The sequence below is a fragment of the Solanum lycopersicum genome, chromosome 5 (assembly GCF_036512215.1).
Source record: "Solanum lycopersicum chromosome 5, SLM_r2.1".
Taxonomy (NCBI): Eukaryota; Viridiplantae; Streptophyta; class Magnoliopsida; order Solanales; family Solanaceae; genus Solanum; species Solanum lycopersicum.
Window position 1 is genome coordinate 7,740,406 of NC_090804.1, and position 72,089 is coordinate 7,812,494.

A 72,089-nucleotide genomic window follows, 5' to 3' on the forward strand; every position below is an offset into this window, starting at 1 on the left:
CTGTGGAGTACAATACATGTACGATAATATTTACTATTCCATTTAATTGAAGAGACTTTGGGATCACATATATTTGTTTTGGATACAAATATCACGAGTTCAAATCCTGTCATTTTTACGTATAAACTAAAGAACCAATAATTATAGGAGAAACAATTAGGACTCAATTGAGTATTAATTGCTCATGCTATCAATTTGGTTCATGCATTGAAATATGTATTTATGCAACGTTTGATACTCAATTACGAAACATAAAGAATCACATTTGGTATATTTATACTCTCTGTGTTTGACTTTGTGTGACACAATTATAAGTACGAGAGTCAAATAATTGGTTAATTCTTACGTTCTTTTAATGAAAAATAATGATAACTGCTCCATGGTAATATGACAAAAGGCAGGTTCGAGTAATTAAGTAAGTAAAAAGACAGGGGTACTAGGTGAAAGAAAAATGTAAATATATTTAATTTCTTCTCTATTTTTTTTTTCTAGAGCTTTTGAAAGAAAATGAGGTACTTTATTTTGTGCATTTAAATGTACATACGTAGCAAACTCTTTCATTTGAATCCGTACAAAAGAAAAACAGTAATCATTTTATAGTCACTTTAGTCTTTACGTGCCCAAGTGATTGTCCTTATTAACTATAGATGACAAGCACATTTGAACGGAGCTACAATTTTGGATAAAATAAGATTGAGACAAACAAAATTGTCACACATTTGCAGAAAGATTCCTCGATAGATGATATTGTACGTTAATATTGATATACACGCTCCATTTGTGTTTGATTTGTAATTCAGAAACTTGCATAACTAATACATGTATTATAAGTTATCTGTGAATCTATATATTATTTTATGCAGGATAGAAGGTGGAATAAGTAATATAAAAAGATCCTGTGTAAAATAATATATAAATTTCCTCGTAAATAATTTATATATGATTTATATTTGCATAACTCTAACCTTCTACTAAATGACTTTTTTAGCGAGAATCTCACAATGAAATTAGTTTAATTTATTTTTTTACTTTCACTAGGAAAATAATTTTCATATTTTTAAGGTACTTGTGCTTCTTAGGGTTGATGGTTCCCAAAAATTTTCGTTAATCCAAAGGAAAACTAGTGAACACTTTAGGAAAAATATTTTGGTCCGTACAAAACATACCCTAGACATGAGAGAATAGTAGCCACAAATTGGATATTCCCACAGAGAAAAAGATATGATCACTAGTTGGATAAAAAGATAGGAGTAGATACATAGATCGATTGACAACATAATTTGTGTTACTATTTCATTTTCAACTTGCCTAGCTAGTGGCACTATTTATATATATATATATATATATATAAATAATATGTTAAAAAGCAATAATATTTTTCCTATCTTTGGTCTTTACATATCGAAAATATATCGTAGGCATAAGTATTACGGTTACCAATAAGGTATTGTAAACCAGAATGTTATATTACTATGTACATTACGACTTACGAGAGACAAAAATTAAAGATCAATACTAAGAAGAAGAAGCCTAATTTAGATCATAAAATTAAACTGAAATGTAAAAGTGCAAAAAAAGAAGGATCAGGCTCCCCTCCATTACCTCTAATTGTCTCCATTTCGTTAAGTGCACATGTAGATTAGAGATATGTGTCATATTTATGGTTTATAGGTTAAGATTATATTATATGAACAAATATCATAATTATATTTAAGTAAATTAATTATAGGAAACTACTCTCCAAATTTGGTAAGAATTACAATGTATAACAAAATTTGATATTTATCAGTATTATTAGTTTCATCTTATATTTTTAATTTACATTTAAATATTAAAATTGTAGAACATGATACATTTATATTTAATGTGAAAAATAATAATCTTCAAAAACATTTGCATGTAAAACAGTGTTATCTTCTATTATAAAAAATAAAATAAAAAAGAATCGTTATAAAATCAAGCTCATAAAAACATAATCATAAAAAGAAGAAGATAGAAGAAGAGGAATTTTCTTCATATTGAAATATAGGTAAGTCTCATGTGTATATGATACAATAGTGAATGAACAATCATATTTATAGAGTGAGAAATCACTCCAAAAGTCACCATATTAAGTATCATGATAAATAGATACATTGTTATTCAAAAAGGTTCATGAACCTAGTGAATATGGATGGTTGTTTATGTATCAACTTTATAGACTATTCACTCATTCAATGGATTTATAACAAGAATATCTTTTTAAAAGAAAAAACATATATTTTTTCCCTTCAAACACAATAGACACATTTTATCGTTGGAATAATTTCGGTATTTCAGGTTTAATTCTAAAAACGTTTCATCTTTTCATCTTATATTATTTTTATTTCGTGTCTTTTATTTTATTGTTTTTTTTCCACACTTATATTTCTTAATTTTTTTTTGTTTCTCAGCATAGTATATATAATATTTCAAGAGCAAAGTTTACTAGTACATAATTTGTTTAGTTGATTATCACTTTAAATATCATATAATTTAACATGTAAAGACAAATTAATAATATTAATAAAATATCCTCTTAATTGAAGTTGGTGGAATTTCAGTTGTTCATTTTCAACTATCTTGACGTAAATTTCTTCCAACTGTAAGTTGAGTTTAAGTATTTAATATTAAATTGATTTGATAATATTTTTGTTCTCTCGTTCAAATAAAGTAGTCATTCAAGCAATTAACATTTTGTTAAGGAAATTTATAATCCAAACATAGAAAAATCAGGTGTAGATCGATAGATCATACTTGTTGAGTTGTGTTAAATATTAATATTACGTATGAAGTTTCATGATTTTAACAAATATAACAAACGTATTACCAAAATCAATGTTTAAACATATTTCGAATAAGGAAGGGATAGTATTTATGATAAACAATTGAAGAGACAAGCCTTAACATGCATACATTTATTTCTAATTATAGTAAAATGCGCATTTTTAAAATGAATTAAAAGAAAAGATGTCACATAAAATGAAACAGATGAAACAATATGAAAAAAGCTTTGTAAATATGATCAAATGAGATTATGCAAATCTAACTTAATTAATAAAATTTACTTTTGAAGACATGAATTCTTTTTCTTTTTCTTCTCCTCATTCAAATTCGACGTCCAAAGCACGTTATATTAACTTGAGTGAAAAGTTGTTTGAATTTTATGATACCACACAATCTGTTCCACAACTTTACTAACAAAAATATCTACAAGTTGCATCTTGACTTTATATGAAAATAATCATCACATTATAGGTGTAATATAAAAACTTTAGTAATTGAAATTGGTAATTAAACAAATAAAAATAATTTATATTGGAGCTGTAAATTAAAGAGGTTTCATATATTCTTTTCTTTTACTTTCTTTCTTTCCTTAATCATAGACTTTCAACCAATTTATGTACACATTTCACGTGGTTTAATACTTTAATTCATATTTTGTTAATGGAATGTGATATTTGTGTGTGAATCAAGTAAAATTAACCTTATTCCCCAAGGTGTCGATAGATATATATATTCTGATTTCCTTTTACTTTATGGTGATATGTAATTTATTGAATATTTTTAAAAAGCAATACATAAACAGAATAAGAATTTATTAAGTATGAAACAAATGAAAATCGACATTTAATTTATTTGTAAAAAGACAAAATAGCCAATGTTAGTTAGCATTGTTATTGAAAATTATAGTGTGTTTGGTCAAATTTTTTAAATTAACTTAGTTAAATTTTTTCAAAAATATACTTTTGGTGGGAGATTGTTGGTGATTGACTGATTAATAAATTTTAAAACAGTTCTAAACAACAATTAGTGTTTGGACAAGTTCTTAGAAAGTGTTTCTAAATATGTTTCTTATTCAAAGAATGCTTTTGGGTAAAAAAATAATTTCGTAATTTCTGAAAATAAGTTTATGTTACTCTCTACTTGTTTTCACTCAAAACTTTAGTTAAAATACCTTTATTTTGAAAAATAATAATAATAATAATAATAATAATAATAATAATAATAATAATAATAATAATAAGCATTTTGAAGGAAAAAAATGTTTAACTCCTACAAATTTGATTGAACGGACTATTAATCGAATTGATCACATATTTAGAAAGATTCCTCCGTTATTTAGTATGCAACAAATATCATGCTATTCTCTCAAGTCTATATATTATTAAGTAAACGATCGAGACTTTTTTTTATATATCTTTCATTTAATGAATTAATTTACATTTTTTAATAGACTAATTTGAAAATAATCAAAAAGATAATAATAAAGAGTAGTCTTTAATTTATGTTCTATCGTTCTTCAATGTTTTTCTTTAAAAATATGTCCTACATCAACAAATTACGTTATATAGACTAGTAAAAATATTTTTTAACATAGCTTAACGATAGTTACGACTTGGAATTAAGATAGTTTGAAAAGGCAAAAGTGCAGCAAATTAAATGTGATTATAAAAGGTTAATTTGTCTTCATATTAATTGATAGTCTAGTTTAAAAGATAATATAAATGATTAATTAAAATGTTACAACAATGTAACTGCAACATCATTTGTCACTTTTCACATGCTAATTATCTTGTGTATATCGATTTTTTCTTTCCACTTCATCATTCAAATTCACTTTAACTTTTCATATTTCAATTTTTGTACGTATTATTTAAAAATCTGAATATTTGATGGATTGGGATATTTCCATGAACAGAATTACAGTAATTAAATATTTTTTTATCTCTATTTAGTTGTCCATTTTACAAAAAGCATATATAAAATAAGATAATAATAATTAATATAGTAAAGTTATAATTCTATTTTTATTAAATATGATTTTAAAAAGAATAAATTAAATCTTACAACTTTTCAAAAAAATTTAATGAGAGTATAATAAAAAATATTTTTTATCCTTTAAAAATGCATCGAGTGACTAAACCAATATAATGTAACCGGGGTTGTGTGCTTTTTTCACTTCCAACACATTCAACTTGCCAAGTTGCAATCTTTTTTCCTTTCATAAAAAATAGATAAATACTATTAGTATTTGTATTTTCTTCGTTCGATATTATTTTGTTATAATAGAGTTAAATTATAAAAATTTAATTGATATTTTAAAATGTATTTTTTTATTATAATAATATGTAAAAATTTACAATTTATAGTTTTTTTCATATAATTTTATAATATCTGAACTTTTTTTGAAATATCGAATTAATATAATCTAATTTATCTTTAAAAGTAGTCAAACTAATTTTCAATAAGCGCAACATGACAATAATTTTAAACGGAGATAGTAATAATTAGTAATGTTTTATTGGCCCCTTTTTGATCTACACACTTTTTTTGGTCACAAATGATTAAACATCATTAGCCTCTTACTTTGATGGACGTATTTAATTGATGTTTAATACTTCATAGTTATTATTTATATGTCATTATTTTCCTTTCTTTTAAGAAATTAGGTAACTATATTTTTATTTAATATTTGATTTAAATCAAATTTTCAATAAATAAATATAAATTAAATGTAATTCATTTTTATTAATTAATTGATCAATGAATATGAATTAATTATTTAGTTTTTCAATGTTGATCAAATTCATATTTTCAAGACTAATAATTCTCGAGAATAATAAGAAAAGGAAATTCTTTTGGCCAGAATTTGACCGGAACAATAAAATAGAATATTTCAAACTATGTTATTCTACCCTTTTAATTAAAAATAGAAAAAAATTAGTCTATTTTTTTTTAAAAAAGGATATTATAAATTTTTTAAAATTTCTGATTAATTTTGGACAATTTTTTTTATCCATTTAGCATTATCCCTAAGAAAAATAGTACTTTATTTCTATATTGAATTTGTAAAATAACAAGTACAAAGAAACAATCATTTATTTTAGTAAAGACAACATGTAAACAAGAATTTATTTCATCTTAATTAAGAAGCTTATTAATTTAGTGGATGTTTTATATGAACAAGAAATTAAATTCATTTTTTGTGGAAGTTTAATAAGTATGAACAAGAATTGAACAAGAATTCTTCTTTTTGTGGAAGTTTAATTAGTATGAACAAGAATACATTTTTTGTGGAAGTTTAATTAGTATGAACAAGAATTCATTTTATCTCGAGCTATGGGTTATATTTTGTAACTGTCTATCAAAGAAATTAAAAAAAAATATATAAATGTCATATATTTTTTGGCTTATTTTCTAGCTTTTACACTATAAAGATAGTGAGATAACTATTCATGTTACTTGACATTTTAGGTGGAGAATTTTAAACAACAATATCTTATAATTAGTAGCGAAGTCAGGATTTTCACAAAAAAATATTTAAAAATAACAAAACAAAAAAAAATTCAAAATTAAAATTGATGAGAATTAAACACTCAAATACTATCTCATTCTAAGCATCTGAAACCATTGAATTACAATAGCTTTATTATATTAAAAATATTATATTATTTAATTATTTCGTATATCGACTCTAGAATTTATCTTTTATTTTAAGGTACCTACTTAATCCGTACAAGGCATTTGTAGCCACTTTATCAATTGTAGAATGTTAGTTTTGAATTGAGACAAAATGAATATTGCAGAACCATACCTTAAAGTTAGTTGGTGCAGTACACCTATTTCTATTTTCATTTTCAACCATGCATTAACCTATTCTTTCTTTTATTCCCCCTATTTTGGTAATATCTAAGGTTGCTTTTTTAAGTATATATGAAGGTTTTCATATTGAAATAAAAAAAAAAAGTTATCCCAATAAATTAAAATATTTCATTATATATATGGAATAACTTATATTATTCCTTTACTATAATATAAATAAGGGAAAATTACGTAAATATAATATAATAAAAAAATATTTACCATTTATAATAATAACATTTTTTTTTCACTTGATCATTTTTAATTCATTTATAATACAAGTTTAATGCATATTATAAAGATAAATTTATAATTTAAATATAATACAAGTTTTAATGATGGATAATTTATCACACATTTTAATACACTTATAATACAATGTGATAATTTTTTACCAAACAAACATAATATATTTCAAAAACAATTATAATTCAAATATATTGCATATATAATTCATTGTTAATACATATTACAGATTTATCACAGTATTATTATAAATGATAATAAATAAAAGATATATCTAAAATCAGTAATTATTTTTAAAAATATATTTATTCATATAATTTTTCCTATAAATAATAGATTTAAAATTAACTAATACTTCTAATTAAATATAAAAGGAAATATTATATTATATCTCAATATTATTAATTCTTTTTCCTCCGACAAAGTACTCTTGAGGATTGTATATTCGGGTGGGGATATATATTTGCAAGTATAAATTTTAAGATTGTTTGGTAGTTGATTGGAGTTATAATATTTGTGAGAGAATTTGTATACTCTATATTATTTTACATATGCATAGCTATGTAGAAATAATAATTCACTTAAGTTTTAATAATTCTACCTTTTATCATGCATCAAATAATATAAAAAATTTTATTGTAATTTATAGATGTATTAAAATTTTTAAATGATTCTAAATTATCAACCAAAAGTCATACAATATTATACATAAATAACTTATTTTTTATCTGTTCATCGAACGATATATAAATAAATTTCTTTTAATCAGAATACCCAAATACCCGTCAAGGCAACATGATCTTCAATCGAAGACCCAATGGCGGTGTAATAAAAGATTCTGAAGGCAAATGGGTAGCAATTAAATTCCTTAATTTGATAATCAGTAGACATTTGTGTGTTAATTAAGTAAACCCTAATTCCTAATTAACAACGTATTGTCGGCAAAAATATTCTGATTTATTGACTTGTTAAAGGTGACAATAAACTTGTTTGTCTATATACATAGTAACATCTGACAAATTCAGGAATATAAAAAGAAGAATTAATACTTAATTAATCCTAATTAATAGTATTCGACAACAACAAAGTTTTAAGTAAAAGACAAAGGCTAAAGATGATTTACTAAAAGAGAAAAAGAGAGTTTGAAAAGGCCAACTAATTAATTTGTGGTTTATAAAATGTTAATAATTTGTCTTTATGTTCTTGATTTCTAGTTTACAAGGAGTATAATTAGGATTATATAAACGAAGATAATCACTCATTTTCACGTGATTAGTCACATGATTAAGAGTTGACTTTATCTCGATTACTGCAACATAATTTGTCACCTTTTTACATTAACATTATCTATTAATTATCCAAATTCTTCTTTCTTTTCTTACCATTTTTTAACATTCCAAATTCACCTACTTTATTAGAGCCGCCCTAGCCCTAACGTTGAAACAAGTTTACTCACTCATATCAAATCACCTATAAAATAGAACTACTACAACATTTTTTATTTTATTTATATATAAATGTCAATAAAAGGTTATATGTTATATTAAAACTCATGTAAAAACACCTTACACTATTGTATAATAAGTATGTGTTAAATTCAAGTTGATAAAAGACTAATTCTTGGGGCTCGTTTGATAGCTATAAGAATACTATGAAATGAAATATAGTAATAATGGTGAAATTAATAATATTGAGATTATTTTTTATCGATCGTTTGATTTATCGTATTAAATGAGTAGAGTATACAATTAGCATACTAATAAACAACAATACTAAAAAAGATATATTATAATATGAATAACATCTCGTATTATTGATCGTATAATTCACTATATATAATAATAGTACTGAATATGACGTGTAACTAATATAGATCGAAAATACTAGCAAACAAATATTATATATATGGATTATTTTCGCTAATATCCCCATAAAACACTACCTACATAACTCACTACATATATAGATTAACAAATAACAAGATAATATCCATGGTTACTCATCTCACAATTTAAAAAAATATTAAAAGACAAGAATAATTAGCATTCGACCTTTTAAAGCAAGAGTGAAGTATTGATCTTTAAAATAAACATTGATATAAAAATTTATAGTACGTAGATGATAAGTTAAAGTGGTCAAACATTTGATATATATAATCATATCATATAAATATGAAGATAGAACACATTTGACTATACAAACACTTCAAAGATTTAAAAGACTTGAACATTTGCCCTAGTAAATTTCTTGACTATCTCTAAGTAGTCAAGTTGGAAAAAATGCATAAAATAACAGCACCAAATTCCAAATAAAATTTCAAACAATTATAAAAAAAAAAAACTTGTTAGTACATAAAATCTATTTTCTAAAATTCTAAATTGAGAAGAAAAAAAAAATATCAACTTCCACTTGAACTAGAAACCACAATTTGCCACTCTTTAATTTCTCCGTCAAAGCTTCCACTAAACAACTTAACACCACCGCTTTCCGCCGGCGTCGCCACCAATGACCTCACCGGTGTTCGATGTCCATCAAGTACCGTTAAACAACAGAACTGTCCCTGATTCCCACGTGTCCAAATCCTCACCGTTCGATCCGCCGATCCACTAAACAACAAATCAGAAACGTTGATCAGACACAGTATCGCCTTCGTATGACCTCTCAATGCACCAGTAACCACCATATAATTCGCACTGTCTTCTCTTTCCCACACTAAAATCGACCGGTCACAGGCGCCAGAAAATAACACAGACTCATCGGAGCTTAACGCTAATGCATTCACCGCCGATTTATGCTTCTCCAACGTCGCAATTAATCCAATTTTACCTTTCTTCTCCGCATACGGTTTCCCCCAAACCCGAATCCGTTTATCAGCCGAACCTGTAAAAATTGTTCCGTCCTTCCCTACGACAACAGCGTTAATCGCATCATCATGAGCTTTAATCGATTCAATACACCGTAATTTCGAACCTCCCCAGATTTTCAAACACCGATCCCACGAAACAGAGCACATCAAATTCTCATTCACAGCTAACCCAGAAACAGCATCATGATGTTCGATCCACATTTTTTTCTTATGTCTTCTCACATTTGTATAACTACTCGGAAACACAAACCGGCGTAATCGATCCTCAAGCGTCGGGAGGGTTGCTATTAGTTTATGCTGCTTATTGGGTGTCAACTTCCACACCCGGATTTTACAATCCTGATGCGCAGTGAAGATTTTACCGTCGAGGAAACTAACAGATTTTGCAGAACCAGAAGATGGGTCTTTGTTATTGAAAGTATCGATAAGTGCGAAATTTATGAGTTCGAAAACGTTGATTTCATTTGAGGAAGCTGCATATAACAGATTGTTATGCATAGCAAGGAAAGTGACATGGGCATTTCTGGGATTTAGAGAATTTACGCAACGAGCGGAGATAGCGAGGTTTAAAGTTGCAGGGGAGAGATTTTGTAGAGAAGGAACAGAAGGTAAAGTTAAAAGTGAGAGATTGCTCTGTAAACTGCTGAGAGAATTTGTTTCTTGAGAAACTAATGACGGTGAAGCAGTACTACTGGGTAAATCGGAGAAGTTACTTGCATCATCGGGAAACATCCCTTTTGGCGGCGGAATAGGGTGGTCGGCGGCGGCGTTGACGGAGGAAAAAGGTGAAATCCATGATCGAAATTTCATATTGCCGGCGAAATATACAAGAGAATATGTGTTTTTAAGTGTTGTGTGGGTTTTTTGTGTTTTAGAAAAGAGGGAAGGAATATATAAAGAGTCTTGACTTGGACTTAAGGGGAGCTGTGGTTGAGTTGTCTTTTTTTCTTTTTCTTTTTTGCAAGTTGTCCATTTTGCCCCACATTCTTGTTCAAAAAATAATAATCATCATTTAAAATTTAAACAAGTTGCAAATTGTAAATTTTTATTAATAAGTTGAATTTTGTTGTTAATCTAGTCTAATTTTTAGTTCATGAATTGAACATGGTAATCATAGACATTTAAAATAAAACTTTATCAAGAAGTAGCACATATGTATATAACACGCATTATGTCAACTCAACATAATTATTACTTTTTCGTTTATAACTACGCAACAATGTTGTTTAGTTTCATTTTTGATGGAATTAGCAAAGCCAACCTAAAGATATTCATAATGTGTTTGTGAATTCAACGTCCTAAAATACGACGCTATGTAATGTCAGACATTGATATTTTTTAACGTATTGTAAATTCAGTGTTCTAAAAGGTGAGTTGAGTGGGTGATATGAGACATTTTACTTAGCACGGAGTAAGGCGTAAACATCAAGATATCTGGCATTAGACGTGTTTAAGATGTATACAAAAATTTTAATATATTGTAAATTCAGTGTTGTAAAAGGTGTGAGACATTTTACTTAGCACGGGGGCAAGGCGTAAACATCAAAGTATAAGGCATTGGACGTGTTTAAAACGTACCATTAAATGCTTAAGGAATAAGCCTTACATAACTAAACCATAAATATGTGTCTCGATTCGTCTTGCCTGAGCCCTATCCCAAAACAACCTTTTGTAATATTACTTATAATTTTCTATTTATTTTTTATCAAGTTACTATAATTTTTCAAAAAATAATTCACATCATTTAGTGTATTTAGAAATTGATTGTGCATTTGTCATATTATTCAAGTATTTATAACCATTAAAGCATCTCGATTCAAATATATTTATAGCAACTAAACAACAAAATCTAAATAATTTTTCTTATGCATACGTCTTCAACTATGAATAACGACAATAAACCAGTCTATTCCACGAACGTCATCACTCCCACCCAAGCTTGTTGTTTAGCTCTTCACATGATCCGAGCTTGCTTCTATCCATTGTCTTCATTTATGCTCATCGTGACGAACAAACGGTCTAAACTAGTTTGTTTAAGGCTAATTTCACTATTAGTCATTGTTGTTAATTAAGAAAATAACCAACCTTTGTAATATTATCATCATTTTAACAATATCTATCTCGTGTATTTTTGCCTCCACCATATTTTCTTTAAAGTGATAATATTTTTGGTTAATTTTGATATTATACGCGTACGGACAAGCTGTATTAATTGACAATGACATACATATAAAAAATATATATATTGAACACTAAATAGAAGATATACAATAAATATAAAAAGAGAAAGTTTGAGTTAGTGCAAGTGGACAATTGGTGGAAGCTGCTTAGAATTGAACGTCAACAGCTTAAACGAAGATTCAAACCATTCTTCCTTTCTTATACTTTCAACTATGGAATATTTGGTGGAACCAAAAAGGAGAAGTAGAAAACAACATGTATTTGTTTCATCACTGTTCCAATTGTCTTTATAATGAAATATATTAAATATATGCAAGCATAATTATACAAATTGATATATATATATATATATATATATATATATATATATACACACACACACTCTCTGTCCACTTTTAGTCGTCATGTTTCTATTTTTGGAGTCAAATTATAAGAACTTTGATTAACATTTTAAGATGTATCTTTTCATTATATTGATATGCAAAAAATTGTAATTTATAGTACTTTTCATATAGTATTTGAATATCTAAATTTTTTATTTAAAATATCGAATTAATATAATCTGATTTAATTTTAAAATTAATCAAATCAATTTTTGATAAGCGCAATATACCAATAAAAGTGGAAAGAAGAGTACTAGTTTGGTTGCATGTGTATTTTACATAGAATTTTTTTTGTTATTGTTAAATTTGACTCATTGGGCCGTTTTCTATTTATTGAGCTAAATAAAGTTCAGATAATTTGTTTGGGTCCCAAAAAAAAAGACAAGCCCAATACAAATGATAACGCAATAAAAGAAAAGGGCAACTTTCACATATAGCAAACAAAAAATTTATATTTTTATGCTATAGCAAACTTTGCATAATTGCGCTCCATAGCAAACATAAAACTGTATAATTTGCTATATATATACAATTGTATAATTCGTTGCCCTAAATTGTATAATTCGCTGGCCTAAATTGTATAATTCGCTGGCCTATTTCGCTGCAATTGTATAATTTATTTTGCATACAGTTGAATCGAATTAAAATGTATGTATATTGCATAATTATAAGTGTATAGCAATAAGATATATGTTTTTCTCGCTTTATACAAAAATAGAAACACAATATATACACTTTTGTTGTATAAAGCTAGAGAAAATTGTATTTCACTACAATTGTATAATTCGCAATTGTATAATTCGTTGGCCTTTTTCTCTGTAATATTTGAAGTAAAATGTTTGTAAATTGTATAATTAAGTATATAACACGAAGATATAAATTTTGCATGTGTATATACAATTTTCTCTCGCTTTATACAAAACAGAAACAAAATTATACACTTCTGTGTATAAAGCGAGAGAGGCGAGCGAGAATGGAGAGTGGCGAGCGAGATTTTTGGGAGAGAGACGCTGGCAAATTTTAGCTAATGTTTGCTATGGAGCACAATTAAATCAAACCCTAGCTATTCCATTTAATTTAGGTTATTAGTTTGCTATTATATACAATTTTCCCAAAAGAAAAAGGGGAAATTGCATATAATAGCAAATTACTAATTCAACTAAATGCTATAAATAAAGTTTGATTTAATTGTACCCAATAGCATATTGTTGTTATTTCGCCTCTCTCCTGGTGAATCTGACTCGCCACTCTCTTTCTCTCCCTCGCCTCTCTCGTTTTTAAACAAACACAAATATATAATATATGTTTGTGTTTGTATAAAGCGAGAGAAAATTGTATATATACATATATTATTGTTCCCCTCTCTCCCCTCTCCCATATCTCGCTCGTCACTCTAATTCGCCTCTCTCAATTTATACAAACACAAATATATACATTGTGTTTGTATTTGTATAAAAGCGAGATAAAATTATATATACAAATACAAATGTATATATTTTCTTCCTATACACTTATTATTATACAAATACTATCTTCCATTGCCCAATTTTCTTTTGTCTTTCTCTCTTTCTCGCTTTATAGAAATACAAATTATACAATTGATTTTTTATATATGTATATAGAAATAGAAACAAATTATACAACTGCTTTCTTTTGTATATATATATATATTGAAATATATATTTATGTTTGCTATGGAGCGCAATTATGCAAACTATAATTATAACATACAAATATGATTTTTATGTTTGCTATATGTGAAAGTTGCTAAAAGAAAACTATTTAATTAGATATACATATTTACTAATTCTTTCTAGGGAAATTATATGTATAAACAAACATATACTAGTTGATTAGTTAACATAGCAATAGTTTGCCATAATTACATTTCGCAAACTACTCTTAGCTATAATTATGTGGCTTAGCTTTTAAGTTTTGTATGATTCGCATGTTTGTATAATATAAATTATAGGGATAATGTACAGGTACCCCCTCAACCTATGTCCGAAATCTCAGAGACACACTTATACTATACTAAGGTCCTATTACCCCCCTGAACTTATTGTATAAGTAATTTTCTTTGGCCTACGTAACACTATCTTGTGGGTCCAACGCCGGTTGACTTTTTGTTTCAAGCTAGTGCTACGTAGGCCGAAAAGGGGTAGAAAATTACTTATAAAATAAGTTTAGGGGGATAATATGACCTTAGTATAATATAAATGTGTCTCTGGAATTTCGGACATAGGTTGAGGGGTACTTGTGCATTTTTTCTAATTTATATAACTTTTGTATAATGTAATTTTGGTATAATATAATTTGTATAATTATTTGTACTTAAGATGTTTGTAATTGTATAAATTCGTTATTTCGAGTTTATATAAAAGTAACTGAATTATACAAATGTACCCGCGAATTATACAAACCCATGAATTATACAAATGAGGCAGCTTAAACTATAGCTTTGGCCCGTAAATATGCAAACTACTATGGAGCACAATTAAATTTATCATAGTGGTTATTTGCAAAAGTTTTCCTTCTTTCTATAGTTTAAAATAATTTTATATTATATCACTAATAAATAATTTCATACCAGATTTGAAGTCATAGAACTAGATACATTTATTATTTTTATCAAACATACTAAAATATGGACAAAGGCGAGCAAGAGAGGATGGTGGAGAGTGAGATGAGATGAGAGGGAGGGAGGTGAGCAACAAAGTTAGATACATGAATACAATGTATCTAGAACAAAGTTACACCTAATTTTGATCTCATATATCCTGATACATGTATTCCATGTTCAAAATATAATAAAATTCGTAATATTGCAAACAAACGTGAATCTAAGTAATTGACTTCTAAACTAGTGAATAAAATTTGTAAATTACCCAAGAGAAAAAAGCAAATGACTATAGGAATTCAAATATTCATGTCGATGTATTTGACATCCCATAACTCTGAAGATCGTCTATACGAGGGGGAAGGTTGAGCAGGTCATCGTATTGGATGGGGTAAAAAATGAATTTAGAATGTTTTTCAAAATATTTTTTTGTCATATTACCTTAAATTTGAGAAAAATAAGTTCATTTGACAAGACACTTAAGCCAACATAGAAAAATTGGGAAATATTTTTCAGAAAATATTTTTCTTCGTACCAAACATGCCCTTAATTACACAATTTTAAAAGGAAAAAATGAAAGCTCAAACTTCAAACAAATGAATGGTGTGCCTCAACCGACTTGATTTGGGTAGGTTTTTATTTGGGTGAGTTACTTTAATTCAGTTATTGTTCAGAATTTTGATTTTTGTCACTAGAAAATTAATGACGTGATCGAATTATGATTAGTTACGTGTAAAAAATGGTTTTACAAAATCACTGTTAAAAAATAATGGCATTAATGAACTTTTTTTAAACGATAATGAAATAGATGAACAAAACTTTTAACGAATGACATAAATAAGCATTTTCTGAAAGTTCGATAACATTTTTGTGTCTTTTTTCTTTATTGATAAGTGAGTCAATGATTTAACCAGATTATACTAACTTGTCGTTATTAAGGGTGAGTTTTGGCATGAAATAGATATTTTTAGAAAATATTTTTTATTCACGCATGTTAATTTAATTGGTGTGTATTTTTAAAAGATATCATGTATTATTATAAGTGGGAAGCTCCAAAGTAAAAAGTTGAATTACCATTTTACTCCTTCACTAAATTAAAATTTTTAATATATATATATATATATATATATATATATATATATATATATATATATATATATATATATATATCTTTCAAATTTCTCACATAAATTTAAAAAAAATTCAAATGAGTAATTATTTCTTAAAGACAAGAAGTTAAAGTAGATCCATGTATCTTTTAAAGTTAAATTTCATCTCTATCTTTTTTTATATTTATTTTAATAACATTTGACCTTTTAATTTTTCATGTGTCTTTTCATGTTTCCGTAATTTTGTTCTATAAATTTAACTCATCCAAGAAAAATTTTTATTTACCATTCCTACAATTCTTTTGTCTAGGAACTCTAAAATTTATTTCACTCATTAAATTTTCTTTCTTTCATCTTCCAACAGTAACTTCCTTTTACATTCTTCATTCATATTTTAACACTAGTTTTAGGACACGTGCGTTGCACGTATATCCGCTTTTATTTTAAAAATATTTTGAATTAATACAAGTTAGTTATAGTAGATTGAAGGGAGAAAATGCAAGTTTAAACTGATGAATGGTGAGCTTATTCGACCGACTTTATTGATGGGCATAAGATTATTAGGTATGATTTGAACAATTAAATTTAGCGGTAAAACTATAATGATATTCAACTTTACCGTTTAATTGATTTTTTAATATTTCAACAACACAATTTATGTGTGAATACAAATGACATTGGCTAGCAAGAAATACTTTACTTCTAATAGTTTTTCGCGGTGCATCCTTAAGAAATGGTAGTCTCCTTCCCTTAAGGTTCAATTAATATATGTCTTCTTTAGGATGAATATTAGTAATGTCAATAATGGTGTAAGGTTGCAAATAAATAAGATTTCTACTGCCCCAATTTACCTAGTTAGAATTTCTGCAAACAAAAAGTGTCATATAAATTGAATTGAGGGAATAGTTATTTATGAAATAGATAGTTAGTAATTACTGACATTAAAAGTTCTATTAAAATTATAATTACATGTATATGATCTTTTTTCCTTTTTTAAAATTATAACTACTTCAATTTGTAAATTTGAAAAAAAATATTATTATAATGTATAAGTAGAATCATATAATCAAATATAACTTATACTTAAAATCAAATATCTTTTAGGTACAATATAGACAATTATTTCAAGCATTTTATGTATTAATCTCATATGGTAATAGAAAATGAGTTCAATATAGACCTAATAATAAAATACATTATACAATTGCATTGCCCTCTTGTGTATCCTGCAAATTTTAACTTTTCAATTGTTGATAAAAAAAAAAGGTGAAAGGCAGAATAATTAGAAAAAATTAGATAGTTTTTTTATAATAAATGTAAATATATGTCAAAGGCTTACATTTTATAGGCCTATTTGTTGAAATCCTGTGTGAGTTTAGCTTCAAAATACTTGCTAATATAAATTTGAATGTGGTATTCCAGATCGGTATATCTAAATTGAAGATCAAAAGATAATAATTAAAGAAGCACAAAAGGAGAAGGTGAAAACATTATAAATTATTACTAAAATAAATATCAGAGAATTCAAGAAGATGAAAATTTGAAAAGTACAAACTTATTTATACTGTCATATCTGAAGAATTTTCAATAACTATGACAATTTGTATACTCCTCAATAAAAAATGATAATAATTAAGAAAGAAATAAGAGATTAGAGATAATTGAATCAACCAAAACTCTAATTGGTAAAAATCCACAAAAAAAAAATTACTCATTTCCCTTAATATGGATATAATGAATTAAGATAATAATTAAAAAAAATAATAGATTAGAGATAATTGAATCAACCAAAATTCTAATTGGTAAAAGTTCACAAAAAAATTACTCATTTCCCTTAATATGGATATAATGCATTAAGGTTTTTGCATGGAAAACCAACTCCGAACTCATATTTCTGATAATTTCACATTTAATAGTATCTGATATATTACAAAGTCCTTGAATAAATGAACTTTTAGGCATTTCAAAGGTTACGGTTACACTTCTAAAATGCATGCATTATCAAAAGTTACAAAATGAAGGGCAAATCAAAGGTTGCAAATGTTTGGACTGATTCGGTGTTTTTTTTAGTTATTTGGATTAAGTTTTGTGTTTTTGACATGATTAATATTTAATTAATTAAATAGTAGTATATGATATGATTATATGAATATGAATTAGTATTTAATTAAAAATTTAATTACTTCTTAATTTATTTGGATTAAGTTTTGTCTTTTTGACATGATTAATATTTAATTAATTAAATAGTAGTATATGATATGATTATATGAATATGGATTAGTATTTAATTAAAAATTTAATTACTTTTTAATTTATTTGGATTAAGTTTTGTCTTTTTGACATGATTAATATTTAATTAATTAAATAGTAGTATATGATATGATTATATGAATATGGATTATTATTTAATTAAAAATTTAATTACTTTTTAATTTATTTGGATTAAGTTTTGTCTTTTTGACATGATTAATATTTAATTAATTAAATAGGAGTATATGATATGATTATATGAATATGGATTAGTATTTAATTAAAAATTTAATTACTTTTTAATTTATTATAAGGGCTAAATGGTAATTCAACTTTGAAGATGGGAGCTTCCCACTTATAATAATACTAGATTGTAAGTCTAGTTATACATAGGAGTGTTATTATCATAATACGAAGAGTCAAAATTCATGATTCCAAAATAAATATTAATAAAAAAATTAGTTAAATAATTTCAAGATAATAAATTAATAGTCAAGAGATATTTTTGTAATTCAACTTTTGACTTAGATTCTTCTCAATTTTTGTATAATTAATTTGTGGACACGTGTCCCATCCTATATATTAATATAGACTTCCTAAAATGAAGTATATAATACTTGATAGAATATATGCCTTCACTTAACAAGTAATGGACCAGGTCCCTTACTACACTAATGAATAAAATCAGAAAGTTAAATGCAGTAAAATCAATACGATGATTTTACATAGAAACCTCCTTGCTAAAGGGAGTAAAACCACGACCTGTCTCACGGGATTTTCAATCGTTTTCACTAATCTTCAAAAGCAAAAGTAAAACACGATTACACCAAATGTGAGAAAAAGTTTTTAATCTCACGTTAAGTAGAAAACTATCTACCCACTAAGCTATCCCACTTGGACAACCTAGACTGTTAACACTACACACTGATTCCTTTATAGATTCAAGAATAGTTTACAGTTTAAGAACAAGAGAATGTATTTCCTAAACAATTACACGAAAAGCTCCAGAGATTGCTGTTGTTCTTGGAATAATTCTACCTTTGTTTTCTAGCAGCCTTTGCAAATGTTCTTGAAGAGGTTTCTCTCAAGTTGCAAAAACTACCAAAAATGTTTAGGAAAGTGCATTTTATATGGACAAGTCACTTTCCTAAACCTCTTTGCCATTGGTTGAAAAGTCACACTTTCTGACGCCATCGGGAAGTGTGCACCTACTTTCTGTACCGTCTCCAGTTGACAGTCAACTGGCTCGTCATCATGAGAGTCTGGTACCTCTACTAGGTCCCTGTGTTTGTTTCATCTGCAATACTCAAGTAAGAAACCTGATACCTTTACAAGATCCCTAAGTTTGTCAAACTACAAATAACATTTTCCCCTTTTTTGATGATGACAAACAATGATCTAAGATCTTCTCCAACTTTGTTCCCCCTTTTTATATTCCCCCTCACTGTACATTCTCCCTCACTACATATTCCCCCCCCCCCCCCCCCCCCCCACTGAATTATCATTTAGCTACTCACAATTTTACTTCCCCTTTTTGGCATCATAAAAAAGATATGCAGTAAACCAAAGATGTAAACAGAAATACTGAACAAGATCAAAGCTAAAGATCAATCAATCAGTAAGGGAAAAGCATGCACAAATAAAGATAATCAGAACAGCAAAGGAATAAATTAACAGGCATGCCATCATAACATTAATACATTAAAAACAAACTGAATATCCATCAACACAGTGATAAGCCACACAAAAAAAATTGACACAGGGGGAAATTGTTCAACAGGCTAGGAAGAGGGGGGAGGATGAGACAGGGACTGGATAACAAGAGCGAGTCGTGCATTGGCAGCATCATTATATTTGATGGCCTTGCCCTGCAGGGCAATTATCTTCGCCTTCAACTCAGCATTCTCTTTCTCCAGAGCTTGAACCACTGAAGAACCAGGTCCCTCACTCTGTGCAGTAAGCAGTTCTGCTTTGAGTATAACAATCTCTGCCTCTTTACCACTTAACCGCACAGTAAGCTCCTCAATCTCGTGCTTAAGCTGATCCTGATTATCAATAAGTTGGGTCACCTTGCTCTTGGGATAGCCTCTTCCTTCAATGCATTCACACTCAACCAAGGTACTTTCGGAGATAGTCTGCTTAACCGTCCCCATTTTTCCCACACTGAGAGGTATTTGAAAATGCTTGAATACCTCCGTGAGAAAGTATCCGTAACCCATTCCGTGAACACCTTTCCTAAAATTTTGTGGATATGCTCAAGCATTAGACCAGGGAGGTTCAGGGCTTCGAAGCTGCACAACATCTCCATCACAAACAAATCAGCAGCAGTTGCTACTGCCCTCTTTTCAGTGCGAGGAAGGAGAACTTTGTTGATGAACTCAAAGACCAACTGGTACTCACTCTTCATGATTTTCTTATAAATCCCAGCAACCTTGGTTGTGGGTGTCTTAGAAATCACAGCAGCAAACTCAGAAGAGCAAGATCTGCCCAGTACAGATCGGGTCCCCTCTCTAGGCACCTTGAGAATTTTGCTCAACACACCCTCATCTAAACATACAACAATGTTATTTACTCGTGTGAGGATGCTCCCATCGTCCTTGAATTGAATATTATAGTAAAATTCGCGCACTTCTTCTTCATGGAGGATGGGGGATTTCCTGTTGAACAAGTGTAACCAAGATTGGATCTCTACCATATCGTGACGAGAATCCATGCCAGGAAGAGTTATGATCCCCATATCAAAAATTCTTCCTGCCAAGACAGCTTGGTTTCTCAGGCTGTCAACAACTTCCTTCAAGTTGACACCTTCATCTCTCCTGGCTTGGGCACCAGGTCCCTGTGACCTCTTCCTTTTTCCCTCAGAACTCTTCTTTTTCAACTTTGTGTTTTTTCCAGTCGTTTTGAAACTTTTTCCTTTTTCTTCTCTGATCTCTTTTTCTTAGTTTTCTTTTCCACTTCTTTACCAGACAACTCAACCACATTAGCCTCAGGTATTCTAAAATTTGATACCTTGAAAGTTCTTGCACTTCTAACTGCAGCAGTAGAACGTGCACTAGCTTTCAAGGCATCTGCCATCAACTTTTGAGCGGCAGACCTAGTAGTAGGTCGTCTCCTAGGGGCCTTCTCTACAACCTTCTCCTTCCCTTTTCTAGATTTCTCCGCTTCTCTTCTCTCAACCATCCATTTTAAGGGTTCCTCCTCGCTTTCAGAGTCAGAGGAAGAGGAAGAAGAGTACCTTCCTATATCACGGGTTTTATCAAAAATAGGTTGAGTGGTTCTTACCTCTTCCCTCTCCAATACTTCAGTTTGCTCCACCATTGCTTCTTCCTGCATCATAGCCAAACTTTCAATCATCAACTCTTCACTCGCTGCCAATATGTTTGACTCAGAGGCCTTATGCTTAGGTAGATCCCCTTCAAACAGATTGTCAGGCAACATGTCTTGAAACGGACCAGGTCCGGTAGGCACGACTAAACTGTTCAGATCTATGACATAGAAGAGATTATCAGGAGTGTCTTGTTGAGAACTGGACCTATGTAGTGGTCGGAGAGTAGAAGGCAAGAGGATCTATTTCACTCAGAGCATTTAGCATCTGTTTGGAGGAAGATGAAGGAGAAGACATGTTTTTTTTTTAAAAAAAAATGGTTTCTTTGAACAGTTAAGAGAAGAAGAAGAATTTTTTTTTTGCCTTTTTAGCTTTTTGCTAAAACCCTTAGTGAACAAGAAGAAAGTTAAGAGACAGATGAGGATTTCAAAAGAAGTAAATGGGGTTTTTAAAAGGCATGAAAAGGTGTCAGGTCCGTGATCGGATGTGTCGTTTGAGAGAGAAACGATGGGACAAATGGTCAGAGTAACCGATGACTGATACGTGGCATTATCAACGGTCATATTTTTCAGTTTCAATTTAATGTATAAATGCTAACCTGGACAGGCACCAGGTACCATAGCACAGTTAAATTTCATTCCTCAGTTGTTCTAGTTGCTTCCCTTGCTAAGCAGGTCCTTACTAAGAGTATACCTACAAAAGGCACAAAAAGGATCTTTGTTAAATATTTAAATATTCACACAAAGGATACTTGCACTGCAATTTTAGCAATCAAGGGAGTTCAACTGTTGGAAGCTAAGAGCATCACTGGAGATCAACATGCCCAACTTCAACCGATTTCTCTCAAATTGATCCTTGCTGAGAGCCTTGGTGAAGATGTCTGCAATTTGCTCCTCCGTTGGACAATATGTGAGCACAATATTTCCCTTCTCAACATTATCTCTCAAAAAGTGATGTCTAACATCAATATGCTTTGTTCTCTTATGGTGGACTGGATTCTTTCCCATACTAACAGCACTAGTATTGTCACACATAAGAGGAATTGCTTTGATGTGAATCCCAAAATCTTCCATGTGTTGCCTGATCCACAACAACTGAGAACAACAAGCTGCAGCAGCTACATATTCAGCTTCAGCAGTTGAAAGAGCCACAGAGTTCTGCTTCTTGGTACCCCAAGAGATAAGTGATGATCCAAGGAAATGAGCCATTCCAGAGGTACTCTTCTTGTCAACTTGATAAACAGCAAAATCAGCATCTACAAAACCAACCAGATCAAAAGTATCACCTGCAGGATAGAAGAGAACCAGGTCCCCTGTTTTCTTCAAGTATCTGAGAATATGTTTTGCAGCCTTCAAGTGTGAATCACGAGGACATGCTTGAAACCTAGTACACATTCCAACACTATACACAATATCAGGCCTGCTAGCAGTCAGATATAACAAGGATCCAATGATTCCCCTGTACATTGTCTGATTCACAAGAGGATCAGATTCTTCTACTATCATCTTGGAATTTGTTCCCATAGGAGTATCAATAGGTTTAGAATCAAACATATTGAATTTCTTCAGCAGCTCCTTAATGTACTTCTCCTGACATATTGAAATCCCATTTGATGATTGCTTGATTTGCAGACCCAGGAAGAATGTCAATTCACCCATCATGCTCATTTCAAACTCCTTTCCCATTAAAGATGAGAATTCTTCACACAAATGTTCTGAAGTAGCTCCAAAAAATTATGTCATCCACATAAACTTGAATGATAAGCAATTCTTGTTCTCTTTTTAATAAGAAAAAAGTATTGTCTATCTTGCCTCGTTTGAAACCATTCTTCAGCAGAAACTTTGACAACCTTTCATACCATGCTCTTGGAGCTTGCTTCAGACCATATAGTGCCTTATTCAATCTGAACACATGATTTGGTAGCTCTGCATCTTCAAAACCAGGAGGTTGCTTGACAAATACCTCCTCTTTGAGATCTCCATTCATAAATGCACTCTTCACATCCATTTGATACAGCTTGAACCCAATAAATGCATCAAAAGCTATTAAAATTCTAATAGCTTCCATTCTGGCTACAAGTGCAAAAGTCTCATCATAGTCTATTCCTTCTTCTTGATTGTATCCTTGCACCACCAACCTGGATTTAAAACTAGTAATCACTCCATTTTCATCAAGCTTGTTTCTAAAAACCCATCTAGTTCCTATTACTGTTCTGCCTTCAGGTCGAGGAACCAGGTACCATACCTTGCTTCTTTCAAACTGATGAAGTTCTTCTTGCATAGAATTGATCCAGTCTGCATCACCTAATGCTTCTTTCACATTCTTGGGCTCAATAGATGATATGAATGCTGAGAATGCAACTAGATTTCTTGTTTTTGATCTAGTATGAATTTCCAGAATTCAAAGGAGAAATAAGATTATCAAGAGAATGTGATGAACTATGCTTCCATCCTGACCTTGGAGCAGACTGATTGACCTGATCAGCATGTTCTTCTTCATCAAGAGTGACATCATTTTCTGGGGAGTCTGATGTACTCTGGCTGGAATTTTGAGTAGTACCAGGTACCATATCATCCTTTTCAACCTCAGCAGCCTCTTCAAGTAGACTATGATTCTGATCATCATAGTCATTTTTCAGTTGTTGATCTGCATCAGCTTCACCTCCTTCGGTCTTCTTTGATTTGAACATTTTCATCACATCATCATCATCATTTGTTCCATCATTCTTCAAGCTTCCACTTCATCAAATACAACATGAATGCTTTCTTCAATGCATTGAGTTCGTTTGTTGAATATTCTGTAAGCTTTGCTGGATGAAGAATATCCAACAAACACTCCTTCATCACTTCTATGATCAAATTTTCCCAAATCATCCTTTCCATTATTCAGCATGAAACATCTGCATTCGAATGCTCTAAGATAGCAAAGCATTGGCTTTCTGTTGTTGAGCAGCTCATATGGGGTCTTATTCAAAACAACTCTTATTAGACACCTGTTGGTAACATGACATGCTGTGTTAACAGCTTCAGCCCAGAAATTTTGAGGAAGATTTGATTCAATAATCATAGTTCTGGCAATGTTCACCAAGATTCTGTTTTTTCTTTCAACTACTCCATTTTGTTGAGGAGTTCTTGGAGTAGAAAAATTATGGCTCGTAACATTTTCCATGCAGAATTTATCCAGTGTTGAGTTCTCAAACTCAGTACCATGATCAGATCGAATGCTGCAAATAACTTGATTCAATTTGGTTTGAATCATTTTGAAAAATACCACCAACTCTTTAGCTGTGTCTGCCTTTGATCTCAAGAATCTTGTCCAAGTGTATCTCGAGTAATCATCAACAATCACCAAAATGTACTTCTTGCCATTTATGCTTTGAACCTTTAAGGGTCCACACAAGTCCATATGAAGCAGCTCTAGTGTTCTTGATGATGTTACTTGCTTTTTGGGCTTAAAGGATGATCTGATTTGCTTTCCTTTAACACAAGCTTCACAAATTTTATTTTCAGCAAACTTCAGCTTGGGCAGACCTCGGACCAGATCCTTAGAAATCAATTTGTTCAATAAAGATGAGCTCACATGCCCCAGCCTACGATGCCAGAGATCAGCATTCTCATTCTGAGCACTAAGACATGTTAGGTCATCTCCATGAGACATTTCTAAGTTTGCCACATACATATTTTTACTTCTCTGTGCAGTGAGAATTACCTTGTTTGTAGTTAGACTCACCACAGTGCATTTCTCAGAAGTAAACGTGACCTCATTTCTTTTGTCACAGATTTCTGACACACTCAACAAGATGTACTTCAACCCATCCACATGATACACATTGTCAATTGAATCTTCAAGAGATCTTCCTACTTTGCCAACTCCCAAAATGTACCCCTTCTTTCCGTCACCAAAGAGACACCTCCTCCTTGAAGTGTCTTGAGTGAGAGGAAGTTTTTTACATCACCAGTCATATGCTTAGAGCATCCACTGTCCATATACCAACATTGACTGCTGCTCCTCTCACTCACCTGCATCAATGATCACTTGTTTAGCTTGGGAACCCATTCCAATTTGAGTTCCCAGAAGGCAGACAAAGGAGTAATTAGATTGTATTTAGTCCAATAGGGTAGATTTTGAAGCTTTCTAACAAAGGACATGGGAGTAGGGACAGATTTTTTCTTTGAAAATCTGTGAGTTGAAACATGCTTTGGAGGACCAGGTCTCTCTTTTGGTAAATTTTGCCTTTCAGCATAATAAGAGAGCCTTTCACAGGAGTTTCTCCAGCTAGAACGCTCACCCTTCAAATGTCCATTCTTACTACAGTGAAGACATAGCAGATTGTCAGACACAAACACATACTTACTGTGAGGATTATAAGGAGGAGTGATGTTCGAACTTCCTAGTCCTTTCTTATTGAAATTACTCTGATTTGTTGCATTTGACAGTAACTTTGAGGATTTTGTCCACTTAAGGGATTTTTCAAGTTCTTCCTTAAGTTTGACAATATCCTGTTCTAATTTGTTATACTTTTCAAGCGACAGACCAAGTTTTTTCTCAGAATTTGTCAATTTTTCTTGAATTTCAGCTTGCAAACCATTTGATATTCCATTCAGCTTTTCAACTTCTTCAGTAATCTGGTTCAACTGGTTCTTAAGTTCAGAGTTATTTGACTCTAGAGACACCATTTTTAACATTTTCTCTTCAAGTTTAACTTTGTTTTCAGTTAAACTGTCAAGTTCAGCATTCATGGTGTCTTTTTCATATGCTAATTCTATCACAGAATCAATCATGACTTTTGCCAAAGTTCTCAATTTTTTAAGAGAATATTTATCCAAGTCATTTTTCATATCTAAAAGAGTTACCTGATTGTCCTCTTCTTCATATTCTGTGTGAGCCATGAGAGCAAACATTTCATTGAAGACAGTTTCCTCCTCATGTACAGCAACCATGGACACATCTTTTGGCTCATCAGGGTCTTCTGAATCACTTGAGGAATCCCCCATGCAGCAAGATCCCTTTTGACAACCAAATCTGCAGTAGCTTTTCGATCTCTCTTGCCGAGTACCAGGTCCCTTCTATTCTCTTTGTCACTTCTTGGTTTTTGATGTTCCTTGTTTTCATTCTTGAGCAAAGGACACTCTCTGATGAAGTGCCCAGTTTTTCCACACTTGTAGCAAGTATCACCTTGAGCAGCTTTTCGAGTACCATTTGTTCCTCTTTTATAAACTTTGTTTTTCCTAAACAATTTTTTGAAATCTGCTGATGAGATATGCCATATCATCATCACTGGAATCTTCATCTGATTTGTACTTCAGCATCAATGACTTGTCCTTCTTGGCTTCCTTCTTTGACAAATCGTAATTTCGATTCATCTCATGTGTCTTCAGATTACCAATCAAAGCATCCATAGTCAGCGCCTTCAAATCCTTGACTTCTGTAATGGCATCAACCTTGTTTTCCCAAGACTTTGGAAGAATTCGAAGCACTTTTCTGACTTGTTTGGTCATGCTTATAGGTTCACCCAGACTTCGCAGCTCATTTGTAATGGAAGACAACTTGGTGAACATGTCATTTATTGTTTCTCCTTCCTTCATTTTGAAGTTCTCATACCGTGAGGTAAGCATGTCAATCTTAGATTCTTTGACTTGTTCAGTTCCTTCATGTGCAGTCTTCAAACAGTCCCAAATTTCCTTAGCAGACTCACAAGCTGACACTCTGTTGTACTCATCAGGTCCTATCCCACAGACAAGAAGAGTATTAGCTTTGAAACCTTTTTCAATCTTTTTCTAGGCTTTGGAACAAGAATAGTCTTCTCTCCATCCTTTTCTTCTATCGTTGGAACGAACGGTCCATCCAGTACAATATCCCATAACTCAGTGTCTTCAGCCATGAGGTAATCGTGCATTCTAACTTTCCACCAACTGTAGAAATGTCCATTGAAACGGGGAGGTCTTGTTGACGACTGACCTTCTTCGAGGTTAAGTGGAGCTGCCATTCTAGAGCAAATATCATTTCTTTGGTGTTAACCAAATAGATAGTGCCTGCTCTGATACCACTTGATAGAATATATGCTTTCACTTAACAAGTAATTGACCAGGTCCCTTACTACACTAATGAATAAAACCAGAGAGTTAAATGCAGTAAAATCAACACGATGATTTTACGTGGAAACCTCCTTGCTTAAGGGAGTAAAACCACGACCTGTCTCACGGGATTTTCAATCATTTTCACTAATCTTCAAAAGCAAAAGTAAAACACGATTACACCAAATGTGAGAAAAAGTTTTTAATCTCACGTTTAAGCAATAGTCCCTATTGCTTAACAAGCCTAAGTAGAAAACTATCTACCCACTATGCTATCCCACTTGGACAACCTAGACTTTTAACACTACACACTGATTCCTTTATAGATTCAGGAATATTTACAGTTTAAGAACAAGAGAATGTATTCCTAAACAACTACACGAAAATCTCCAGAGATTGCTGTTGTTCTTGGAATAATTCTACCTTTGTTTTCTAGCAGCCTTTGCAAATGTTCTTGAAGAGGTTTCTCTCAAGTAGCAAAAACTACCAAAAATGTTTAGGAAAGTGCCTTTTATATGGACAAGTCACTTTCCTAAACCTCTTTGCCATTGGTTGAAAAGTCACACTTTCTGACGCCATCGGGAAGTGTGCACCTACTTTCTGTACCATCTCCAGTTGGCAGTCAACTGGCTCGTCATCATGAGATACTGGTACCTCTACTAGGTCCCTGGGTTTGTTTCATCTGCAATACTCAAGTAAGAAACCTGCAATACTCAAGTAAGAAACCTGGTACCTTTACAAGATCCCTAAGTTTGTCAAATCATCAAAACTACAAATAACAGTACTCTATTTAGCAATTGAACAGTCATTTAGTTGAAAAAAGTAGATTCAAATGCAACATATATTTGTAATGTAATATTATTTATATGTCATATAACAAATGAGATATATGCTTGGGAGTTATTCTATTTCTTCACGAAGATAGCAATTTTAGGTATGATACTAATAATGTTTTAAAAATAAATATACATACTAAATAAGAATTGAGAGGCCACAAAAGCATACAAAAATGACACTAAATGAAACCAATAAAGTTAGATTTAAAATCAGACTCATGAAATATATACTCCATACTTATGAATTTGATTCAATAGCTACTTCCAAAGTGATACTTTTTGGAGCAAACTAAAAATACAGAGTGTGTGAAATAAATAAAATAAAAAATGATATCTATACACATTATTGCATAAACACAAGCCAAATTTAAGCAGTAAACAGAAATTGAACTTGTTCAAAGGAAAAACAAAAAAGTATTACCTTATGGTAGGGTAAACTCAACAAATAAGAGGGCGATAATAATAGCTTTTTGTGTAGTCTAACAGAACAGGAGTAAGAATATAATGACAAAGAAATTTGACAGGATGCTAACTTTATAAAGTGCAAAAAATATGAAAAGTATAGATTATATAACTGATTAAAGTTTAAAAGATAAAAGATATAAATGTTGTAATAGGAAAAGTTTGATACATTAGTTAAATGATCAGGACAAAGTGGTTATTTTAAATATGATTAGAGATATTTTTGTAATTCAACTTTCAGCTATGGAACTTCCCACTTTTAGTATAATATGATATGATATAATTTTTTTTATTATTATTATTGGTTGTATATAGTTTAATCTTCTCAACGATATTTATTCTGATCAATCTTTTCACATTTGTTAAATACTCTATAAAGTGTATCATAAGGTGGGTTTGTCCAATTATTTCATTTGTCTTCTTTGGTTAGGTTTCTCCTCCAAAAAGAGTCTACTTCAGATAAATCTATTCTAATATAATTGATTTAGCTACAAATATTGACCAACACTTTTTGTATTATTACTAAGCTAACAGTATATTCACTTCTTTTAGTATAGCATCTATTTATGAAAAAATTCTATTGCAATAAAACTCAAATTCAAATATAAGTTGATCTGTGAATGGCTTTGCATATTTGAACTTTGAAATGTGGACATGGACTTTGTTTGGAGCACACAGGTTCATAGTTGACTGTGTGTTCGTATAGTTTAAAATGATATGAAATACACGTGCCTTGCACTTGTTCGAGAACTTAGTTTTTAAAAAAGAGTAAAAAAATTACTCTCTTCTATAAGGGCTCTACACAGCGTAAATTTTTAAATAATTAAATTTCAATATGGATATTAGAATCAAATAAAAATATGTATTAAATTTCAATATAAATATCATAATCAAATAAAAATATAGGTTTTTGAGATTAAAAAAGAAATTTCATAAGTAAATGTTACTAGTTAAAGATTACAACATATCTATACTAAAAATGTAAAGCTTCGAAGGAAAAAAGGCACTAGACTCTTTTCAATGTAGGTTGAGGCTGCTAAATTCCAATATACTAGATCAAACTTTGAATCTCACGTACATTTTGAAATACAGATATAAAGACACAGAGAGAGGTGAGCAAGCGAGTACGTGTATCCCAATCACATGTGAATCACGTTTTGAATACAGTATATCCCGGAGAAAATTACACCTTAACTGACTCGTGTGTATCTGAACCGGCCCATACATGTATTCAGAAATAATTAAGCATAATCATATTCTTTAAGATCAAAAAGTTTCACCTATAAGGAGAATGGCCAGATTGCAACTTCATAAGTCCATAATATGAGCCATTGTTTCCAAGGGCAAGCAGCTGAGAATGTGATCCTTGTTCCACAACCTTTCCATTTTTAATCACAGCTATGGTGTCTGCCTTCTGTATCGTTGATAATCGATGAGCTACAACTACACTTGTTCTACTCATCATCATTTTCTCCAATGCTTCTTGTACTAAGTTCTCAGATACACTGTCAAGCGCACTAGTTGCCTCGTCTAGGAGAAGTATAGTTGGATTCTTTAGTATCGCTCGTGCAAGTGCTATTCTTTGCCTTTGCCCTCCTGAGAGTTGGACTCCTCTTTCACCACAATAAGTTTCATAACCATCTTCCATAGCACTGCATTATATTACAAGATTGTAGTTTTTTAAGTATTTGTTTCAAAATGTAATGGAGAGATTTATTTTTATTTGATCATACCTTATAAATTCATGGGCGTTAGCACGAATGGCAGCTTTCTTGATTTCAGACTCTGTAGCTTCTTCTTTTCCGTAAATGATATTTTCGCGTATGGATCCTGCAAATAGGGTAGGTTCTTGACTCACTAGAGCAATTTGTGATCTTAAGCTCTTCAAGTTGTAGCTTTTGATGTCTCTGTCATCGATTAGAACTTGTCCCTTTATTGGATCATAGAATCTTTCTATCAAGCCAATGATTGTAGATTTTCCAGAACCACTTTGCCCGACAAGTGCTACTGTTTTTCCTGATTCAATCTTCAGATTCATTCCTTGGAAGATTGCTTGATCAGGCCTCGACGGATAGTAAAAGAAGACATTCTTCAACTCTATCTTTCCTTTTAATACCTTAATGACTTTAATCCCTTCAGAGTTCTCAGGTTCAATCTCAGTCTTTCGGTCTAAGATAGCGAATACAGATGCAACTGCACTGCTACCTCTTGCTAAATCAGAAGTCATACTTCCTGTATCTGCTATATTTTTTCCGGTACTCATCAAAAGGAAGAAAACTTGAAATAGGTGCTTTGAAGTTAGTAACTTTCTGTTCATTAGTCTTCCCCCATACCAATATGTTAAGGCAATGGCAGCTGTGGTTAAAAACTGAGAGCAAAACAAGCCAGCACCAGAAAGCAATGACTGTTGAATATTTTCTTTTCTCGGGCCTTTCTGAGTTTCAGCAAAGAGGTCCAACATTCGATCTTGAGAAGAGAAGGCGGTGATGGTCCTGTGATTGATCACTGCTTCACTTGCTAGCTGACTTCCTTCACTCTGTGCCTTTTGGGATCTTTCTGACATTCTTTTCATCAGAACACTTCGCGAGTAGAAGCTTGCTATGAGTAAAGGTTGTATAGATATTAGTACAATAGCAACTCTCCATGCGACTATCAATGCAAGCACAAAAGCAGTCGAAGCACTGACAAAAACCTGTAGTAGCAATGACATACAATCACCAACTAGGGATCGAACCATACGGGCTTCAGTGGAGAGTCTTGCACAAACTGCAGCACTTGTGTTCTCATCTCGATCATACCATCCCACTTCAAATGTGAGCAAGTTTGAAAGCACCATTTCCCTGATTCTCTTGGTCAGCTTTTCACCCATTTTAGCGAAATTGTAATGTTGGAGTAGATTGGCAATGAAACTTGTCACACCTATGCTCAAAAAGACTATGCTGTAGATTTTGATCTCCGACTTTATCTTTGAGATATCATTTGATGTATATGCTGATACAACTGATCCCAAGCAAAATGCATAAAGTGGTTGAAGTACACCAAATGTAACAGCTCCTAAACATCCCAACAAAGCTATCTTCCACTCTGGTGCATTCATTTGAAGCAAACGCCACATTGAGGGACTTGGATGAGAGAAGTTCTCCAAATACTCATCGTCACTTCCATAATAAGGGCATGTATGAATGGTGGGAGCATAACTGGCACTTATTGCTGGAGTAAAAGAAGAGGCAGGGCTATTTTGCCAACTTGACGTAGCGACATAAGGGGACCTAGGCATATTATAACCCCTTCTCATGTAGCTTCTTGTCTCGTTAGGAAGATACGGACTAGATGGGCCTTCATTGTTTGCTGTTGATTGCTGCAACTTGACCATTTTAAAGTAAACTCCACCTTCTTCATCAGTCTTACACATTAGATCATCATGAGAACCAGATTCAACAATTTTCCCCGACTCAACGACTACAATTTTATCAGCCCGGCGTATTGTACTGAGGCGATGGGCAACGATGATTGTTGTCCTTCCTTGTGAAGCCTGGTCTAGAGCCTCTTGAACAATTCTTTCTGATTGTGCATCCAGCGCGCTTGTAGCTTCATCGAGTAAAAGAATTTTCGGGTCCTTAATCAACGCCCTTGCTATAGCAATCCTTTGCTTCTGTCCTCCAGACAATTGAAAACCAAATTGTCCCACCTAAAATCCAATTCGAACTTCGTCAAACAACAAAAAGTAACAGATAGCAACATCTAAAAGAAGAAGCAAAAGATATTAGCTTACATGAGTATCATATCCATCTGGTAAAGAGGCTACAAATTCATGTGCATTTGCAGCCTTAGCAGCTTCGACAACCATCTTTATCGAAGCTCCTTCTTTTCCGAAGAGTATATTTTCCTTGATGGATGTAGCAAACAGAACAGGCTCCTGATTTACAAGCCCCATCTGAGATCTCAACCATTTAAGCTGCAGTCTCTTTATTTTATGTCCATCAAGAAAGATATCACCTTTAATTGGATCATAAAATCTTTCTAGCAATGAAATGACAGTGGACTTTCCGGAACCACTGCCTCCCACAATTGCTACTGTCTTTCCAGCTTTCACTTTAAGACTAAAATCTTGGAGGACCTGAACATCTCGTCTTGATGGATAGATAAAAGTTACTTCCTTGAACTCGATATCTCCTCTTACATATGCTAGAATTTTCCCTTTACCATCTTCAGAATCTATTTGAGGAACACGATCGATTAGTTCAAAAATTCTTGCAGCAGCAGTTGTTGCCTCAACGATGAATGAGATATTAGGAAGTGCACTCATACAAGACCTATAATCACAAACCAAGCCTTGGAAATATCAAAATTTGCTACAATCACTTGTCATGTTGAATGTAATTTTAACAGGAAATTTACCTTTCGTGATAATAAGCAAAATAAACCACTACAGCGATAAAACCTACTAAGATACTGAACGTGATCTACTAACGATAAAACCTATCCATCAAGGTTACTGAACCTGTTATAGCGAATAAAGTTTTGAGACAACGGTTGCAAAGTACCATTAGTTAAGTGTGATGAGAAGTAATTTTAACAGGAAATTTACCTTTCGTGATAATAAGCAAAATAAACCACTACAGCGATAAAACCTACTAAGGTACTGAACGTGATCTACTAACGATAAAACCTATCCATCAAGGTTACTGAACCTGTTATAGCGAATAAAGTTTTGAGACAACGGTTGCAAAGTACCATTAGTTAAGTGTGATGAGAAGTAATTTTATAAAATGAGACTTACAGTCCTCCAAGAACAACACAAAGAGCTGATATGAAAACGCGACCACCACTTTCTCCTCTATTAGCAACGAGTACACTCCCTGCCCATGATTGAAATGCCCACGACACATATATCATTCCCATACTTCCTAACAACAACCCCTTAGTAAGCCCTTGTTTCACACCAAGATTCAAACTTTCCTCAAGACCAATGCTGAATCTTTTTAGTGTTTCATTTTCCCCAACATAAGAGTAAACTGTCCGAATCGATGAAATTGCTTGTTCTGCTACACTCCCTGCTACTCCATAAGCATCCTTCATCTTCATTCCCTGGATCATAAGTAGCTTCCCAAATGCTACACCAGGTATAACAAAACCAAGTGAAAATGGAACTGAAGCTAATGCTAGTCTCCATGAGAGGTAGAAAGCAAGAATAAGTCCAAAAATGAACGTTGACAGATGAGCAATACAATTAGGTATCTGCAACAAAAGGAGAAAATGTCCGTTAATTTCAAGCATGCCCGATCACTCAACTTTACCTACTATAACAATGAAATCACCTGGATTAGTAGATTTTGATCGTTATAATGGATGCATTTAGTAAAGTTCAGTGATCATACGCGAAACTAATTAATCTAAACTCAGAAACACAGAGTAAAAATTACATATCTAACTTGAGAAAGAATGATATAAGACCTTCTCCGCTATAGCATCTTGTATTGAATGAGCATCAGCTGAAATTGTGGAAACAACTTGAAAACTAGTACTAGAGGAACCATCTTGTTTATCAAAGAAACTAACTTCTTGCCTAAGCACTGATTTTAAGTACTCCATCCTTATTCGACTCGTTTGTCTCTCTGCACTTCTTGTCCAACAGATTCCCCCTACATATCATTACGTAATTTAGAACACAGTATCTTAAAAAGACTAGAATCTCAAACTCATAAGGTTCAAATCCCCGACTCTAATTAAAAAAGTGTGAGATACATACCAATGCAAGCAGATATACCAACTCCAATAGCAACATAAAGCAACCTGAGCGAGTACTGTTTCAAGTACATGGAAGAATTGAACTAATACGCGAATTTTTATCTCATGAATGAGTTAACTAATTTATAGATTCTGAAATTAAATTAAGTACCTTGTCCACAATAGAATTAGTGAAAGAATTATTATCATTAGAAGCACCTCCATAATCATCAATAAGAGAACTAAGAATAAACATATTAAGAGGAGTCATTAGGCCATCTCCAATGCATCCTAAAGTACCAAAAAACATTAGCAACTTATCAACACCATCACCATATCTAAAAAGCCCACCTTTCCTTCCCATTTTCTAAATTATAAATTATTATCACAAGCTCAAAATCACATAAATAAGAAAATTTGAACTATATCAGAATTAAAGACAATGATATCCCTTCAAAAGTTTGTATTTTTATGTTGTATTCTCAAATCCAGTATAGGTGACTTTCTAACTGAACAATGACTACCAGACAAGTTGTTTTAATTATGCCAATTAACTTGATAATATAAATAATATTATGCCCTTATAATATTTGAGGGATGATATGATCGACACTTGTTTATAAAAAAATTACGTTGTATATATATGCGCGATTTTACTTCTTCGACACTTGTTGGTCTAAATTCTGGGTCTGTCACTGAGCACATCAACATATTTTTAGTACTATATATATATATGCATAGTTCGAAAACAAAAACAAAAATAAAAATCACATATTAAAAAAGAATAACCAATGGGTATGAGTATGGTAGAAATATATGGTATTATACAAACAGAAAAGTAAGTCAAATTAGCTGATAACACAAGTTAAATTACTATATTTGATGGAATAAAAATAATCTACGTTATGGCCTATGGATGTAATGTAATATAAGTAAAATTGCTTAGTGTTATTCTTGCCGGCTACTGATCTTGTTATATTGTTTGTCATATACTTAAAATTGGTTTAGTACTTCCAACAAATAAAATAAAATAAAATTACGCATAGTACATTATTTTAATTGATCATTAAAAACCTCTTCTTCTTTTTTGTTGTATACATATGGAGTCCAGAGATAAAGTTTTACATAGATATATTGTTTTTCATGAGAATCTTCACTATGATATCAAAGAATATATGGAATGACCCAACTAAGCAAAAATAAAATATAAAAGCTCGCGGATTAAATGCATATATTATTATTATTATTATTATAGCTCGAAGACGTCAACTTTATACATATTAATCTCGAGGTATTTGATTAGTTTGTTGACACAAACAAAGTTGGAATCAAGAAAAAACAAATTTTTTAGAATAACTAAAATATGCACGTTTGGGTGTGCACAACTAAAAACAGAAAACTTGATACTAAGCTAGTCTTCTAGGTTAATAATAATTAATGGACTATTTAGATTTCTTGTAGTATAGATATTGACACATAATATTATATCAATTTAGAAAAAAAATATCTTCATAAAATATTAGTTTTGCATAAAAATCACGAATTCACGTGCTTTATTTTTATAGCTTATTAATTTGTGTTTGCTAACAACATCGACTTTTTTTTTTTTATAATCTGAAATATTTTAATTAATGGTGATATGTAACAGGTTACTGTATTTGTTATATCTACACCACCTTATATTTGTTGTTATATCTATATTACTTTAAAATATGAATAAATGTTGATTGAACTCTTATATTGAAAAATAAAATCCGACTATATTTGGGTTGGTTTGGTTTAAACTAAAAAAGATCAATCTCAGACTGAACCAATCCGACATTATATATGTTATTTTATTAAAATTTATTTTATACATAAAAATATTTACTTTGATATAATTTTAAAATATTTTTATACTATTTCTTAGTTTTATCTTCTAATATATTATTTCAAGTTTAAAACTTATAATTCAGAATGGTACAATAAAGATTTTAGTTCATAGATTTTGATGATAAAACTTAAATCAAAATCAAATTAAAATTAATGCAAAAAGAACATCAATTCAACGCTAAGAATATCAATAATATTGAATATTTGTTCTTTAGTTTTACATTGGTTTAGATAATTAAAATACATAATCTAATTTTAATTTTTCTTAAATATTTAAATATATAGTAATGTCACTACTACTTATTAAACTATTTTAGCATGATTTAGTACTTTTAAATTATAGTAATTTCCATTATGACTTTACAATATTTATTTTATATGATGATTTCATTATTATTTTTAATTGAATATTTTTTTATCATCAATACTTATCTCATAGTTTGTGTTATTTTTTAAATAAAAAACCTAGATAATTGTATTTTGGTTGGACTGAAGAAATACTTGAAGCACAAGTTAATTATATGTTTCTATGCAAACTTTACCGAAAATCCAAAAATCTGAAAAAATTCAAGGTTTATTATTTGGTTTGATTTATAAATTTAAAAATTTGACACAATGGTTTGCTTTGGTATTTGAAAAAACTGAACCAACCCGAGGTTGAAAAATCCGAAAAAATCCGAATTTTATTAGATTGGTTTGGTTTATAAATTTAAACTTTTTATACAAATGGTTTGGTTTGATAATTGAAAAACCCGAACCAATCCGGTCGTGTATACCCCTACTCAAAAGATGTATGTTACGAAAATGAAGATGTTATCAGGTGGATGTATGTACATACTAGAGAGTGGTAGACCTAGAGGTAGTCGAGAGGGTTCACCTGAACCCCCTTGGCAATAAAATACATTGTATATATATGGTATTTTAAAGTAATTTTATGTCTATATATTGAATTTGAACCTACTAAATGTAAAATTAAAGGTTGGCTCAGTAGTTGAGGAGTTCAAAACTCACCTGGAGGTTTCAAGTTCAAATCTTAGCTATAGATATTAATATTACTAGGAGCGATAAAATTAGGAGTAAGAATACTAGGATTAGGTGTGAAAATGGTTATCAGTCAGTCAAGATGAGAAAAACGAAATTGAAATAGCTTAAATGAGGGTATAATAGGAAGAAAAAATTTGTCCTTGCTTGATTTGTCAAAATTGACAAGTAAATAGGGACATCTAAAAGAGAAAATATGGACAAGTAAATAGGGATAGAAGGAGTATTAATTATAGGTGAGTAATTCGTATCAAGCGAGAAATGGTGGAGACCTCGCTTCTTTCATTTTTTTTTTTGTCTTCGATTTATACTTACTCTTAATATGCTTAAACGAGGGAGATGTACAATATTGTATTAATTTATTTTCAAAGATACAACACATGATACAAAATGTATACAATTTAATATAATTTATATTCATAGATACACTTGATACAAAGTGAATATACAAGTCTGGAATCTAAATAAGTCACAAAAAAATAAAAGTGACAAAAATAAGTTATTATTCCTGTAAGTAACTAAAATAGGCATAGTTAAAGAATTTTATTTTTTAATTTTATGCAATATTTCAAACGTTTTCTGTTAGTCTCATAACATATATATTTTAATATATAACAGATTATACCTTGTAAAACAAAATTATTTCTTACGCTTTATAAAGTTTATATAAAGTCAAAAAATTTCTTTAACACTTTAAAAGTTACTTGTATAACGTAAAGTGAGAAGAAATGCTGAATCCCAATCTATAAGAGACAAACTTTTTTACCCCAAGAGATTAGTCAAATATAAAATATTTATATTTTTCCTTTAGGTAAATTAAAACTAATTACAAAAATGATATTCTGTCAAACAACATCATTTGGGTTCCACTGGCTCGCGAGCAACATTCTACGCCACACTATTTCATCGTTACAAACATAGTTTTGATTTCTTTAGCTTGTGTTTGAACATACGATATAAAATCATAATTTATAATTAATGATTAAATATGCAATTTGGAATTATAATTTGAAATTTAATTCAAATTCTTCAAAAAACATGATCCGAGATTTCAACTTTTAAAATGTAAAATTTGATGCACATATAAATCATTACTACTCTTGAAATGTAACTTTTCTTGAAATATAAGATTTTCTTTCACCATATAAAGTGTAAGAAAAAAAACATATACTTTACAAAGTGTAAGAAATAGTTTCGTTTTACAAGGTGTAAAATATTAAAATATACACGTTCTGAGACTAACGAAAACGTTTGGAATATTGTATAAATCAAAATTTTTTCTTCCACTAAGCCTATTTTAGTTATTTAGTAGAATAGTGGCTTGTTTTGGTCACTTTGATCTTTTTATGGTTTATTTACATTTCGAACTCGTGAATACACAAAGAACATATACACTTGATACAAAGTGAATACACAGGGAACATATACACTTGAAAATAGTTAATACACAATGAATATATAACTTGATACAAAGTGAATACGCAGGGAACATATACACTTGAATAAAGTGAATACACAAAGAACATATACACATGATACAAAGTGAATACACAAAGAACACATACACTTGAACAAAATGAATACACAAGGAACATGTACACTTTATACAAAGTGAATATACAAGAAACATATACACTTGAACAAAGTGAATACACAAGGAATATATGCACTTGATACAATCTCGTTCATACACTTGATACAACTCGTGTTCATTGACATAAATTTGTATTCATTAATACACATGATACCATTTATATTTGTTAAATACATTTGATATCTGGTGGATACGTAAGGAATATATAGATTTGATATAATTACATTTGTTGATATAAGTAAATACAAGTGTATTCGTTTATATAAAACTGAGATCAATAGTATTCAATATTATGTCCTCTCTCCTCTCTTTTCCAAATCTCATTTGCCTTCCACTCTTAATTTCGTTCACCTCTCCCCATCCTTTTAATAATAGACATGAATCATAATCAGATAAATTATAATTATACGTTTCTAATTAAGCTTAAATTATAATCATATTGAAAATTTCATAGAAGTGGCCCAAAGTAAAAAATTTTAAAAATGTGAATGTTAAGGGTGCAAAATGCAAACAACTCCATTCCTAGATCTTAAAGCTAGAAAAGACAAAACGACGTCGGTAGTTGTATCAGCGGACACGGCAGAAAGGGCAAAAGATCAGAAGGGAAACAGAAGATTGTTGTAGTATCCCGACTCAAAAACTTAGCGAAAATGGTGAAAGTTGCGACGTTCTTTGCTATGTCTGTAGGAGCCTTCGCTTTCTGGCAAACCATGGACAAAATCCATGTCTGGATCGCTCTTCATCAGGATGAGAAGGTAAATTTTCAAACCCTAGTTTTGTTTTCCCCTTCCTTTTAGGATGAAATAGACCTCAGAATCGTGGATTGAATCTTTTCCTTTTAGGAGGAATGAGCCAGAACTCTAAATGGTTTTATGTTTTTGGATTTTGGGTTTTTTCGATCTGGATCGTGATTAGTTTCTTGAAGTTTGGATTTTTCGGACTTTCAGATTTATGGTGTTCTCCGGAAAGGAAATTATGATATTATTGTGTATAACCTGCAGATGGTAGAAAAGCTTGAATTGTTTGCTGTTTTTGAATTAACAAAAGAAAGAAACTTTGCTTTACATGTTGCTAGTTAGGGGTGTCTTTGATATGATGGGAAATGTTTTCGTAGAAAATGTTTTCTCAGAAAACAAGTGAGTTTCTGGCTTGTTTTCTAGTGTTTGGCAAGTAAGCAAGAAAATATTATGCATATATATCTTATATAGCAAGACACTATGGAGGTGAGATGTGATGGGTAGTGGGGGTTTGGGGATGGGGATGTTCAGGGGCTGGGGTAATTGGGTGGGTAAGAGGAGACAATGAACATGGAATGTCACTTTTATGCAACTTCTTTACCATGCTTCAGCTAGGGAGGTCATTTTTCTCATTTTTAAGGAACTTGTTTCCTAGAGTAAATGTTTTCCAAATTTAGGACAACTGGAATACGTAATGTTTTCCTCCATAACAAATACACCCTTAGTTTCCATCTATTGTTGGGACTTGGGAGGTTTTGCGGAGGATACTCATAGTTTAGTTGCTTAACAAGGGCCATTGTACCTAGCAATGTTTCCTCTTTCTTCTTGGGGAACTTAGATGAGAACCTCAGGAATTCGAAGATATATTGTATTAGAATGTTGATCTGTTATCTTGTGCAAAACTATTACAACATTTAACTTATGAGCACTGAGCAGAAAGAGTGAAGAACATACACTTAGGGACACTACATTACAGGAGCAACAATGAATCAGTTTGGAACTGATTTATGCTATAGATCTACAACATAGGCCACACTCTTGATAAGATGATTGATGAAAATTATATGGAAAGGAAGAATGATCAACACATGGTATTCATTGACCAGGTTTTTTAACGTCCTTTAGTAGGTGCTGGAGAAAGAAGAATTCATGTAAAATATATAGATGTCATAGAGGATTTTTACGAAGTTGTGACAAGTGTGAGAACTGTGGTAGGAGATATATGTTTACCTCAGTTATGGATGAACTAACTAATAGTGTACAAGTTGAGGTATATTATATGTTGATTGTAGACTATGTTGTGTCAAATAATAATCTCGTGAGCATGTCAACCAAAAGCTTGAGTTGTGGAGAAACAATCTGGAGGCCAAGGGTCTTAAGATAACTTGAAGTAAAATAAGAGATATGCTCTGCAAGTTTATCCAGCATAAGACGAGTGAAATCAAGGTGAGATTAAATGTGACTGTAATGCTTAAATGCTTACCGTTCATATATCGAAATTTGATGTTCCAAGAGAACTGTATGATGGATAATATGATGTAAAACAGAATTAATAAAACATGGTTGAAGGGAAGTGCCACTGGAGTATTATTTGATAGGAAGATGCCTATCGAAGTGAAAGGGAAGTCCTTTGACAGGGCTATGGAGCCAACAATATTACATGTTAATGAGCCTCTAAGATCCAACATATCCGTAGGATGAGTGACGTAGAAATGCAAATGTTAAGATGAATATCCTTATAAAAAACAAACAATATTAAGATGGATATGCTATTATACAAGATTAGAGATGATCAAATCTGACAAAATGTGCAAACAGCACATATAAAAAATAAGTAAGAGGCGGTTATGTGTAGGTTTGGTCGTGTCATACATAGACCTCGAGATTCATTGGTTTTGAACCCATGATGGGAAGCTGTCTAAAAAGACCTATAATTTTGTGGAATTCGTACAAATGTACAAAAAGATAGAGCTCAATGGTAGAGAAATATTCATACAGGCGATATCAACTAGTTGAATATAAAACTTCGTGTTGTTGGTACGCTCACAGTAGTCTTTTTTTTTTTCCGCTCACAGTAGTCCAATAGTTGCTAGGAGTCAACTTAATCTTCTTGGAGTATTTGTATGTCAGTGGAAAATGTAGAAAAATATATTGAACTGGAGAAACTCATTTATAAAATATTAAAATGAGATGAGTCTAAATTGAGTGAAATGAATAGCAAGGATTCATAGAGCCGACCCCCACTAGCTTGGAATTGGGCTTAATAGTTGCTTTTGTTCTATTTATCACTAATAAATTTAAATCACACATTATTGTGTCAATCTTGTAAGCATATCAAACTTTGAATCTTGAAGAAGACTTGGCAATGTTTTTGCTTTATATTTCAGATGCTTGGAAAGAACTAGTATACTTTCTGTTGTTCCCCTTTTCTTCTCGAGGACCTCATTAGTTAAGGTCTTGAAATATTTTGAGTAAGGAGTAGATAACAAGTAGAATTCATCTCATTCAAGTGTTCCCGCCTCTCTTGTATACCAGTACTGACCTGCACCTTCATACTAGATAACTTGTCACTTTTCCACTTCCATGATCAAAGTACTCTAGGATGTTCCAACAATAATCTTGGAAGTGCAATATCCAAACATTTGCTTTCTTTGCCTTTTGGCTCGTAGGTGTATCCATGTTACAATCTCTTAGTAGAAGAATCATGTCGGTGATGTGACCTTCATTTTCCTTTGGAGTCCTTTTGAAGCCAAGACTGACAATTGATACCTTCATAAGGCCATTGTCAGAGTTTTTAAGGAGAAAATAGGTCATTGCAGAAATACTGACCACATCCCCAGTGAACAATTCAAAATTCTAATCAACAGTCCTTTATGCCAAAAATACAAGGCAAGAAATAGGCTTTTATCCTTCTTACTCCTGGTGTATCACATAGACACTTGAACTTTGGACCAAAGCCTATTGTCGATTTGTCCAGAAAATACCACTTTTGGTGGAAACTTTCATGGTACTTATATAACAGATGTCAGTTTTTCTGCTAGCCAAAGTGTTTTCAGTGATAAACGACCAAATGAATGGGTCTTGGTAGTCTTGTACTGAATGATGTGGCAAAGGTTCTTTTACTATAACATTTAGGGTTTTTTTAAAGCTATATGCCTGTTAGCCACAGACCACATAAGTGTCATTGGTGTACAACAAAATTGTCTGTTTTGTCAAGTTGTAGTATGCCTTCTCGTCTTTGATTTTTCTTTCCTTTTTTTCATTTTATTTTCTTTATCCTTTTTGCATAAAATGTTGATGACTATGAATTTGGCTCACTGCAGCAAGAGAGAATGGAGAAGGAAGCAGAAATCAGAAGAATGAGAACAGAGCTAATCAGAGAAAACAAAAAGCGGGAGTCTCTTGCCTAAAGGCTGCCGAGAATTGCAAACCTAAAGTTGCATTCAGTTCAACAATTTGTTTTTGCTGTCTTTTTGAACATTTCTGGACCTCTGCTTCCTAATTTCCATAAAATCATGTAATGATGGTCATGAATGCCTTAAATGTAAACTTAAGTTTGGACCTGTCTCAGTGCTCTGCTGTCAATAGCATGATTATGCTTGCACTGGTAAACATGTAGCTTCTTTTAATCTGACAATAAATACCATTTTTTTTGGTTTGGTTGGTCTTTGGAGTAAATTATGGTGACTTGCTATTTGTTGGTTATTCTTTCATAACCTCGTATACTTTGCTCTCATGTCAATATTTTGAAATTTTGATTCTGTAAAGATGAACCCCTTCGTTTTCTCACTCGTTCTGGTTTTTAATTTCCAAGTGTTGTTGCAAATGTTAGCTTTATGGGAACATAGGTAGTCTCTGCCTGTTAATTAACTCTGCACTTGTTTTAGGTGAAAGATATAATTATAATTTCTAGCAGAGTTCAAAAATCCTATATTTGGTGCAAAGTTAGACTTGTGAGTTTGTCTTGCAGGAGATATGAATAGTTATTTCACCAACCAAAACTCATGCTCCTGAATCAGCTGACTGCATATACATATCTATCTGTATACAGGCCCCAAACTCCTCCTATTCCCATCCCAAACAAGATGTTTCTTACCCAATAAAGGGAGTTCTAAAAGCAATTTCAAGGTTAAAATTCCGTGCACACGGTGTTTACACCAAACCAATGAGTGCAAGATGTGTCTCTCACACACATATTCATTACTTAATGATATGTATTAGGATTTATACAACCGACTCTAATAAGTTAGTGATTTTGGCATAGTTAGTTGAATCAGTAGCATCAAGATTGTTACTACTGATTAATATCTTCTCATGAACATCCTAAAAATAGCAGAAAGTAGGCAAAAAGGAGTCTTGTGTGTCATGCAGGCTGTCGTGTACAGCAGCCTCCAAATATATGCCAGTCGTCATTATCTATAAACAAACTTAGCAAAAATAACGTGGTGGCTTTATTAGATAAATCACAGCTTGATAATGTTTCACTTTTGCATAAGTAAAGTCACTTTTCCCTTAATATCTGTTAAAGACACCTAACTGATGTAAGAATGTGATGTAGCCTTGCTCTATATAACACTTTAGCATATTAACATATGTTATCCTCATATCATAGTTTTAATAATCTTTACACTTATATTGATCAATTTCCATTTTTCAGTTTTTATCAGAGTGATGGAGGCAGGGAAGAAGATTTTCTTGATTTCGCTTTCGTTGGCTATGATATTTGGTCTAGTTAATAGTTTGGAGTTCACTGAAAAAGATATTGCATCTGAAGAGAACTTATGGGATTTGTACCAGAAATGGAGGAGCCATCACACTGTTTCTCGAGACCTAACCGAGAAACAACGACGTTTCAATGTGTTCAAGGCGAATGTGATGCATATTCATAATGTCAACAAGATGGACAGACCTTATAAGTTGAAACTCAACAAGTTTGCTGATATGACCAACCATGAATTCAGAAATTTTTATAGCTCTAAGATAAAACACTTCAGAATGCTTCATGGTCCCCGCCCTACTACCGGATTTATGCACGACAAGGCTGATAATCTCCCAGCATCCGTTGATTGGAGAAAGAAAGGAGCTGTTACTGGTGTAAAGGATCAAGGAAAATGCGGTAAGTTCAAGAAGTTGTGACCATCTCATCTAAAAGCTTAAGCTGTTATCGCCAAGTCTCCTTGATGCTTTGATTGAAAACATTGTTTTAGTACATGCTAGCTTATCCTCGTGTATTTGCAGGTAGCTGTTGGGCGTTCTCTACGATAGTTGGAGTTGAGGGAATAAACAAAATCAAGACAGGTAAATTAGTTTCACTGTCTGAACAGGAGCTTGTTGATTGTGAAAAGGATAACGAAGGATGCAACGGAGGACTAATGGAAAATGCATATGAATTCATCAAGAAAAATGGAGGAATTACGACTGAAAGGATATATCCTTACAAAGCCAGCGATAGTCGTTGTGATTCTTTAAAGGTAGATATTATGTTTCAAACAACATACTTTGATGAATATGTCAATATCTAGTTTCGTAGAACTGTATTTTTTAACACTTCTTTTATCTCATCTAGAGGAATTCCCCCGTGGTTAATATCGATGGACATGAAATGGTACCTGAAAAAGATGAGGATGCTTTGATGAAAGCTGTTGCTAACCAACCAATATCTGTTGCTATTGATGCTAGTGGTTCCGATCTGCAATTTTACTCTGAGGTAACGCGATTTTACTTTTTCAATTGGACATGAACTGCTTATGAAACCATGAAGATGAACTTCCCATGTGACTCATGTACCGAGTGTTAAAGAATGACAATATCTCACATCTGTGTTTAATAAGATAGATGCAATCCTCCTTTCTTTGAGCTAGCTTTTGGAGTGTGAGTTAGGCCTAAGACCTAATTTAATACAGAGGTGGATTTAGGTTTGACGAGTTCAACCTTTTAAGTTCTTACTATTGAATTCATCGCGCTCTTGAAATGATTGAACTTTTACTATTATTTCACGAATACGTATGCTATGTGTCAAAACTAACATGTTCAATTGAACTCGGTAAATAAAGTTGCATCCATTATGTTATATGAATCATCTATATCCATTATGCTCTCACCCGATTCCAATCGATTACATGTGAAAATTCAGGGAGTGTTCAATGGAAATTGTGGCACAGAGCTAGACCATGGGGTAGCAGTTGTGGGCTATGGATCAACTCATGATGGGACAAAGTACTGGATAGTGAAGAACTCATGGGGGACTGAATGGGGTGAACAAGGTTATTTTCGAATGCAACGAGGCATCGATGCTGAAGAGGGACTCTGTGGGATAACCATGGAGGCTTCATATCCAGTCAAGTTATCTCCAGACAATCCCAAACCAGCACCCTCTAAGGATGAACTCTAGATTGGCGCTCGAGTAACGACTCTGCTTCAGCCTGTAGCAAGCTATAGTATTTACAAAGAAACTTAGGTAAAAAGCAACACATATATGCAATCTATGAGTTATTTTGTATTGGTTTGCATGAATAAAATGCTTAGGGTTGCACATGTTTGTAAGTTGTAGCCTTTAGCTTCTGCTTTCAATCCATTTGGCTACAGAACCTCATCAAGATTGGCTTGTGAATGGGCCACTTCTTGTTCGTATATGATAGGAAAAACTCATGTGGGGTGTGTCTGAACAATCTCCCACATTGGTAGCTGAATTAAAAAAGAAGTCATTTATAATGGTGTGAGACGAGGAAAACCATGCTAACTTTAGTTCAAAGCAAATGATATCACAACGTGATAAAAGTGATGAGGATTATCTTGGATATTAGTATGATTTTTAAATTTTTTTAAATCTACACCTCAAAATATACTATTATTAAAATATTTCTTTTGCAAATACGTTTGTGAACAAGCACTTCAGTCTTCACCAACAAGTTAAGAATGTAAAACTTTGTTGTTGTATTGTTTAATCTTAAATATTTAATATGAGTGTTTGTATATGTTTACGTGATAATATTAGGCTTGCTCAAAATCAAATCGAAATCGATAACCCGTTTTGAAAAAAAGTTATTGGTTTATTAGTATTGGGTTATTGATTTAGCGGCTTTGAGAACAATTTTGATTTTTTTTGTTATTGGGTTATCGATTTTTAACGGTTTTGGAATTTTTTCTTAACGGATTAACCAATAACTCGATAATAAATTAAATAATTATACTTATACCATTTATATATAAAGTCTTTTAACTTAGAGTTTGATTTCCTATTCTTATTTCTGATTGCCTCAAACAATTGGTTATTCTATAATGTTAAAAGTGTTTGTTTTTTAGTAAGATGTAACTTGTAAATCATGTGCATGGTCTATTTGGTTTATCAACTTGTTTCTACGTGATTTTCAATATTTTTTTTGTGTCAAATCTTAACTGTTAAATCGAATCGATAACGATCAAAAATTGATAAACGATAAGTCAATATTTTAATGATTCTATAACGATTTAACACATATACAAATCGATAACTAATAAATTAAATTGATAAATTCAAAATCAAATCAAACTAATCGATACACAATCATAAGTGATATAATAAAATTACCTTTCGATAATAGATGGCATTGAAGAGAGTAGAAAACAAGCAAAATAAGACAAAGTGCCGTACAAAAGTGAATTTACCAAAGCTTCCTCGTAATCATGAAGTGCCCCTTTTAATATGATGTTCTAATCTTTTGCTGTAGCAAATCAGTTTTTAATTATTTATAGTATCAAGACCACTTTTATATGTATTTTTTAAAAAAGAAAAAGAAAAAAAAAAAGATGCATGGGTTGGGCTCAGATGGCCAACCCGTCTGGTGTTGAATGACTCAAAACAAAAGGACCACGCCTCTCTATTTTTACCAATTGGTAGGGACCTAACTTTTTGCTTCCATATCTTTGACCATTACAACGTTTTTTTATTAAAAAAAAAAAAAGGAAACTATTTATACTATTTTTTTCAATTAAAAAAAACAACATATTCTTTTAATCTGTTTTTAAAAAAATATTTTCTTTTTTGTAATAATATTTTAACTTTAATTTTTCATGTGTCATGTTTAAAACCATAAGATTAAAGAATATTTCAATACATTTAACATAATTTTTATTAAGAACTACAAAATTAAAAAAAAAAATTCTTTTCTTAAATTTCGTTTCAAATCAAACTAAATCAATTTTAAAAAAATGAAGGGATATCAATTTTATCTATTATCTCTAACGGAGACGGGGAATATGACTTTGGTCCTTTGTACTTCCCCTCAGAAGCTTGTGCAACACATTTTTATTTATCTAAGGCTTTTAACTCTTGGATCTTTCACTTTGGCCACTGAGGTAGACTACTTTGGGGTGAGGTATAATAATTAAATGAGAAAAGATTATATCTGTGTTGTTGTAGGTATTACGTAGGATTCTAATTAGTTGAATAAATGTGTTCAGTTTTGGACTCAATTCTAGTTCAGAGTTTGTTCAGTTGTACTTTGTGATTAGACTGTTGTATCCTCGAGGGAATAAGTTAAGAAGAACTACGGCTGGACCGATGAAAAACATTTGTTGAGGCTTGAATCTCTTTAAAGAGAGTGAGATAGTTGTGCCTTAGCAAGAATAGATTTTTATTTATTCATTTTATTTTCAATTGTAATTTGTAATCTTGTAATTTTCAGTAACATTATGTTTCCATATATAAGCGAATCTACTTGGATATAATGTATCTAGAATAAATTACAACTAATTTTGATTTAATTATTTCGAGATACATATATTCGGACATATCTGGATGCACTAAAATCTAATAACCGAGATTCATTAGAAACAAGTATATCTAAGTAATTAGCTTCTAAAGTAGTGAGATGTCTACAAGTTTCTTAAGAAAAATGAGGTACTTCGACAAAATATTTTAATTATATCAATTAGATTTTATTATACTTTAAAATAGCTATATTATATTATCAATCACCACTTAATTGTTTTCTATCAAATTTCTTCTTATTTTTCTCTCGCTTGCATCTCTTCTCCCTCTCTCCTCTCTTTCTACGTCATAGTGATGGCATTTAGAGAAAATTGATGAATGTATCAATGTCTATTTGATACATGTATATTTGATACCTAATATATATGTTTACTACGAATACACTCGATACTTGTCCGAGTTTGCTCACGATTTATTGTATATAAGATATACTAATAAAATGTATATCAAATACATTATGAGATTGATCTAAAATACAAAGATATAGGAAATATAAATAGAGAAAAGGAGAGGAACAAGAGATAGAGTGAGGCGAAAAAAGACGAGTTCATTGTATACTCTGATACAACTAATAACATTTTCCGACCTACATGTATTTAAGCTAATATGTATCATAGCTACGTATATCCAAATTATCAAATACATGTATTCGAAATAGCACTTCGAACAAACCCCTGGAATAACAAATTAAATAAAAAATCACTAAAAATAGAAAAATATCTTGGTTACGTCCTAGGATATTAAAAAAGTCTGTTTTAATTTCTTCAAATAAATTGTCACTTAGGAAAAGGACAAAATATCATGTTTATAAAGCTTGTGAAAAGCTGATTATGTTACTGCAGAGAAGACAAAGTAAAATGGTAAACGTAAATGTTTAACCATTTAAAATAAAATATTACTGGGTGAACTACAAATATTCTTACCATATTTGTAGTAATTTTTACTATCATTGGAAATTACTCGATACTGTTGCATTAAATATTTCAAATTAAATACACACAAATACATGTATAAGCGATTAAATTTTATTCCTAAAATATAATAATCAAGAAAAAACAAAAGCAAACAAGTAATAGTATGTCATTGTGTTAATGTTGGATGGGATTTTTTCCTAACAACGAAAGTATAAAGAAGCAAAATATAAATTGTATGAAGAACAAAACATATAATATGTCAAAAATATCCCATGTCATATAAGCAGACTTGTTAACAAATTGAACACATGGATGCTTATAGACTCTTTTAATAAGTAGTATTCTCTTTGTTTTGAAAAGAATGATTTAATTATTTTTAGTGTATTTAAAAAAAAAGAATTTCTTTTTTTTGTAGCATTTTAACGATAATACTAATTTTAACGATAATAAATATATATATTAATACGATTTAATCGTGGGCTTCAATACGACTGATATTAAAAAGGGAAAATTACGCAATAAAACAAATTTATATTATTTAATTACTCATTGTAGTTATAGTTTCCTATTGTTACCACTCACGACTAACATTATGCATTAATTACGTTAGTCGACTTCGAGTTTGTATAATTAGTCACGTTTGTATATGTATAATTCGCCAGAATATACAAATACATTTGTATAATATACAGTTATTTAACCTATATACATATACAATTCACCTCTCTCCTACTCTCTGCCCTCTCTCGCTCGCGTCTCTCCTCCCTTTCTCAATCTCATTCGTCTCTCTCCTTCCTCTCCCAATCTCACTTGCCATATATATATATATATATATATATATATATATATATATATATATATATATATATATATATATAACATACAATCATCTAACCGATATACATGTAACATTTCACCTTTCTCCCACACTTTTCCCCCTCTCTCTCCTCTCTCTCCTTGTCTCACTCGCCTCTCTCCTCCATATAACATGTAGCTACAAATTGATATTATCTAACTATAACTATGGAGAGTAATTAGGCTATTTTTAAGTGGCTATATATGAAAGTTCTCCAATTAAAAAAGAAATTTTAAATGTTAAAAACGTAAATTAACATTTTATTTTATACAAATACATATGTATAACATACAATCATCTAACTGATATACCTATAACATTTCACCTTTCTCCCACTCTTTTCCCCCTCTCTCTTCTCTCTCTCTCTCCTAGTCTCGCTCGACTCTCTCCTTCATATAACATGTAGTTACAAATTGATATTATCTATCTATAACTATGAAGAGTAATTAGGCTATTTTTAAGTGGCTATATATGAAAGTTCTTCAATTAAAAAAGAAATTTTAAATGTTAAAAACGTAAATTAACATTTTATTTTATACTTACTAGTGACGAACTCTTTTAAAAAGAAGGGAAAATTTTCAAAATGTAATATTTTAGCATTTAATAGGATCCCTTAGCCACATTTTCAATGTTTATTAAAAGTGTCAATATTTTAGTTTGTTAATTATCTGATTTATGTATTTTTTTTAATTTATTTTAATTTGAAAGAATACAAATATTTAATAAATGAAAGGAGAAAATCAAGGGATAGAATATTTCAAAAAAAGGTAATAACTTAATTTTCTCATCAATTATATTTTCAAAGAAAAAATCAAACGTGTGCTGTATTTTTATTTTTTTCAGAATTTTGTAATCTTTTTAGAATTGTATTTGCTCCAATATGAATAATGTTTGTACTCATTCTAATTTTCATGTTGTATTTTGTATAATGAAACTTGTATTTTTTTATTAGTTTCTGTTCATCCCAATAGATATACCAAATGAATATGTAGTTATTTAAGAAACACACTTATATTCATATATTTTTTTCACTGTGCATTTTTTTCTTCAAAATCTTGTATCCTTTCTCAAGTCGTATTCATTCCAATATATATATATATATATATATATATATTGTACTTATATTTATTCTACTTTTATGTATTATTTTGTATAATAATATATAAAATACAAAAATAATATAATGAAAAAGTGAGAATGAAATATAAAACTGAAAAGGAATAAGTGAATTTTGTTGCACTTATTCTTAAATAAAATACATAACTAGTTGACATACCTTTAGAATGAATACAAATTAAAAACAACTACCATATTCAAAAATTATGCAACATGACTTTTAAATGAATACAAATATTAATAACATAAAATTTTGAATGATTACAAAAATTAATAGTATGGATACCGATATTGAATATTAATTGACAAATGATACAAAATTCTAAAAGAAAATTATAGATTGAAAAAAACTAATAGGAAATTATTCTTCCTTAACTTGATCTTCAACAAGTTTTTTCGAAATCTTCTGCATCTAATTAATGATGTCTTTACGTAATAGAGAAAAATATCAAAAGATAGTAGGTAACAATGTATTTATCTTTATCAATGGATGAAAAATATTTCGTAGAAATAGTGAGATTTCTGAAACAAAGTAAAAAAAATTAGAAGAGGTGATTTTCTTTGTTAACACCTAATTTTGACTAAACTTAGATTTTACACCAATCTTAATATTTAAACATTATTAAAGAGTTACATTTAAAATAAATTTGAAAATTACAATAAATTATAAGCTCAATTTATTTTTGATAAAGAAAACTTGTAAATTTATTGTATTTGTTTTAATACTTCAACTAACTAGTTTAAAAATTAATGATAATATATATTACGAAAAAGTAGAAACAAATAAATATAAAAAGAAAGTCCTAAACATTTCCAATCACCTTACCTTTTATCCTAATTATCCTCGAACTTTTATAACTAATTTTTTCTAAAAGATCTTCCCCATTTAGTTTTTCTTTTTTCTTTCTCTCCACATTTTAATGCACAATATTAATTTTTTTTAAAAAAAAAAATCTCATTTACCCTTTTTTATTCTTCTTTTTTCTTTTTTTGTATTTTGTTTTTATCTTTTGTCTTATTTTATTTAATTATTATTGTTTATTCATTTATTTTATTTTCTTTCCCTATCTCAATTCTAATTTTCTCAACTAAATTTCAAACTAAACATAATCCCGCTATCACTGTTCTTTTTAATTAGCACCGAGAGATAGAGAATACACAGACAGATCAAAATACACAGAGAAAAAAAAAGCAAAAGAGACAAAAGTAAAAAAATGAATTTTATCCTAGAATTAAGTTATAATCTGAGATTTTGTTTGCGATTTCGATCTTATGGCTCTTTAAAGTTAATTTACAATTATTAATTTTGAAAATCAGTAGATCACAACATTTATTTTGGTGAAATTAGTTTTTGCAAAGAGGTAATTTTCAATTTCTTCTTATAGTTGAAGATTGATTTGAATAAATAATACAATGTTATTTGTATTCTTTCGTCGTGGTTCCATTTTTAGTTAATTATGTAAATGTTTATGTTCATAAAATATAGTTTTGTGTTTTGTTTTTTTTTGAAAAGCTATTCATGTGTTGTATTATTCTCTTACATATAGTTTTTCTGCATGTGCAATAGTACTGCAAGTAGATTAAGATTTTCTTCTTTAAACCTTCGCATGAAGTTTATTAAAATTATAATGATAGACAAATTACATGTAATATTTGACAAAATAGTAATAACATTGATACATTAAGTAGTATTGAGATATTACTGTATTTGGATGCTGCAGTGTAATCATGTCAACTGATTATTTTTCCTTAGAAAATTATAAAGTTTAATCGATTAGTGATTTAGAAAAGCTTTATAGAATATGTTTCAGTCTTTTGAAATTTGTTTATTTTGATAAATTTACTTACCTTAAGAATAAGTCTAAGATGATTATCACTTTAATTCGTATTATTAAGAAATATAATTAAATATTAGTTAGATAATTATGATAAAAAAGAAATAGATAAATTAGGAAGATTAACAAAAAAAAACATAACAAGAACAAAAAAAGTGAAAGAAACAGAATGTGAAAAATAAAAATAAAAACGAAAAAGGAAAAAATAATCAAAAAAAAAAAAAAAAAGGAAGAAGTAAAATGAAATAAACAAATAAAATTAATAAAAGAGTAAAAAAAAATTAATAAAAGAGAACGTAAAAAAATGTACAAAAAAAGGGAAAAGTAATAAAAAAAAAATTTTAAAAAAAAGAAAAAGACAAATTTGTAAAAATAATAAATAACGATAAAAAAAGGAATCTTGGGGAAAAAAAGAAAAATATTGAATATTAGAAAAATCTCTCTAAAAATAGTTTTAATCCATTTATGTTATAAACAATTATGTAGAGTCCTTGTAGGATATGGTTAGTAATCCTACTTGGGGACCAAGAAAGGTTTTCCCTATAAGTAAAGGATTTTTCTTTATGTAAATAAGATTTGTAAAAGATTTATAAATCCTAAATATATTTCAAGAGAAATAAATAATTTTTTCTCTTCTCCCTACTTTATTCTTCTTCTAATTTCATATAGTTTCATAACATGATATCAGCACGATTGTTCTATTCTTAAAGAATTATGAAGAAGACAGGAAAAGTGCGAAAGAGATCTTGCATAAGTTATGCAATAAGGTTCTTATATCTTCAATGTATGATTTATCTTTATGCTATAATTATTTATTAACAGATCTGGAAGTACCATCTAAAGTAAGTATTTAAAGAGACCTGTCGACTTTCTATGTTTAATTTTAATTGACTGGGAAGAAAATTTCTTAATTTATTTTAATAATTAAATAAGCACAATTTAGTGAAAGATATGTTTTCAATCTCTACATGAGGTATGTGATCTATTAAACTATATCTATTAACTGCTAGTGTTGATTATAAGAAATCATTAGTCTCAGTTTTGTGTGTAATTATAATATATAATCATATTAATGATCATCAAAATTGATAAAATTGCAATCATTTTCAAAGGCTTGAGGTTGAGCCTCATTGTGGGTAAGACAAATAATTTAAGTTATATCGCACAAAAATAATAAGACGATAGATTTACGTCCAATCTTACCAAGAGGGTAAGACATCAGAAGTCTTGATGCTTTGTGATGAAAGATGTTATATTCAAGTCCCTCATTTGATTTATGGCATAAGACGTTGGATTTGAGTCTCAATGCACCATATTGATGATATTATGATGACTAAGGGAAATAATGAGTTTTTGATAAAATTAGTCATGAAATATATCTCGTTGAAGCAGATCCATTCCCCAAAGTGAATGTAGCAGTGCATGAATATCTAACAGAAGACAATTAATTGAATGATGCACATGAATATGGAATGAGGTACTAAGTTTATCAAAATTTGATGTACTTAGATGATTGTGTTCCATTCATGAAGAATGAGAGCCTTTGATAAATGGTAAAAATACAGATCCATTATTTAGAGTGAATGAGGTGATAAGCCAGCATGGTAGACGTGAAAAAGATAGCAATCTTTCGTCAATGATGTGGTATCACCAAGAATGTCTGTCTCTAAGAAGACATTTGTTATAGAAAAATTTCATGTTTTATCTTCAAGCTTGTATTGGACAAGAATTAGTGCAATTGAGGCACATTCTATGGTAAATAAGAAATTTACTAATTTCAATATTTTCTTAGTTTGACACGATTGTCTAGGACATCGTTAGTCTATAATGTTTAGACGAATTATGGAAAATTAAAATGGACATCCGTTGAAGAACCTAAAAAAAATCAAATGGTGAGTTTTCTTGTAATAATTGTTAGCAAGACAAGTTAATTGTGAGACCATCATAAACGAAAGTTAAGATTGAATTCTCTACGTTCTAGGAACGTATACAAATGTTTGTGAACCTAGTCATCCACCTAGAGGATTGTTTAGACATTTAATGGTCCTAATAAATATTTCTTCTATATGGTTTCATGTGTGCCTATTATTATCTCGCAACTCGATGTTTGCAAAAATGTTGGCACAAATAATATGTTACATGCACAATTTTCTTCAAATTAGTTCATTCAATTATGAGATCACAACTCACCTAAAGAGTAAAGTAATTGAGAAGAAATAAATCTGAAAATTACTCTTGGAGTAATAAAATTGAATTTACTCATATAATAATAAATTAGAAATTTACTAAAGCAAAAGGCACATGACGTAGTAAACTTGAAGTTTACGAGTACTAATAATTTTATTAGTTGGCATGAATAATTTGGTCATCCCAAAGATGTGCATACTGAGTAATGGACATACATTAAAAAACTAAAATATTCTTCAAGAATTCTTTAAGTTGTTTGTTCTCGTGATAAAGTTGATTGGATCAACTAAAGTTGGGACTAAATCCCTAAATTCCAAAAAGTATAAAAGGTGAATATGGGCTTATTCACCTATCATGTGATATGATAAAAAGACGCATTTATAAGATAATCACATGTCTTTTTGTTGTCAACATGTTGTTTGACATTCACAAAATTGTTTGAGCAAAAATAATTACGTTAAGAACACTATTTCAGAATATTAAGACAATTTATCTTGATAATATTGATAAATACTCAAGATGATGTGACACTAAATGTCTCCAATAGTAAAATCATTATTTATGAAAATAAAGTTTCATATGTTGATATGAAATATGATATTACATACAAACATAATTATATGAATCAAACCAATAAATTATGATCAATTTTTCTGTTAATTGGTTTATGAGCAGGGACCAAATAGTTTTCATCTGATAATTTTGATGTGCAATATATGATTATTGAATATACTATGTTGCACAAAGATAGATTCTCCAAAAGATTGAGATATAGTTAGTTTGTCTAACATAAGGGGGAGATTAGAAGCAACACAAGAATTGTAAATACATCTATTAAATGTCCCTTCAGGATAAAGTCTATGACATGCATGAAGCATGATAGACTAATCAATTCTAAATAAAATAATCCTTGAAAAAGGGAAGGATCAAAGAATCAAAATGATCATAATAAGGAGACAATGTGCTCTTGGAGAGCCTACGACATAACACTTTATGAAACCTCATGAGAGGGGTAGCTACCTAAAAATAATGAAATGATAAGATCTCAATAAGTTTTGTCGTTTTGTGAATCGATACAAAATGGTATGTCATTGACGATATCTTTAATACAATAGCGCGCAATATTATAAAAGATTATGAGGATATAAATTTTATGTCGATTAAAGATGCTGATGTAGATTATTATCAAGTGAAAAATGAAATGATGTATCTTGGTAAGCATAAAGCTTATTTGACTTGCAATCTAGGCACTAGAATATATCATACATTTAATATTGGATGTTATCACTTGAAAAAATTAATATGAAAAGTCACGAAGGATTCAAAATCTAAAGTATGTGGAAGCTTTTGGAGAACTTGTTTATAATCTTTATAAGGATTCAATTGATTCAAAATGTATGAAGCATATACAACTATTGTTATGCAAGTTGATAACTAGAATTGAAACTCTTGAAAGGTTTTCAAAAGACAATAGATTATTTGCTTAAAGAAGTTAAAGTAAGTAGCTTGCAGAAATATTTGATCTTGAAAGGAAAATTCATAAAACCAGATAGAAGAAATCATATTTCGTCAAGGTTTTTCTACACTCATAAGCTCCCAAGAATGGTGATATCAACATGCAAGAGGTCTGTTCAAGTAATATTATTGTTGATTTATTCACCAAGTCTCTACCAACTACATATTTCAAAAAGATGTGCACAAGCTTGGAAAACGAAGATTCTAGTCTCTGAATTGATGTTCTCATAAGGGGGAGTTAATACGTGATGTACTCTTTTTCCCTCACAAGGTTTTTTTCCCATTGAATTTTTCTTGTAAGGTTTTTAATGAGGCATTCATAATGCGTATTATTAGATATGTGTACTCTTTTTCCTTCACTAGATTTTTTTTCCACTGGATTTTATCTAGTAAGATTTTAACGAGGCACATAATCTACCGACATTCAAGGGGGAGTATTATAAATAATTTGTATTATAGTGAATGTCTAATTATGTGGAGTCCTTGTAGGATATGGTTAGGAATCCTATTTGGGGACCAAATAAGGTTTTTTCTATAAATAAAGGATTTTCCTTCATTGTAAATAAGATTCGAGGAAGATCAATGAATCCTTAATATACTTCAAGATGAATAAGAAATCTTTCTCTTCTTCATACTTTATTCGTTTTCTAATTTCATATAGTTTCATAACAATTTAGAATTTTTTGATAAAACTAACTTCTAATCTTATAAAATTTTATTTTCCTATTTTAAATCTAAAAAATAAAAAAAATATAATCTTAAATTCACTTGAACTTTAAAAATCTCTTTCCTACACAAACTTTAATTCTTATAAACTATATACCAATATTTATTCTACCTATAATAACATTAAAAAATAAAAACATACAAACATAAGCAGAAAAATTTAAAATAAAAATACAAATAAAATATATGGATGTTTCAAGTTTAAAATTAATGGACGTACATCGAAAAAATAAGACCATTTAAAATAAATAAATCCATTTCAAATAAGTTTAAAATAGATCTGAGGGTAAATAAGAATTTTATTATTAAGTTAAATAATATAATATTCAAAAATTAAGTCAAGTCATACTAAAGCCAAAAAGAGTCTGTGCTAAAACTACGGGACTCGAGGGTGCCTAACACCTTCCCCTCGGTAAACAAAATATTCCTTACCCGAATTTCTAGTTCGCAGACCAATAAAAATAAAGTCAAATTTACTTTTAATTAGGGATTTAAATAGGTGACTTGAAACACCAAAACTTAATATCCAAGTGGCGACTCTGAATAATAATTATCTCTTTTTCAAAATGTCACTTTAATTGGAAAAACTCTTTTTATTTCAAAACAATGAATAAAACTCTTTTTCTTTCAAAACAATGAATCAAATTGTAAGGAAAAAAGGGGGCATGACATTCTTGAACAAAAAAATGAGAGAACAATGGCGAAAAACTCGAGAGAAAAAGAAATAATTTTGGCTAAAAAACTAGAAAAGAAAAAGTAGATAATGAGAGTTTTTTGTCTTCTTTTACACAGATAGGGGCGTAATATTAATTCAATGGGGTCTGATTTGAAAAATAAAATGAAAGAAGTTACTTATATTATGATATATTTTATTTGTTTAAATATTAACATATTGATATTTTTCTAATTATTTTTAAGTATTATATTTTTACTAATTATGTTAAGAAATTTGACTATAATTCACTAATTTTTCCCCTAAAAGAAAGGACTCATACGCTCAATTGTCTGAACAGTCATTTCACATGGACTGTCAAAAAACTTTGCTTATCATAAAATATGGATTACTCGAATTTGCAATCTCCAAGTTATGAATAAGAGATATTTACTACCCTAACAATTTCCTTTAATTCATGATTAAATATCTCAAAATTAATCACACGTGATTTCATAAAATATGGATTACTCATACGCGTTGGTTATTTTTTAGTAAAATCAAAACAAAATCAAATAGTATCGATTTTCAAATTTTAAAAATCAAATCTAATTAAACTAAACCAAATATCAAATTATTAATCAATTTAATTTAAATTGTGATTCGATTTGATTATTAATCATAACCATAAACAACCCCAAGTACAAACTATAAATATTGAAGTGTAAAAATAACCTTACGAGCGAAAACCACGTCTTAATTGATGGAATAAGTTTTTGTCTCCGTTATAAAAGCTTTGAGTAATTCCCATCTAAGGTTCAAGGGAACGTTTAGTAATAGATAAAGATCAAGTTATTATGTGTATTAATTTTTGTATGACTATATTATGTTTTGATAGGTAAACACAAATTAAATTATTTATGTATAAAATTAATATAATATTTGATTAATAATTTTACAATTTACATAACTAATATATGATTAAGAGAGTATAGATTATTTCATACACGATACTCATGCAAAGCATTATTATTTTAAAAAGTAAAATAATCAATACATACATAACTACTTATCACATGAAATAATATATAATTTTCACATATAACTAATAATTATATTACTAATACTTTTATGATCTCAGCAGCTTACCGAACAAACCCCAAAAGAAATGAACATACAAAATTTATGTATGTACAAATAATTTATTGCAATTAAAAACTATTCCATATGATGTGATCCTCAATCGTATTTTTATGTATGTACAAAACTTAATCCATGTATGTGGTAGAATCTTATCCAAAAACTGTGGATAATAGTTATGTATAGGGATATGTAGTCTGCTTGGCTAAAAGTAGATAGAAATCAAATCACATGAAATGCCTATGTGCTATGTTTTAATTTCTACTTATGTCAATTCTCAATGGAAAATACTAGCCTGCGCAGGCAACATATTTTTTATGACCATCGCCGTCAAATTGACTTCCACCCCTCAATTCTGGTTAAAAAGCTGTGACCTACAGTTTTTTGCATTTTCCTAAAAGAATTATCCAAAGGCAAAACTAGTATAGAATATATAAAAATAATATATTAAATAAAGTGTACGAAAATTTATATTATTAAGAGTTAATTATATTATATCATTTCCAAATTATAAAAAAAAAATTAAGTTAGACCAAAAAATTAGATATATTTTAAAATGTTATAATACATCACGTTTTGGGTTTCAGATACATCTATCAATGTATTGATACATTATATCTAGTATTCGGATATATCATTTAATATTTTGATATATCGCATAAAGTAATGTATCCAATCATACATCATTGTAAAGTGATTTATCTAAAAGTAATATCATAAATAAGTTCTCAAAAAAATCACTTTTTGATTTTAATTTTATTTTCCTCACAAGACAACATTGATAAATTGTCTCTAATAATAATCTCACATAAAATTTTTGATTGAATTTGTGTTATCGTTGAAATGCATCGATGTATTCTATTTTAGCTTGCAACTTTAGTTGACAGTGTATTAGATATGTTTTCTTTTCTTTTGATTAAAGCAGTTTAGAGAGTCGAAAATATTTGATTTAAAGATAAGTTATGTTCGAATTAATTATGAGGGGATTAGTTATGTGAAGATTATTTTTTATTATATTTAATTTATCAAATATAGATGACATAATTTCTGAAAACAAATTGCTACTTTACAAAAACACACTCTAAAAATAAGTTGGTTTAAGGGATTGACTTTACAAAAACACACTCTAAAAATAAGTTGGTTTAAGGGATTCTTCTTATGAAACATGCGCATTATGGATACATCATTAAAAATCTTACAAGGTTAACTTAATAGGACAAAAAAATTGAGGGAAAAAGAGTACATCACGTATTAACTCACCCTTATAAAAACATCAATCCACAAACTTGAATCTTTGTTTTCCAAGCTTGTGCATAATCTTCTTGACAGTTATAATTGGTAGAGACTTGATGAACAAATCATCTTTAGTGTTACATGAACAAACCTGTAGCTTGTTGATATCGTCATTCTTAGGAGCTCATGAGTGTAGAAAAACTTTGACGAAATATGTTTCCTTCTATCCCTTCTATAAATCTTCCCTTCATGATCAAAGATTTTTACAAATTTCTTACTTCAACTTCTTTAAGCAAATAATCTATTGCCTTATGAAAAATCTTTAAGAGTCATCAACTTGAATAAAAATACTTGTACATGCTTTATGCATTTGAAATCTATTTAATCCTTATGAGGATGATAAATAAGTTTTTTTCAAAAACTTGTATTACTTTAGATTTTGAACTCATTGGATAGTTCTCATATCAATTTTTTCCAGTGATAACATTCAATATTAGATGTATGATATTCTCTAATACCTAGATTGCAAGTCAATAAGCTTTACACTTACCAAGATGTCCTATTTCACTTTTCACTTGATAATTATTTCTACACCAGCATGCTTTAATAGATGTAGAATTCGTATCCTTACAATCTTTTATAATATCATTTTTGCATTAATTCACAATATGAATTAACTATATCATTTTATTGTATTAAAGATATCGTCAACTATATCATTTTTGCATTAATTCACAATATGACATAACTTATTGAGATCCATCACTTTATTAATTTTAGGTACATACCCCTCTCACGAGGTTTCATGAAGTGTTATGTCGTAAGCTCTTCAACAACACATTGTCTTCTTATTGCGATCATTTGGATTCTTTGATCTTCCTCCTTTTTCAAAGATTATTTTATTAGAATTGATTTGTCTATCATACTCCATGCATATGGTAGACTCTATCCTTAAGGGACATTCAATATGAGTATTTACAACTCTTGTGTTGCTTTCAATCTCCCCCTTATGTTAGACAAACTAATATATCTCAATCTTTTGGAGAATTTATCTTTGTGTATCATTGTATATTCATTGAGTATATACTATATACCAAAATATTCAAATGAAAAATATTTAGTCGCTGACAATAAATCAATTGAAAGAAAATCTGATCATATTTTATTGGTTTGATGCGTACAATTACTTTTGTATGCGGTATCATATTTCAGATCAACCCATGGAGCTTTATATTCACAAGCAATGATTTTACTATCTCAAACATTTAATGTCACAACATCTTGAGTATTTATCAATATTATCAAGATAAATTGTCTTAATTACATATTCTGAAAGTTGTGCTCTTAACTCAATTATTTTGCACAAACAATTACGCGAATATCTAATTGCAAATTGACACAAATGCACATGTGATTATTTATAGACGCATCTTTTATCGTATCACATGATAGGTGAACAATCCTATATTCACCTTTAATACTTTTCAGAATTTATTAGGGATTTAATCTCAACATTAGTTGATCCAATCAACTTGTCATAAGAACAAACAACAAAAAGAATTCTTGAAGAATCTTCGAATTCTTCAATGTATGTCTGTTACCCAGTATGCACATCTTTGGGATGATCAAAATATTCGTGCCAAAATATCATGTGCATTTGCTTTAGTAAATTTCTAATTTATTATTATATAAGTAAAGTTCTATTTTATTACTTCGGTAGTAATTTTTACACTTATTTCTTCTCAGTTACTCTACTTCGTCTAGAGGTGAGTCGTGATCTCATCACTGAATGGACTACTCCGATTATCAGAAAATTGTGTTTGTAATCATATTATTTATGTCAATACTTTTGCCAACATGTATCAAGTTGCGAGATAACAATATGCATACATGAGACCATCTAGAAGAAACATTTATTAGGACCATTAAGTATCTAAACAATTCACTAAGTGAATGAATAGGTCCACAAGTATTTGTATACGTTGCTAGAACGCATGGGATTCAATTTCAACTTTCGTTTATGATGGTCTCACAATTAACTTGCCTTGCTAACAAGCAGTAGAAGAAAATTCACCATTTAAAAGAATTTTAGGTTTTTCCATGGATGTCCATTTTAATTTTTCATAATTCGTCTAAGCATTATAGACTAATGATGTCCCAGACGATCATCTCATATTAAAAAAAGTATTGGAATTAGTAAACTTCTAATTTAACATAGAATGTGCCTCAATTGCACTAATTCTTGTCCAATACAAGGCTGAAGATAAAGTATGAAACTTTTCTATAATACATGCCTTCTTAGAGACATTCTTGGTGATACCACATCATTGACCAAAGGTCGCAATTATTCTCACGCCTAGCATGGTGATTTACACCTCATTCACTCTAGATAATGGATCTATATCTTTAAAATTTATCAAAAGTTCTCTGTAATGATCCTCTTAGTCGTTTTAGAAATTTCAACCATTATTTTTATATTGACCTTTTTAGTAGATTTTATATTTAATTTATATGACTTATAAGAATGAGTGACATGATTTTTAGATTTAATAAAAGATTGTTTTGTTGCTAATAATTAAAAAAAAAAGAAATTAATTCAATGAATAAATAAAATAAAATAAAAAGAAAAGGGGCGAAGTGCCCTAACTTTTTAAAAGCCTGTGACGGCTCAAACGAAGAAGAAAAAAACCAGAAAGAATACGCAGAAAAGAAAAAAAAAAGAGGAGCAAAATCAATATTTTTATCTCAAGGCGTCAAGGTAATTATTTTCATCCTTTCTATTAAGTTTTTGATGTAATTAGGAGTAGATTTTTAAGTCAAAACGTGTATAATTTACACTAATATGTGAAACTAGTTTTTGATTTCGTGTACATGTGCACATGTTATTTACATATAATTATGGACTAGAGGGTATTAAATGAATTATTATTGTTGATGGATGAAACAATATATGTATAGAAGATAATTGTTATGATGATTAATACTTTTAATTCGTTAAGAGATAGATAGGAAATTGAAGTGGGTTACTGTAGGTTTGTAAAGAAAAAAGGATTTGTGAGTTTGTTTTGAAAGTTAATGGTAATGGGTGGGTACTAAATATATAGGAATTTAATGTGTGACATATAGATTCTGAAAATTTGTTGGGGTTTAATTTTCTTTAAATCTTCTTATAATTATTATGAAATTTGTCAAAGTGATAGTGTCATAACTAGTTATAGATATGTAATTGGGTTTTTTTAGAAATTATTGATGGTGTTCCCCTTGAAAGTATGTCAAGATTTCCAATGGAATATTGATATGCCGTCAATAGCCATTTTGGGATAATAATTGGACAATTATATTATATGGAAACTATTAGGGTTGTAGTGTTTGGAGAAATTATGACTTAACTCTTGACTTGAAATTTAAGAAATATGAGATTTGACATATTAGCTAGAATCAGGATTGAGAAACTTTATTATAAATTTGGATAAATTGTCGGGTCAAAGTTAAACAAATAGTAATATGAGTGTTGTAAGATTTGAACTCTTATTGTGGTTATTGATTTGAATAGATTGTATTGGTTTGAAAGTACAACAAAGGAGGAAGGCTAAAGTCCCGAAGTGATTGTTCGATAAATTGAGGCAAGTGGATTTCTAAACTCTTGTTAAGTGTATGAAATGCGTGTATGTCTTTGTGGTATATGTTGGGAGTAACGAGATTGGTGATGGGTTGACTTGTCCACATTGATTAATTCTAATGATGAAAAGAATGGGGATAACAAAAAGGCAATGTGATTAATTGTTATGTGTGTAGTGTTGAGAAAGAGTTGAAGGCTTGTTGAATCATTATTGATGTAACTTCATGTTTGTGTGGTTGTGAACTGTGTGATGTTATGAAAATGGTCATCTCCTCATTATTTGTGTGAACTTATCATCTGCATTATTCTGACGCATTGGTTGTAACAAGTGTTATGTGCTTTGAGAAAGAATGGGTACTTAAGAGGATGTACCATTTCGAGGGACGTATCGCGCGCCGCGATGGATACTATATTTTGAGGGACGTATCGCGCGACGCGATGGTTACTATTATCAAGGGTCGTGTCGTGCGCCGCGACAGATGCATGGACAGATATGTCCCCCATGGGTCCCGGACTGAGAGACAGCGGGTGTGTATCACTAGGTCAGACATGCATCATTATACTTGACATTGCATTCCATTGCATTGCACATACTTATCATTAGTGAACTTGATATCATATTTTGCTGATCTTCTGATTGCCTTTCTGCGAAACTTGTGATTGATCAATATTGAGCATGTTATTGCGGATATGTAATTCGTTGAAGTGTTGTTGTTGAGGATATGTAAATTGTCTAAGTGTTGTTGTTGAGCTACGTGCTATGTAAATTGTGAGCTGTTAGGTTGGGTTGATTTTAATGCAGGTTGTAGTTGTGGAGGTTTGGTTGGGGGTGGTAGGAGTACCCGTATTTCATCCCCTTAGCTGTGTTTAGCCGTTTACTTGCTGAGTACCGTGTGGTTTGGTACTCACCCCTTGCTTCTACAAATTTTTGTAGGTTATGAGCCTGGATTTTTGTTGTACTTGTCATTCTCTTCTTTTCTGAGGCTTCTTGAAGATTTGTCAGGTAGTTGTTTCCATCGCAGCAGACTTTCTTCTCCTTAATTATGATTTTGTTCTATTCTAGAAACAAGTTCATTAGAGACTTGAGTTTTTCTTTTGAATCAATTGTAATACTTTAGAGGCTTGTACACGTAACTATCAGGTTTTGGGGGTTTTATTAAGTTACTTATCTTTATTTCCGCACTTTATTGTAATGGTTGAGTTTTAGGCTGACTTGTCTTGTTGGGATAAGACGAGTGCCATCACGCCCATTTTTGGGTCGTGACATTCTCATTCTTCATGAATGGAACACAAACATGCGAGTATATCAATCTTTTTTTTTCTACGATAGTCATCTTAATTAACAAAGTAACATCTCCTGATAGATTAATGTGATACATACCATCACCAACGTTGGTTCCGTTAATCACACAAATAGAATACTACAAGCTTAATTTAAAAGATTAGAGGCTCATGTTAATAACGTGTGTTATTTGTAGTTTTGATGATATAACAAACTTGGGGACCTTGTGAAGGGACCTGATTCATTGTGTTATAAACTCTTAACTACCAAGCTGGAAAGACGTACAAGTGGTTGGTGCATAGTCTCCAACTCATGACAAGACAAACCCCAGGACCTTGTAAAGGGACCTGGTTCTTGGATCGACACACTTCTCACTGTCAGGCTGAAAAAGTATAAAAAATTGGTCCACAATCTCCAACAGTGACAGAAATGGCAGACGCGACAGAAATCTCAGCCAATGACATTGCTTTAAGATTGTGACTATTCTACATGAACATAACATCTAATAGTCACAATCTTTAATTTCTGCAACTTGAAAACATCTCAAGAATTCTTGCAAAAGTTTAGCAAAAGAAGTCAAGAAGTATTTCAAGATCAACTCAAAATTAGAAAGAGCATGAAGCTTAGAAGTCTTAAGAGTATTTCTTCTGAACGTATATTGTAATTATGTTCCTAAACTTATAAAGGAATCAGATTGTTTTGGTTTGTTAAAAAGTCTAAGTTAGTTGTGTCCAACTTATTTAGTGGTCAACCTGCGTGTTGCTTACTAAGTTGTGTAGTGATGATAGCTTAGTGGGCAGAGTTAAATCTGCTTAGGTTCTTCAAGCAATAGAGTTGTTGCTTGGTTGTGAGATTAATAACTTCTCCTCACTTGGTTGTAATCGGGTTTCACTTTTGTTTGGAAAGATTAGTGAAAACGATTGAAAATCCTGTGTGATAGGTCGTGGTTTTACTCCCTTGAGCAAAAAGGTTTCCATGTAACCTACTTGTGCTGTTTTCTGTCTTTACTTACTCTTCGTTCTTACTTCGAGTGTGTCAAGGGACCTGGACCGTTGATTGTAGTGAATGCATGTATTCTAACAACGTGTCAAGAATACGTGATAAACAAGAAGAAGAATAAAGTAGGGAGAAGAGAAAAAACTTCTTATTCATCTTGAAGTATATTCAGAATTTACAAATCTTCTTTACAATGAAGAAAAACCCTTTTATTTATAGGGAAAAACCTAACTTTGTCTCCAAGTAAGATTCTTAATCATATCTTAAAAATTCCACATAATTAGATATTAATTATAACACAAATATGTTTACAATAATTCTTTTATTTTTTTTTTACATTTTTAAAAGTTATTCGTGATTAGTATTTCACTCACAAATAAAGTTAACTTATTCCCGTCATAATAAACCCTTGCAGTCTACAAATTAAGCTCTTAATCCCTTTGTCGACAGTAGACTTCAAGTGAGAGGTGAGATTTAAACACGCAATCACTAACTCATTTAAAATATTTGAAACTCATTTAAAAAGTCTAAAATTACAAGGGTACAGCAATCTATATATTAAATTATTCAAAATATATTTTTAATTATTTTGTGTTGCTTATATATACAGTACGCATGCCCTGCGAGTGAGTTAAAAGAATTTACAGGAATAAATAAGTAGATTTAGTTAGAAAAAAACGTCAGGTAGAAAAATTTAGGAGAAGAAATTGATTTCTAATTAGTGAGTGGTAATTATGACGCTTAAATTAGATAACGAACATAAATATAACGATAAAGTTGAATGTCAAAAAATAATATATCAAAAAAATATATATACAACGAAGGAGTAAAATAAAAATGTATGTAACTTCTTTTTCTTGATTTGCAGCAACTTATATTCTCATTTTTGTAAAAAATATCTGTACTTTTATCTTATAAAAATATTTTGCTCGTAATGATATTAGATAAACATTGGACAAGTAAAGGATACTGCGTGAAATTTTAAGTATGTAAATGGAATATAATGAGAAAGAAGTTGAAAAGAAATTTTTTATTTTATCCTGTTTTAATTGTATTATTTTAAACAGATAGAGTATTTACATATAATAACCATTTTTGTGAAATTTGAAATGAACATATTCTATTTAATTTCTATAAAAATAGAAAAAATGTTTTCAAAGATATTTTAGCTCAAATGCAGTGAATTAAAATATTTATGAAAATCCCAATATTTAATTACTTAAGTGGTATAGAGCATTTAGAAAAGGAAAGCATAACAACAACAAAGCAACAGTCGAAGCACATAAAAACAAGGCTTAAGTCATCTACAACCACTTAAAGTTGTCCACATATTTCATTTAGGCACTTTATCTAAGACATGTTTCAATTAAACACCTTTTTTAGTTAAAAAAAAATATCTATCGAACATATTTTGACAATCAACTAAAAATAAAGATGGTGTGTCATACACTCGCGGCTGACACGGCATGGTAGCTAATAAAAAAGAGACATTTGACATTGGGCCCAGAAAAACACAATTAAATAAATTAAAACTATTTTTTGAGAAAAAAAAAATAAAAAAGAGCAACCTTCCCTTTTCTTCTTCTTCTTCCCACAACCACTCCCACCCAACCCCAACTTTAAATTCTACATTTTTTTACCAAAAGATACAAAATCGAATCACATTTCGAATAACCATTTTCACTTTGACGTTTTTTCTTTTAATTTGAAATTATATGTTTTTTTTCCGATCAACCCACCTACCCCTCTCCTTGAATCTAATTCAATATTAGAAATGATATTTCTTCCAATCACACTTTTTCTTAATCATTAATTAAGATTTGTTAAAATTGAAAAATAATAATAACAAGTTTTTGTCCAAAAAAATCTATTCATATCTTTTTTCATCATAATTAATAGGACTTCGTCAAGATATTTGAAACTTAAATCAACATAAGAAAGAAAAAGGAAACGCAGAAGAAGAACGATAGAGGGTGAGAGAAAGAGAGAGGTGGAGGTGGTGGTGTGTAGTGTAGTGTGCGTATGTAAAAAAAATTATGAAAAATGGTGGAAGAATAGTTGCAGCAATATTGGGGAAGAAGATGTATGTTTCTTCTTTTTTTTTTGTTAATTTTTTTTAAAAATTAAATTAGGTGTAAAAGTTAATGAAAAAAAAGAAAATATATTATTTTTCATAACTTAACGCGCTCAAAGAAAGTGAACTACACATTTTTTGCCATGTCAGCATTTTGTGTTTAATGGAAATGATTTTTGAACAAATAAGGAGTTCAATCGGCATATGGATGAGTTAAGGTGTCTAAGTGAATTTTGCGGACAACTTTAAGTGGCTGCACATGACTTAAGCCTAAAAACAAAGAAAGGGTAATATATATATATATATATATATATATATATATATATATATATATATATATATATATATGTATTTTTTTTCTTATTATATAAGAGACAATTAGTGTTGAAGCAAGAACGTCTTTGTCAACGTGTCTGCTTCAGCGTTTTTTTGAAAAAAGAAATTCAAATATGCCCCTAAACTATTTGAAAAGGTCTAGATATATTCCCGTTAAAAGTTTAACTCACTTATGTCATTATCGTCCAACTTTTGGCATAGATATGTCCTTATGAGCGTTAGCTGGTCTGCTGGACATATCCAACTCATTTTTTCATTTCTTTAAATGTGATGTGGAATTGTAATGAGATTTTGCCCTTACTACATAACATCTATATGAAAATGGAAATAGATCAAATATGACCCTAAAAAATTTAGACCCATCAACACCTAATCCATCCCCTAAATCAACCTCTATTTTGAATAAACTATCCGAACCATTTTTAGCAATTTTTTATTTAAATTTTTATTTTTTTTGATAAATCTCGAAAATGAGTAATTGATTAATAAAACAAATAATATTATAAAATTAATACCAAAAGTTCACAAATAAATATAGTAATCTTAAATTCAACAACTTTTTAACAATTTTTATTTTTTTGATAAATCACAAAAATGAGTATTTGATTAATCAAAATTATGAAAAAATATATATAAAATTAACGCCAAAAATTTACAACCTTAAATTCAACTATCTCAACAATTATTTTTTATTTTTATTTTTTTGGTAAACCTCGAAAATGAGTAATTGATTGATCAAAAATATAAAAAAAAACTATAAAATTGTAAATAATTGTTGAAATTTTTAAATTTGAGGTTACAATATTTAATTGTGAATTTTTGGCGTTAATTTTATATATTTTTTAAATTTTTTATTAATCAATTACTCATTTTCAAAATTTACTAAAAATATTAAAGAAAAAACTATTGAAATTGTTGAATTTGAGGCTAATATATTTATTTGTGAATTTTTGGCGTAATTTTATTTTTCAAATTTTTCCTTTTTTACTAACAAATTACTTATTTCGAGATTTGTCGAAAAAATATAAAAAAAAAAATTGTTGAGATTGTTGATTTTAAGGTTACTATATTTATTTGTGATTTTTGCCGTTAGTTTTATATATTTTTTCATATTTTTTCTATTTTTTATTAATCTATTACTTATTTTCAGGATTTACCAAAAAATAAAAATTTAAACAAAATTATTGAAGATGAGTCGAATAGTTTATTCAAAAGGGGTTCATTTCTGGATCGAATTAGATGTCTATGGGTTTGAATTTTTTAGGTGTATAACTTATCCCTTTCCATTTTCATGTATATGACATACGATAAGGTCAAAATGACATGACTATTCCATGTGACATTTAAAGAAATGAAAAATAAGTTGGATATATCTAGCATGCCAACTAACGCCAATAAGAGTATATTTATGTCAAAAGTTAGCCAGCGAGAGCATGATTGAGCTAAACTTTAAACGAGATATATTTGACTCTTTTTTTCCTTAATTTAATTAGAGTATAATTGTTTTTTGAAATTATGAAATCCTTTTTAGCTAAGACTTTTGAAATTGACTTCAATTTGTTTGAAAATTCAAAAATTTTATTTCTTTTGTTCTATTTTAAGTTAATTAATTTATAATTTTGAAAAAATTATAGAATTCTTTTTAGCTATGACTTTTAGTATTTTGTCAACTTGCCTGTTTCAACATGTTTCTGTAAAAAAAAATATATCTTTTGTTCTACTTTAATTTAATTAGTGTATTTTTACATAACTATGAAATCCTTTTTAGTTATGACTTTTAAAATTGATGTGTCTCATTCAACATATTTCAAAAATTTAAAATATATTTCTTTTGTTCTACTTTAATTTTAACTGGTGTATAATTTTTTTGAAAGTATGGATCCTTTCTAACTGAGACTTGTAGTTTTAACTTCAAGATTTCACGTTGAAACATGCAGCCTTCGTCTACGTGTCTGCTTCATCGTGTTTCATTTTTTTTAAAAAAAAAATGACTCCCTCCGTTTCAAAAAGGATTGCCTAGTTTGATTTGAAACGGAGTACAAGAAAAGAAAGAAGATTTTCTAATCTTGTGGTTGTAAATTAAAGTAATGTCAAATGTACCAAAATATCCTTTAATCTTGTGGTCTTAAACATGCTGCGTGGAAAGCTAAAGTTAAATTGTTGTCAAAAAAAAAAGAGAAAGAGACATTCTTTTTTGAAACAAACTAAAAAGAAAATAGGGATATTCTTTTTGAAACGGAGAAGTACCTTTTTTCTACAATAATTTAATTAGTGTATAATTTTTTTAAAATTATAAAATCTGATTTGGTTATAACTTTTAGTTTTAAATTATATTATTTTGTTATTGGTTTATTATTTTGAATGTCTACTTTAATTATAGACATATTGATAGACTTCTCCACAATAAATTTATACAAATAAAAAGTAAGTAACTACTTATATATTTAAAAATCATATTAAATTTATTCAACTTTCTAAATTCTACATATATTACATCAATTAAAATTAAAAAATATTAAATTCGTACTAGCATAGAAATCTATGTATAAAATTAATACTACTTCATATATATAAAGTATTCCAAACTACAACCAAACCTAACTAACCGTTGTAAAACTAGACAACCAATTATTACTAATTTCATATACTAATCTATGATATTCATAACCCTCTAACCTAATTAATGTTATGTGATCCAAAGACAAGAGTATTTGCTGATTACAGTTATAATTCGTATTCCCTCAGTTCATTTAAGTATATTTGTTGAAAATATTGATTGAAATGAGTATATTATTATATTAACGTTTAATAAAAAAATCTTATTATATTTAATGTAACAAGTAAAAATGAAATTTTTAACATCTGTGTAAATA

The 72,089-nt window shown here is 30.1% G+C and overlaps 5 protein-coding genes across 5 annotated transcripts; 2 read left to right on the plus strand and 3 right to left on the minus strand.

Moving 5' to 3' along the window:
- Positions 1–9,035: 9,035 nt before the first annotated feature.
- Positions 9,036–11,600, minus strand: LOC101249728 (protein JINGUBANG). The gene has a single exon (XM_004239106.5). The coding sequence runs from the start codon at positions 10,583–10,585 to the stop codon at positions 9,308–9,310; it is 1,278 nt and encodes a 425-aa protein (XP_004239154.3). The 5' UTR covers positions 10,586–11,600; the 3' UTR covers positions 9,036–9,307.
- Positions 11,601–25,674: 14,074 nt separating this feature from the next.
- On the minus strand, positions 25,675–26,637 carry LOC138348613 (uncharacterized). Its single transcript, XM_069298163.1, has one exon. The coding sequence runs from the start codon at positions 26,635–26,637 to the stop codon at positions 25,675–25,677; it is 963 nt and encodes a 320-aa protein (XP_069154264.1).
- A 3,493-nt stretch (positions 26,638–30,130) lies between these two features.
- ABCB19 (ABC transporter B family member 19) lies at positions 30,131–35,831 on the minus strand. The gene is made up of 7 exons (XM_004239442.2): positions 34,915–35,831; positions 34,765–34,819; positions 34,470–34,657; positions 33,796–34,253; positions 32,788–33,328; positions 30,749–32,703; positions 30,131–30,667 (listed from the first exon to the last, which is right to left on the minus strand). The coding sequence occupies exons 1-7, from the start codon at positions 35,104–35,106 to the stop codon at positions 30,292–30,294; spliced, it is 3,765 nt and encodes a 1,254-aa protein (XP_004239490.2). The 5' UTR covers positions 35,107–35,831; the 3' UTR covers positions 30,131–30,291.
- A 4,048-nt stretch (positions 35,832–39,879) lies between these two features.
- Positions 39,880–43,664, plus strand: LOC101250016 (uncharacterized; the record flags this gene model as incomplete). The annotated part of the gene is given in 2 exon segments (NM_001366387.1): positions 39,880–40,004; positions 43,310–43,664. Coding segments are annotated over 2 exon segments (192 nt in total). The 3' UTR covers positions 43,397–43,664.
- A 915-nt stretch (positions 43,665–44,579) lies between these two features.
- LOC101250302 (vignain-like) lies at positions 44,580–46,556 on the plus strand. The gene is made up of 4 exons (XM_004239107.4): positions 44,580–45,102; positions 45,225–45,457; positions 45,553–45,693; positions 46,120–46,556. The coding sequence occupies exons 1-4, from the start codon at positions 44,658–44,660 to the stop codon at positions 46,375–46,377; spliced, it is 1,077 nt and encodes a 358-aa protein (XP_004239155.2). The 5' UTR covers positions 44,580–44,657; the 3' UTR covers positions 46,378–46,556.
- The last annotated feature ends 25,533 nt before the right edge of the window (positions 46,557–72,089 follow it).

What these genes read in the sequence shown, in the direction of transcription:
- LOC138348613 (XM_069298163.1), bottom strand. Translation starts at nt 26,637, where the DNA reads ATGGGGGATTCCTCAAGTGATTCAGAAGACCCTGATGAGCCAAAAGAT.
- ABCB19 (XM_004239442.2), bottom strand. Translation starts at nt 35,106, where the DNA reads ATGGGAAGGAAAGGTGGGCTTTTTAGATATGGTGATGGTGTTGATAAG. An exon ending in CTAATTCTATTGTGGACAAG is followed by an intron (nt 34,820 to 34,914) that starts GTACTTAATTTA and finishes TACTTGAAACAG; the next exon opens with TACTCGCTCAGGTTGCTTTA. An exon ending in TGGTATATCTGCTTGCATTG is followed by an intron (nt 34,658 to 34,764) that starts GTATGTATCTCA and finishes AATGATATGTAG; the next exon opens with GGGGAATCTGTTGGACAAGA.
- LOC101250302 (XM_004239107.4), top strand. Translation starts at nt 44,658, where the DNA reads ATGGAGGCAGGGAAGAAGATTTTCTTGATTTCGCTTTCGTTGGCTATG. An exon ending in AAAGGATCAAGGAAAATGCG is followed by an intron (nt 45,103 to 45,224) that starts GTAAGTTCAAGA and finishes GTGTATTTGCAG; the next exon opens with GTAGCTGTTGGGCGTTCTCT. An exon ending in ATCTGCAATTTTACTCTGAG is followed by an intron (nt 45,694 to 46,119) that starts GTAACGCGATTT and finishes GTGAAAATTCAG; the next exon opens with GGAGTGTTCAATGGAAATTG.
- LOC101249728 (XM_004239106.5), bottom strand. Translation starts at nt 10,585, where the DNA reads ATGAAATTTCGATCATGGATTTCACCTTTTTCCTCCGTCAACGCCGCC.